The sequence below is a fragment of the Chenopodium album genome, chromosome 13 (genome assembly GCF_948465745.1).
Source record: "Chenopodium album chromosome 13, dcCheAlbu1.1, whole genome shotgun sequence".
Classification (NCBI taxonomy): domain Eukaryota; kingdom Viridiplantae; phylum Streptophyta; class Magnoliopsida; order Caryophyllales; family Amaranthaceae; genus Chenopodium; species Chenopodium album.
This window is the reverse complement of record NC_137846.1, coordinates 8,446,693-8,518,339: the sequence shown is the minus strand read 5'-3', so window position 1 is coordinate 8,518,339 and position 71,647 is coordinate 8,446,693. Positions and strand designations below refer to the sequence as shown.

Below are 71,647 nucleotides of genomic sequence, written 5' to 3'. Positions count from 1 at the left end.
TCAGGCAGATGTGACTAGTTGTACGAAAATCTGCCTATCTATGATTTCCAGTTAAGAACAAATACTAGTACATGTATTATATGCCACATAGTCACTAGACTCACAAACAAATGTAAAATGGTGCATTAAAGAGAGTTAAGACAAGTAGACAACTCAACTTAAAGGGATTTTTTTTCAGTCACTTGAACATTGACAGGAAATGCGATGTAGCCTAAACTATCATATACAAAAAAAGAACTAGATCAAGTACAAACATCCAATTAAACCCTCCGGGTCTGAACAGTCTATTCAGCAAGAGAGAGACGCAGCTTGCTTTGTCGTGCTCAAATCAATTGAATCTCAAACTATAATAAGAAAAAGGGAGCAGTGAAAATTCGCACAAAAGTAAACATACTCGCATAACTTCGCAGTGCTGGTATACACATCATTTGGTGACATCTCCCCACTTCTACTTTGATTGTTGCCAGGTTCTAACAAAGATGCTCCATGAAGAAACTTTAGTGCTGCCTGAAAGAAGATGCCAGTACTTTCTAGACCTGACCCAGCAACCTTAATGCAAACCGAACAATAGTGAGAAAAATTGTTAACTAATGCAGGTTTAAGATTTAAACAAACCATACATAGTGGGAATAGACAACACACCTTCATGCGATTAGCAGAATGTTTAAGATCAGTTGCCTCTCTCAACGCAGATTTAGCAGCCCGATGGAAGTTATCTTTGTTTCTAGAACTTGAAGCCTCAACGTCATTGGGCACTTGCCCAGTATGCTGTGTTTGTCTCGAACTAACACGACCAGCCGGAACCTGCCTGAAGGGAATTCCATTAACATCTTCATCTCTCCCACCATTAGATCCACTACCTCCAATTTCATGAGCACTATGCAAATTATATGATACTTCCTTTTCCCTATCAATCTTGGAAATATGCGACTTTCCTTTCACAGAATTAGTTCCATCAAAATGCAACTTATTTGGGGATTTTATTATCTGACTTTCAGCAACCAAATTCTGTTGTGAAGTCGATGTTCCCTCATATGTGATGTCCGCTTTACCACCTCTATCCTTGTAATCTTCAATTTTAGGTTGGGTATCTATTGCATGGGAATATCTCCCAGATGAAACTTTCTTACCAAATTGATCCTCATTAATTGCATCAGACAAGACACCAGAATTTCTAGAGAGGTTAGATCTTCTATCTCTATAACCGTCGTTATGAGGTGCAAACTCATTTGCAGCACTTTCTGCTCCAGCTTTCGGCCGCTGATCGCTATATAACAAAGATTTCTTATTTGTCCCTTTATCAGGATCAGTCCTAGAAACCTTTTTTGGAGAGGATAAAATTGACCCAACAGGAGAAGATTTCACTTCACGCACTTTTGATTTAACTTTGCGAGAAATCTTTGAAGAGCTAGAGGTGGTTGCATTGTCTGATAAACCTAAATCAAGAGCCATTTCAGAAGATGTTCTACCTGCTGGAGTCTTTCGAGAAACCCTGTCCATATGATATTGCTCTGAAGGAATGCCATCCGACATACCTCCCTTGCGTCGCCCACTATCACCAGAACCACCAAGATTAGGTTTAGCATCAAGAGTCAAAAACCTCTCTTTTCCCTTGTCTGCACTACTCTCCATTGCCTGAAAGTTTGAAGATTTTGTCTTCTTCTCTTTCCTGTGTGCAGAAACACTATTCTTCCCGGTCTCCCAATTACTCACTAAGTGTTCTCCATTGCCTGAGGGCGCTACTGAAAGATTAACACGTTGCTGTTTGTCCTTCAATTTTCTCTTTGTCCCAGACACATTATATATCTCATTATCCTTGGAAGTTATATCATATCGAGCCCTGTCTTTAGCTTTCACAGGATAATCTTTTGAGCTTCCCTTCACAAAATCCTGTGGAACACTAGGATCAAACTCTTCCATAGGTTGCTGATGCACTCTCTTGATTTTCTTAGAAGCTCCATATGCCTCAACATCTGCTACCCTCTTCTTAACAATATTTGATGGCTTGCCATCACCTGTGGATGTACATTAAATATTTAAATAAAACTGTATATACGTAAGAAATATCACATCTGAGAACCAAGCAGAAATCCTCTTAACAATTGCATACCTGCAACACGAAGGAGAAAAGGCACAAATACAAATCTAGCAAACCACATTTAAGTTTGCTTCCGTAGTAAGGAATTAAAAGGGAAGTTCATATACCAACAGCAACAAAACAGAACACAATTCATTTCAAATACACGCGACATAAAATTCGTTAAAATAGGAATACATTGAGGTTCAACTGAGAGAAAATCTTTCATAATCCAGCAATTTAGCTTTCTAACTCACTGGTAGTCAAATAGTAGTTGGGCCAACTGCGACCTGCTAAACATCTTGGCTTTTTTTTTTTTTTTTTTCACATTTAGTAAGTAAGAAAATGAAATTGATACACTGATTGACGTTTGGTAATAACAATCAGTCCACTTCTTTAAGTTTGTGGGTCTGTGTGTTGTGGGGGGGGGGGGGGGGGGGAAGGGGGTGCAACATTAACATGAAAATTGAAATTCCAACAAATATTAATAATCCACAGACAGAAGTTGCAGAAGAGCACAGATTAGGAACGATGCTATGACACTTGATTAGTGGCAAGTAATACGATCTTTAAAGAGTAGAGAAGAGACAATTTTAAAGAAGAGCAACAAAAAAGTCTCCTTCAGCTGAAAATACATACAAAATCTCAGAATTGTATTCATTTAAGAAGATAGTCAGTGAAATGAGTTGTCAATGGTTCTCTAAAACATGGCTTCCACACAAGGCATTTCTACTTCACATTATTTTGGGCATTCAGTAAGGCTTTAAGGTGAAGACACAATAGGCCAGAGTTCTTCCATCTGCCAACAGCTAGGACTAACAAATGAGTTTAAATAAGAATGATTGAATGCTTACCACTCTTCTGAACAGGATCCAACTCCCGAGGATGTTTTTTAAGATTCTTCATATTCCTTATTTCACCCGAGCGCTGCTGATCCTTCTTGACAGGATGATGCAAGTCTTGAACACCACTTTGTCGTGCTGCCTCTATTTCTGTTTTTACCAAATTCTTCTTTTTGCTTCCACTGGGAAAAATATCAAAACTAGGAGCTTGACTGGCAAGAACAACATTGGGGGCACTGGCTGTTACGGATGCATTTGCATCTACATAAGGTGGCTGATTATTCTGAATCATAGAAGCAGGATCCAGGGGTATATACGATGCGTACAGAGCATTAGTTGTCTCATCCTCAGTGAAACTGCACTTGTTCATCCCAGGCCTAGAAAACAGTAATATGCCATGTAAAGATCAGCCAGAGATACGTGAGGGGAATATTAAGCTTAAAGATAACTAGTCAATCTAAGAAAATTTTAACACTTCAAAAGTTTAAAAAATGTATGTACTTGTATAATGTCTTCAGAACTAAACTGTTAAGTCTAACCAACAGTAGAGGGAAGAGCAAGCACTGGAGGGGAGGGGGTGAGACAGAGAGACGACTCAAGGTACGAACATATTCTGGTCAAGCAATTGGATAGTTTTATAGCTTCCTGTAAGTTTCATCTATTAACTAGAACTTTCTTTGGTTCCTCAAAATTGCAACACTTTGACTTTTGCACTATTCACAAACTAGCTTTAACTCCAAGTGATATATAGAAAACAAATGTCATGAAAGATGTTGATTCATCTCAATGTATAATTTCAATGTATTAAAATTATAAATTACACTAATGCTACATAATTAAAGATATTTTTGGCAAATGTGTCAGTCAAACTAATACAATCTCAATGAAACGGAGAAGTATATCTCTATCCCATACCACATGAAAAGATGTCTAAAAGCATTTAAAAGTTCATCATTGAAGCAGTAACAGTAATTTTATCATAGGAATGAAAGCGATCTGAATATAGCATATTTAAGATGAAAACTTACAGCCAAGTAAGCATGCTACAAGTCCATTTCATATTTTCGAAGGAACCTGCGCTCATGCCTAAAGGAAGAAGCCGCCACTTATGACACTTGTCGCATTCAACCCAATCTTCCAATGTCACTACTGGAGGATTCTCTACTGGCAGCACATCCCCAACAGGAACCTTAACACCATGGAGATCTCCCATATTAGGTCCACCCATAGCAGCAGAACTAGTTTTATTACTGCTAGACTTGTCCTTCAGCTTTGTTGTGGGAGCTTGTGGCCCTTGTTCTGAAATTTCCATCACCAATTCCTTTGAGTTCAGCTCTTTTCCTTTCTTCCTTCGATTTGCCTTACCAACAGCCTCACTATTATTTCTCGTATCCTTACGTAAATCAGTGCCACCCTTTTTACTTTTAAAAGGACTGTTGATTTTAAAAATGACTGCCTCATTTTTTGATGCTGACGAGCTAATAATTGAGCTTCTTGGTGCCTCAGTGGCAGAGACCCCTTCAATCTGACCATCCTGTAAGTTTTTCTTGACCACAGAAGATGGATGTTCCTTTTCACTAAGCAATCCTTGCTCTGCCAGCAAGTGAGTCATTTCCCTGGAACGTGACTTTTGCTTCAAAGATTCAACCATATTATCGTATTTCATCTCCTGAGAAACATCACTGTACTTACCATTTCCTTCATCTTTCATAGAAAGAAAACATACCTCCTCATCTTTAGGAATCATCTCCACATTTCCATTTTCCTTGCTATACACACCAGCCTCAATAGAGCATACTGAATTTGGAACTTCGTCTTTTACTTTGTCCAATGCCATGCTCTGTTGTTTTAGAAACTTATTCACCTCATTCTCTCTTCGACCTTCATTCCTCTTTTCTGTACTAGATTCACCTTTCGAAATCAATATGACGTTTTTGTCCTTGGGTTGTGCTAAATCAAGCACTTCCTCTTTCACTCGATCCTTCAAAATGTAATTTTGTTTGGAGAGCTTCTTCACCTCATCATCTTTCCATCCAACTTCATCCCTCTTCTCAGTAGTGAATTCATTCCTCTGAACAAAATTTAGATTTTTTTCCTTCTCCATCTCCCCTCTTAAGGTAATAGCATTCACATCATCCTCCATCACTTCATTCATTTGTGCTGAATCAGGTTCCTCTTTTGCCTTAGGCCTAGCTACACGGACCGGTTTCATTGGGTTGCCAATGTCCTCACCCAAACACCCAACTTCAGTTTTCTTATTGAACACAGTAGAACGTTTTGAGCTGATGTTCTTGCTCATCAAAGAATTACGTTCATTCTCTTCAGAATAAGCAGCAACTGCATTAATGGAGGCACTGAAGGCAACCTCTTTGTCTGTTGATGCTCCATTATCATCCCTTCTAGTAGCATTCAAGGTACCAAAATTTGCAGGATATTCACAACTCTCCATCAATTCCACAGGTTTCAGACTAGAATTTTTTTGCTTTGATTTCTTCTCCTCACTTGCTCCCTTGTGCTTTGATTTCTTGACCTTACTTGTGTCCTTCACCTTTGCTTTTCTCTCCTTCCTTGCTTCTTTCTTTCCCTTTGAGATCATGCTTTCATGAGAAACATTGGCAGGATCTACTTCCCCAGTCCCTAGTGAACCAGTATTAAGATTGCTCTCCATACCCCTTAAACTAACAAGGTTATCAGGAAGAGATGAAAGCAGGTCTTTCTTAGGGATAGGTAAAGTCGTCATAATCTGATCCAGAGGAACAATAATAGCTTAGCATGAGCCAAAAAAATTACCCAGTAATTTACACATACAGCATAAAAGCGCATTTAAGCTGACCTGGAGAATGAAGGAAGGAGATTCCAAATTCATTTCTTGCAAGCCAGTTGATATCCTATCATTCTCTGAGGGGCTACCCTCAGGAGAGGAAGAAGGGGACATATCAAGACCTAGGCCACTGTAGATAGCAGATTTGTCCAGAGATGAAATAGTCTCAGATGCCATCTTGACTCGAAACTTCAGGGAGGTATTCTTGGAAACCATTTTCAACGCTTTATTTGTTTGGTTGTTAGAAACGACCTCTCCAGAACTTTGAACTTTGGATTGGTTGTTCATCAAGGAAGTTCCTGATTCAGAAATTGCTTCCTCAGTCTGGTCACCTGAGGAAGGTATAGATCTAATTGGCAGTGACTTCTTAGAAGTAGTTGTTGGGTTTTGATGGAAATGCTGCACCACAAGGAAATATGGAAAAATTTTATAATGAAAGCTAGAATAATAAATGCAAATATAGCATACTGTTCCACATAAATTCACCTCTGACAATATATCTTGGGGAGACTTAGAATTAACATGGTTCTGGCTTCTCTGATTAGGCAAAGTAGGAGGGGAACGTTGTTGCATTGGCAAGAATGATCCATAGCCCCCATATCTTGCACCTATCAAGATTATACAATTGCTATAGAATTACTTGAAAATGTGGACTAGCACAAAGAAAATAATTCCATGGCGTGAAATCTCACCCAGGTTCTCTGCTGAGACCCCACCCATAAACTCTTTCTGGTGATGTCCCAAGATATCTTCGAGCTTCCTGTCCTGCAGATATCCAAGACCACAATATCAAAAATAACTTTCACTTAGATGGTATGGGCCACAGAAAAATGCAGTTAACAAGCAAGCCACACAATATAAAAAAAAAAAAGAAAGAAAAAAAAAATAAAGCATCATGCCAACTCACAAAGAAACCCGGTAATATAGAACTTCAAATCCGCCCAAAACAAAACCTAATATTTCAAACACTAGGTCAAAGGAACCATCCAGATGCAAATCCATGGCAGCACACAAGGTTTTGTATAAAATTAATAAAATTCACATATACAATATTGCAGCTCCTCACATAAACCATTAAAAATTATTATCCTAAAATAAATTCCATACTTCAAGTTGTTTTGACTGGAAAATTTCATTGAAGAATCACAGCCTATACAGACTTCGTTGGGGAGACAAATCATAAAAGGTTTCCTTGCTAGACCTTGCTCATTTTCTCTTTACAAAAATGGTATGTATCTTAAGCTGCTTATCTCCATTAATTGGAACAAAATTACCCAATTACCGTTAATAGCTAGATCTATGGTGAACGAAGAATATGTCTGATTGCAAGAAGAGGCCCTTTACATTTAAAATATTTCAAAGAACCTTGAACGATAAAGAACCCAAAGAGCATCTCTCGCTTTGGATTGATAAAAACAGCTCATTGGCCAGCTAATTCAATGTATACGCTAGCTAAACTCAGTAGCTCAGAGCTGGGCCATTAACTGTGTCTATAGAATAACATGATATTACAAAAAGGCTCTGTAAAGACCAAGAGCATATGTAGTAAACAATCTGGTCCAACGAAAATAGGTGTAAAACTAAGCGTTTCTGAGAGATTTGATGTTAAAACCAATCCTAAGAGCAACCTTAATGTTTACAACTGTATCTCTTGACACTTGTTCCAATATGATAAAGCGTAAATGAGAATTTTCAACAGGTGCTGACCACTGATTTAAAGTAATAAACTACTTATCCCCTGACCATAGAATTCTTCAGTGAGCCTTTGTCTCCACTTCTCCAATGTTCCAGAAATCTAACACCTCAAAGTCACATTTGATTACAGCAGTGATAATTATTATAAGAGTAGGGCATCTCACCCCCTTAGATATTCTGACAGGAGGGGGTAGGGGGGTGGGTGGGGGAGGGGGTTGAAATGCTAAAAAATACAATAGCGCTATGTAAGTATGTATCAGGTTCACTTCTTTTAATGGTATTTCATAATCCTCTTTCTCATTAATTCTTAAGGAATGATAAAAGGTACTAAAAAGGAGGAAAAGGATATGTGTGGACTACATAAAGCCTATAAGATTTGAATATGAATTCACGTAGATAGAAGACAAGAACAAGGTAGGAAGCCATGGTGATCTACGCTGTAAAAAAGCTATTTTCATTTTGCAAAACCCAAAGTTTCCAATTATACACTACACTGTGATATAACCTTTTCCATTCATTATTAAGGAAAGGAATGATAGGAGTTAACGTATTCTATGGATATGATTGTACTGCACAAAGCTAAGATGAGAATATGTACATTGGAAGCAAAAAAGGAACAATAGAAAGGTAGGATGCTTTGGTGACCAAAGCCGTAAACGAGCTATTCTTGTTTTCCAATAGCCGTGAGAAACATTTACAACAAGCATATGAATGTTGATCAAGAAAAAGTGGTAGATTATTTACAGGTTAAAAGACTAGAGCAACTATATACAATAAAGAAGCAGAACCAACATGTTTCTCTCTGAAATAATCAAGTTAGCTAAACCAATACAAAGGAAGGCACATCAAGAATTTAATTCAGATTATAAAGTAGCTTGATTTATACTTCATCACTGATCTAAATTTCACACTCTCGACATTGAAAGTTCAACTCAAACATCAAACTAGACACGTGAGTTACGTACATGCAAATGCACCCTCAAAATCATCCTCAGTGATACGACTAATCCCTTTATTCTATGACATTATCAGAAACCCAACGTAGGTTTCAATCAAAATGCTATGATTAAAATTCCCAGAAAAAAATGTAAGTAAAAAAGAGAGAATTCCAGTGCTAAAAAGAAATGACAATGGCTCAATCATATACAATGACAATGCTAACTTACCAACCAAACCACATTACCAATTGAACGCGTCCCCTAACCCAAACTACAAAGGGAAGTGAAATGTTGAGTTCAATTACTAAAACTGATTGACGCTGCTGGATCAATGCAATATCAACAATGATCATGCAGTCAGACCAGCTATTTTCACATACCAATCAGACCACATTACCAATTGAACATGTCCCCCAACCCAAATTTCAAAGGGAGGAGAAATGTTGAGTTCAATTACTAACACTAATTGACACTGCTAGATCAATGTAATATCAACAATGACAGCATATTGTTCCAACTTCCAGGCACTAGATGAACACGAGACAGGATAATAACAGTCATCAAGATGAATTCCATAAACACCATGTTTTGAATTGTTGATGGAGGATGCCAAGAAACATAAAACCCTTAAGTTTCAAATCACCCATTAACATCACTAGAATGATCATGTCGATAATGTCTCAACTTAACGTCTTAACCTAACCTAACCTACTAATCAGGTATTCTACACAACAGACCTACAAAGTTGAAATCGGATTGAAGAAAAACAAAGAATAATAACCAAATTTTAAGCCGAAAATTTTAGCAATAAGTTTAGGCTTACAATGTAAGAGAAATCTTTGTCAGGATCAATGTTTTCATCATCATCATAATCATCTTGCAACAAATAAGCTTCTCCTTCTTCAAGCTCAATGTCTCTCATCTTCACAAACCCCTCCTCAAGAACAGACAAAAACAGGAGAGAGAAAGAAAGAACACCCAACTCAACCTAATAGCACCTAAAATACCATCTAAATTGAAGCAGCTAAAATTAATTTCAAAACTTCAAAAAAAAAACCTAAAATTAAATTCCCCAGAAAAAGAGAATTGCTTTATTATTCTCAATCAATCCAAAGAGATTTCAGAAACCCACTTCGGAAATCCAAAACCCAGAAAAACCCATGAAGCAAATCCCTCAAAACTACCATTATAAGCCACAATTCCTTCTTCTACCCAGTAAACAAAAAAATATAAAAAACCCTAAAAATGTAACCAACAAGAACAATTAATCAATCAATCAATTCCGAATATATCAAGAAAGCCCAGAAAAGTTAATCAAACCCCTCCAAACCCCAGAAATTTATTGACCCAAAATCATCAACCAAATATATTTCTAATGAAATTTATTAGGAAAAACGAAAATTAAGTGTTTATTCTTAACAAATGCGGCTTTTATTTTACTTTTTTTGGTTTTTTTTTTCCTGTGTTTGTTCTTCTTCTTTCTCCCTCTAAACTTTCTCTCTCCTCTTTCTCTGTCTAGGCTTTTCTGAGTGGTGTTTCAACAGAGCAACAGGAAAAACACAGAAAAAAAAAAATTAAAAACTAAAAACAATATGTATAATAATTAAATAAAAAAATAATTAAAAATTAAGGTATGTTTTTTCTGGGTGGGTAAAAATTAAAAATTATTCCAGAGACAGACGTAAGCCAAAGAGAATTTAATTCTTTAGGAGAATGAATAAGAGGGTAATTTGGTCATTTCATATAGAGTACGTGGACCTACTTAACTATCGACGCCTTTGCCGTTTTGTTGAGGTGTTGTGTTCTGTGATGTGAAGTGACGAAAATACCCTTGGAGAAGATAAGTGTCAAAATTGATTGTCCTTTGAATGTGATGTATCTCTTTCATTTTGTTTGCTCCTCTTTTGTGTTGATGACTAACCCCTATTCTCCTATATATTGTCCTACTTTGGTACTTGTACTTGTAGTTTCTCTTTTTTTTTTTCTTCTTCTTTTCTTTTGTTTGGATTTACCATTTTACTTTTAGGTAGGTGGGTTTTATGTGGTTAGAAAAAAAAATTGAGAAAATTTTGTTGCTATTTAAAAAAAAAATTGAGAAATTTTTGTTGCTTTTTGTTGGGGAAAATTTAGCATAGTTAAGCACTTACAAGCTTACTGTAAATATAAACTCGCTTCCAAAAATGTAAAAGGATCATCATTAAGCAAATAGATAAATGGTAAATGAGATCGATAGCGATGTATTTGCTAGAGCATGTCTACTGTCATACTTAAATGACAATATAACCCTAACCTAGACCTAGTAAACCTCCGGCCATATCAAAATCCAAATAATGTTATTCCCTATATTTTCCGTCTCGTTCGACAAGATTCGTGGTAGTAAGTACATATTAGACTAACGAGTAGTTGTCAATTAATTGTGGATAGATAGAGCTTTAAGGTACTAATTGATAGTAAAAACGTTTGGTAAAAGCAGCAATTGAAATATTAATATTCAATCAAGTTAATTTTCGTACAAGTAAATGTCTTATTTTGTAAATATCTTGTGCATAACTCGAGTACAATTAAATTATAATTAAGTTGTCTCTTTCCTATGGGAACCACAATTGACATTTTCATAATTTTACATTGGTTTATGGAATGAAATAAACATGTGGCATTTCCATTATTACGCCAATAGTACATATCGGTAGAGTTTTGTTAATTTTAACTAGGGATTCACTTCATATGAGTATTATTTTAACACTACAATAGTTGATACATAAAATTAGCATACGTTGTCATCTATATTAATTATTAGCACTTACATATTTTGTTTATTGTGACATATTAACATCTAGCAATATTTTTTACTACGTAGAAGAAACATTTGCAATTATCACCTTTCTTTTAGCATGAGAAAGATAATCTCATTAAATAAAAAAAATTATTTAGGCTTTTTCTCTGATATGTTATGCTAAAATCAATAACTTATTCTTCGTATCTTATTAGAATTAGGCCCTTTTTCTTCACCTTATTTTTGTTAAAGTGAAATTATTTTTACTGAAACAAAATTATATCTGCTATAAATTAATTTTACTGAACTGAAATTAATTTTGCTGAACTGAAATTATTTTTGCTGAACTGAAATTATTTTTACTGATTTTCTGTTATAATTCTTCTTTAAGAAAACTGAATTTTACTGAACTGAACTTATTTTAACTGAACTGAAATTATTTTTACTGAACTGAAATTAATTTTACTGAACTGAACTTATTTTTACTGAACTGAAATTATTTTTACTTAATATTATTTTTTTTAAGGTGAAGAGAACAGAGCCTTATTATTCATTATTGGAAAGTGAAAAAAATAGATAGAGCAAAGACCTTCTCTTTTTGCCAAATCTTTTTTTTTTTTTTTTTTTTTTTTTGTATAAGCTATGTATATGAAAGTTCTTGGAAAATATTAATGGTTAGTAGATAGCTAAGCTCTATCATTGTGTAAAAGGAACTTTTTTTTTTTTTTTTTTTTTATTCAAATGAAGAAAACGATTCCCAAAAAAAAAAAAAAAAAAATGTAGCAAAAAATAAACAAGTTGAATATACTACTATACTAGTAAAGGAACAATATGGATGTATGAATAATTTATTACTCGTACAACTTTACAAGTATTAGTCTGAGCAAACTTAGGACTCCGTAGTAAATTTAATTAGCTTTGATAAATATAGAGAGTAATTTTCCTTCAACTATCACAAACCTTTTACATTAAAAAACCAAGGATTAACATTTAGGCACATTGACAATTTTACCCTTCAAAGACAATGAGCCACTTAGGACACCAGAAGGTCCAGTCCAGCACCACCCTTGCTTGTCCAATGGAGCAACACCAAAATAAGTCCAACATAATAACAAACTAGGCCGATATACTTGGAAGTTGGAACTTTGTTTTTTGGATAATAGATGGAGTAGTAAATTTAGTAGTAGTAGACCCTCTTCAATGGTGAGACTTGACTGAGTTTTTTAGGAGAGAGAGAGTAATTTTTGCAAAGGATACCAATAAGTTGGTATCTAAAGTTAGAAACTCCAAAAGAAAGTTGCTAAGTTTAGATACTCAACTTTGAGTCTCATTTGACAAAAAGTGTGGGCCTTATCAATATTATAATATGTTTTGTAATTTATTTAAGTTTTACTTTTATTTTATTTTTTTCTAAAAAAAAAACTTAAAATATAATTTGGTGAGCCATAAATAGAAAGTGACATTAGTATACTTTAGAAAGCTTCACCATTGGGAAATTAGATTTCACATGAGTTGCTAAATTGAGAAGTGGGTTGGGTATCACCATTGAAGGTAAAAAAACAACTCATTTTGTATTTCAATACTCAAAGTTGAGTCTCACTATTGGAGATGGTCGTAAACTAGTACATACAGCTCCAAGTTACCCTACCCAAAAATATTTTAAAAAATAACACCGTTAAAAAATTCATATCAGTATTTTTTCGTTGTAAAATAATGCGCAACATTTTATTTTTTTTGAAAGATACGCCACATTGATCAAAGGTCATTTTTTATACTTGGTAATTAATTTTTTCAAAGTTACATAATAACAATTAAAAATGTGTTTTTTTTTTTCGGAATTTTCTGTTAGAAAAGGATAAACATCAAATGAGCAAAGAGAAGAGAAAATAACCCAATTTGTGAGCTGTGAAATCATCAAGTTGCCCTTTTGTGCTTTGTTTTCACGTGCATCCATTTTTAATCCCTGTTATATTCTTTGTATTATTTTGGGTTGATACAATCTATATATTTATTGAATGTACATTGGCTATTCAATTTTTGTTCATAAAAATTATATTTACGTTTTGACAATTACAATACTCCTTATGTTCATCCAAGATTGCTTATATGTACATCCACCATTTTTGTTTTGCACATCAAGCTTTGTTTTTAAGGAATTTCCTTTAAATAAGTATACTAAATCTACAATGTTTCATTCTGAATGACCTTACTCTAAGTTTTCCTCGAAGAGTAACTTAACAGAAAAGACGAGAATTACAATTTTGACATACTAAATTAGGAAAATGATTGCGGAGTACAATAGGAGGACAAACTAAATAAGAAATCTGGCATTTTTTGGAGATTGAAGAAACTAAACATCGACAAGATATTAAAGTTGAAACACATTATATGTACAGGCATACAGTCACAGGCGACAGGATGTCTACAAGAGTCCTGCAGTAACTATCTAGCATCTTAAACATAATTCTATTGTGTATTACTACTTTTAAATATCGGTCAGAAAAAATGGTGATATCACTGTATGGAGGAAACTCAAGCTCTTGCACTATATGTTACTTCCGACTAACATCAAGGCTGTTGCACCATATTCCAGTTTTGATCCGTACCAGGATCCCCAAGATTGAGATCAGCACATTTAGACAGCAGATCCTACAAAATCAGCCATCATAATAATTAATAAATCAGGTCTGATAATAGAATCATGAAGGATCAACCTAGAATCCTGTTTAGAATTCATGGAAACAATTCAAATAAACAAGATAATACGATATTGGGAATAGATTAGATCATTGGATGCCTAGTCGCCTACAGTCCTCAGTCCATATATCTGATATATGTACCTCAGGTAGAGAAAAGTTTATTGTAAAATTAAATTATTTTATCGCGAAAACTACTTGCTTTCAGTTTAGCATAACAGTCACATATATCTACCTCCCCAATGACAGAAGGTTGATATCTACTAGGAATGAGCTGAATGCAAATTACGTTACAAAACTACAAAAGCAATAATCAAAAGACAATCAATGGCAAGCACAAAAATCACAGTTGTTTCATATCAGTAATTTGTGTTTGATTTCTGACTTACGGAAAATACCAGAAAGTAAAGGATTAACAAATGATTCATATAAGCCCAAAACTAATCCCTACATTCAGTTATTTACAATAACATCGTCGATTGTCACTCAGACTTCTTTGAAAGCTTTCCATACAAAAATTATAGTAAAAACAGTGATGGTAAGGGTTTTTTATTTTTTTTTTCCAGAAAATAGTTATGTTCCAAAACCAGTACATTACAGTTGTTAGCTGGTAATTACAAAAAATGTGCTGGATTAAAAAATGCTAGCTTTCCATAACTCTGTAAGTCTGTATATATATGTATCTTTCAATTTCAACAGAAATTATATCCAATCCATAAATCAACTCAATTAAGTCCTTATGCTTCAGAAACAAAATATACTGATGTCGTCATTGTTTATAACTTCTCACTTTTACAGATTCCTCTGCTGGTTAGATTTTTACATACCTGATAATCTGCTGACTTGCCATGGTTTTCAGCCCTTTTCTTCTCAGCAAACTTTGTAACAACCTGATCGACTAAGCAAGACTTGACCACCTTCAAGAAAATGGCCACAGAGAAAATTTAGATCAGCAAAAACCTCATTAGTAAATACCAAAGTAATTTCTAAATCGAGTCAAATCAAAGTGAAATTATATAACTTAACATATATGAGGGGATCAAAGTAATTTCTCAATTACTTAAGACACAAACGCACCTGCAGAAGCTTATCTCTTAAAGTTGGGTTGAGAAATTGGCTAGATCTTTCAGATTCCTGATTTAGGCACCATTGCACCTGAAATTTAACAAAAACCCCACAATTGAATAATATAGATTATAGAATTACAGGTTAGGTAAAAAATGGTTGATAGAAAATACAACATAAAAAGAGTATAAGACACTAATTTTTTTGGAAACAACCTTATATGTATAATCAGCACATGAATCATGCAAAAGCCCATGTGAAGCAACTTGAGAATAGTGAGCAGCAGAATTTGCAAGCAAGGCCTTTTCAAATTCATCATAGCAGGTTCCTCCTACTGTTCTTACAATGTCAAAGTACTCCACAACATTCTTAAGTATGTTACTATCAATCTTCTCTCCATTGCGATCCTGATTAATCTAAAATTGACAGAACAGGAGATTTAAAGACATGCAATAATGCCCAGACTAATTAGTCATTAATAAAAGCAAGAAGAGTTGTCCTACCAATGCTATTGCAGCAGGAACTAGTTTACTATTACACCTTGAATTCACCTGAAATATATGACAAGTTGACGTACAGCTATCAGTCAGGAAAAGGAAAAAACAAAAGGCCTCTAGTGATTTCAACTAACAGCAATGATTATTCATTGAACAAATAGCCTACCAGATTGTGAAAGCATCTAATAGCTAGCTCCAAAAGGCCAAAAGCTCCAACACGGGGGATATAAAAACGGTCAAGGTAAAAAAAGAATCTAGACAGCCACCTAGCCATCAACTGATAATTAGACCATTTCACCACAAGCTCAGTCAAGAGAGCAGCATCATTTTTATCTTCCAAAGATGGAAGGACCTGAAAAAAAAGGGCGGAGAACATATCAAACACAGTAGCAAAACACAAATAGCATATAGAAAAGGACAAGTATCCTAAACAGAATATAGGAGTACTGACGACTGATTAACATCATGAATCAGCTATTTGAATAAATGAATCTTTTTTAGACGTATTCTTTGCTCTATAGACCATCTTTCAAAGAAAAAATTCACAAATTAAAGACTACCAAGCTTTTCCAAAGTTGGACTCATTATTGACTGTTCATTTACTCGGAGAAGAAATTTGTATGAACAATTTGCTTAGCAAAAATAGTATATGCAAAACCACAGACAGAAGATGCCATTATGCCAAAACAAGAGTCCCTTCACACTGTCTCTAAAACTTTTACTTGTACTTTATTTTGGGATGATGGATACGTTTATGCCTGTATACTGTGTGTCTTGGGGTAAAAATAAGAGAAAAGTAACCATCATATGTAGTTAAGTTTTAGGGTGAAAAGATACTCAAGGATACAGCATGATATCCAGAGTATTCATTTAATCAAGTGGAATATTGACCTGATTTTAGAACACTTTGTATAAGACCCAAGTATTTAAGAATGTACTGTACATCACAGCTTCAACCATTGTGCAAATCAAAGACAACTACAGACCTTGACTAGCAAATTTCTAATAGTTAGGTCAACCACTTCACCAGTTCAATTTGTACAGCATGGTTTTTTGAGCCATGCCTATGTTAAAAAATAATATATACATAAATATAACCTAGAATAAAAATGCATAAAGTTTGATAATGTCTGAGTCTGACTATGATGAATTTGAAGTAGCTCTACATTTAAAGATTAAAAGATTTTTTTTTGTAAATTCAATGTTGGCAACAAGAAAAAAATTGGCAGCATGAATCCTAATGGTCTGCAGTTGATTCTTACCAATGAGTAGATGCATTCTTCTAAACCATTCTGATATCGTTCGTAGAGCATCCTGGAATTGTCAAAAGAAGTCCTCTGGACACACAGCAGGTAAACACATCTACCAAAGTAAAGGAGAAACAGATTGACAAGAATAAAGGAAGACAACTAATGCCAAAATTTAAAACAAGGGCCAAATTGGATACTCATAAAATTTCTGGTACTCCTCTGCACTGAACTTAACATTAGAATATCCTTCCATAATCTTCCTTGTTCTCGAAAATGCCTCATCCAATATCATCATTCCATCTCCCAAACTTAGATTGCTAACCATGTTTGACAACTTAAAACCCACACCGCAGAACAATCTGGAAAGATCAACCCAATCGTTAACTCAGTTGAAACTATAGAAACTTCAGAAATATTCCATTTTCACGAATTATAAATCAAACTTGTGCATACCATGATTTTCATAAAGACAATGTCAACAACTCCAAAAAAATTAAATAATATCTTATTCACAAAGACAAACTTAATATTAAATATATGGCTGGAACATCCAATAACTAGATTGATATAAGAACAAAACCAAAGAAATCCAACAAGTGAAAGAAAAACCCTATTTGTCCAAGCAAACAAGTTCTTTAAATTTCACAGTGTCCCATAGTCTTGTCTCAATGATCTCATAGCCCAAACTCAATTTACAATACACCTCCCTCGACGCCTTATACACTTTAATGCCCTCACATGTAAACTCCCAAGGTACTTCAGCTGTACTGGGAATTCTAAAGTTGTGACATGCATTTCATGAACCCAAACTGAAAAATAACATGCAACTCATGGAATCAAATGAGGATGAACCTAATTATGATAGAATAGATTAGACATCTAAAATAACCATAAATTAAACTACAGTGATGCTCTATAAAACCCGAGATCAAAAACCCAAACTCGATGCCCTGCACACTTCAATGCCCTCACATAAACATAATGCGGTTAAGGCCATGCATTCCATGAACTTAGTAAGCAACCTCATTGACCAAATCACTGGAAAAATAACATGCGATACATGGAATCAAACATAAATGAATCTAATTACTGATACAATAGTTTAGACAGCTAAAATGTCCATAAACGTAGTTACTATGACCTTCATAAAACCCAGAAATGAGGAAATAAAACTAAGGATCAATTTGATCTTAAAAAAGGAGTACTACATTAAATTAAATTTTAAAAAAATAAAAAATCATCTCAAATATACTACAATCATCAGAAATTGCACTACATTTCAGCTTGCCCATTAACACAAATTCTTTTCACAACTAAAGTACTCACAAAATTCTCAGAACCCTATCAAATAAAAATTAAAAAAATATAAAAAAAATCAAACCTACAAATTAAACCTCCAACCCCACTTCCCAAAATAGAAAAAAAAAGGCAGAAAATCATGATAAAAACAAATTAGGGGAAAATTAAAATACCCTAGAAATCTGAACAGTAGAATTTCACCAGAATTAGATAACTATGTAAAAATCAAAAACCCAGAATCAAAGTAATTGGTTCTTCACTTCTTCAATACATATATATATATTCAGAAAAAGAAAAAAAAAAAAAATCACAGCAAAAAAAAATGATGAAAATAAAGATCAAAAACATGGGAGAAATAGTTTTACCAGAATTGGAGGCGCGTATAAGATGAATTGGTGGAATTTGATTTAAATTCCGGAATTTCGTTTGCTTTTTGGCTCCTCTTCGGCCCGGCAAAGAGAGTGGACAAATACTGTGAATGTAGAGAGGAAAGAGACAACAAAAATGAGTGAAAAGTGGGGTTGTTTTTGGTATAATAAACTTCGTAAATTATGCACTCAAGAAAAACGTCGACGTTGGAATATGCTAATGTGTTTCATTAAACCCAATGCAAAATCATTAATGTATTGACATTTAGATATGAGTACTTGTTTTTATTTTATGGGGTTTTAAGGTGAGAACTGTGAAGAAGGTTTTATTGAGCCGAAATATTGTACGGAATAGGTAGATTTGAGCTAGCGGGTTTGGCTTCTTAGGAGTTGAGGAAGGGTATTCCCTTCTTTTATCATCTTGATTGTAATATGTAAATCTTTTCACTAGCTTATGCATTGCTTACATTAGGAAATGAAAGATTAGCTATATAATTAACAATATTCATTTAAGGGAAAAAAGGGTGTTGTGAATGCTCGAGAAATAGACAAAAGGTTTTGAAAATTCATGTGAAGATTAATTTGGTAATTAGTGGTTGCTTGACAATCATATTCAATTGTGATTGATGGAAGGGGTGATATATGGTGTGAATTGTGATATGATATGAGATTATTGTGCTTAATATAACATGGTATCAGAATCCTTTATAATTTTTAATTGATTGGTTGCTATTGTTGAAAAACCCACTAGCTAAATTTACATAGCGCTAAAATATAGGTTATCAAAAGCTTAGGGCATTTTTAGGGAAAAGACAATAGTTCTTGAATAGTGAGATTAACCATAAACACAATACCACCGTGCGAGTAGGGAAGATAATCAAAAGTTATAAACATGGGGGTTCATGAGAGAAGAAATTGAACAACAAACACAAAACCTTCACAATAGTTGGGGAGAAGAGAGAATAAACATTCAAGAGTTTAAACACTCATTTGTGAGCAGAAATCTTGAACCAAGAACATAAAAAAAATATTTACAATGCCTTTTGATACGTTATTCTTTTATTTAGGTGACTACTTACAAGAAATCGGGAGAAAAAAAATTGAGAGGCATGGAAACTTAGATTTATTGGCAAAGATGTATAAACAAACAAAAGTCATTTTCACTTCTTTATATTTAAAGGTCTTTGAAATAATACACCTATTATATAAAGAACAAATGTTAATATTCACATGTTAGGTATCTAAGGACCTGTTCACTTCAGCTTAATTTCAGTTTAGTTTAGTTTAGTTCAGCTCCAATCGATTCAATTCAATTCAGCTCCTAATTTCCTTCTCTCATGAAATATTCATTTCAGCTCTACTCAGTTCAATTCAATAAATGTGAACAGGCTCTAAGTATAAAGAAAAATATTTTTTTTGATAGGTTTAGATTTTGAAGGGTGCACACTTCACGCCTATCCCTCTCTCAGACGTTACTTAGATATCTAAAACTTGAATAAAGAAAGTTTTTCTCATACAATATGTATATTTGTTTATTTATAACTAATTTAGAAATATGGAAAATTGCATGTCTAAATTAACATGAACAATCCTTTTTCTTGGGTACAAAAGGAATTATTCCCAATTGATATCTGGCCCATTTGATTTCTATACAAAATCCAAATGAAACATAATAATGCTAGCCTTATGTTATGGTTGTCTGGTTGATGCAGTGATGCCTACCTCCTTTCATACGAAGCCGCAGGCATACCAAAATTTTGGGTCAAATTACGTATACATCATTGTTCTTTATCGCAAAAAATCCAAGTTCTTTTTTTTTTCCTGGATTTCTGTACAACATCTTTTTGCAAATATTAATTTTGTCATTTTGTCCTCTATGGTTTATCACACCGAGTTTTAAATACAAGCCAAAAGAAGTCAATAAAGGAATTGAATAATGATAGCCTTAGTCTGAATATGTGTCCATTCTCTAAACAATCATATATCATGCTTCTTATTAGAGGATTGAAACTAACAAGGCATGACTGAACTTCCACGCTACTGCTTCCAAAAGCATTAACAATATAGTTAATCCCCAAATTAGCCTCAGAAATTAAGTACTAATTATATAGTGATTCCACATTTTCATGGACTATAGTTGATAACTTGATATAACAATATGAAATTAACGAGGATCCATTTCTCTCATTAGATTGATGTAAAAGCAAATTGAACTCAACTGTTCAAAATTTGGATTCTATAAAGATTAATGATCAAAGCTTCATGCCTTTGGCAAAAAGCCGAACCAAATCAAAAACGTTCATGTCCTTGACACTATGCAAACTTTGCTTGCTGTAGTATAAATTCCTACAATGACACATTATCACTATAGTCTATACAATTTGCAAAAAATTATCAACATAAAGAATAATGTTGTAGACGAGTTCCTGTTATGAGCACAAAGTTTTGTGTCGCGAACAATACATGTGAGTTACCTTAGCTGAACTCTTAGGCTGGACTTTGATGCTGAGGGTACATGCAGGCGAACCCAGAATGAATTTTGAAGGACTTTTTCCTGTTCAGTCTTATGAGGTGAAGGTACACTTCACAAAAAATTGGGTACAGAAACAGTGTAGAAATTCTTATATACTAGACAAATATTGCATCTTCATAGCTTCTATGTGCTGTGTTAACAAGTATTATGGCCACAAAATCTGATCAGGAATAAAGTTAACCTTTACCAAGAGTACTTAGCCAACCATTCCAAGCTCTGTCAAAAAGAATCAGAAGATCAGAACATGAATTGTTGTGAGTTTTACTAGCCGAAACATTTTGAAAACCTTGATGAATGATTAGAAATTATGGGATGCTTTTCTAATACCTTAATGCATTCAGGTAGATCGTCAACTTTTGTTCTAACATGAGCCTGCATAAGGTTGACATAGTGTTAGAGAATTGAAAGATTAAGTCTCGTTATAAAATGTAGGAAGACAAAATTAATTAATAGTATATCCATCCTTTGGCAGGCAAGGAATTTTAGTTTTCCATCATAGAATGCATTGCCTTCTGAAATTATAAATGGAATACTGCTAAATTCAAACTCCAAATCTATCATTTCCACGCAAAAGGAAACCAAAAGCTACGCCTAATCTAAACATGATGCAATAGCTACCAGTCATTACAAAGTCCCAAACAAGAACAAATTGCAATGTGGGAAAATGGTACATTTTTAAAGTCAAATCTCAAAGACTAATTTAACAGGAAAAACAGAAAGGCAAGCAATTACTTTAAATCATGCATTCCTCTTAGTTGTGTGATTGATGTCAAATCAGGGATGTACTAAACATGATGCAATGCAATAGAATCAGTATTAAAAAAAATAATAAAAAAAAAAAAAAGCTGAAGTTATGATACCTCCATGACCCTAAGGCTGAATTCATCTCGGTTTGGTGCCAGGGAGACGAGGATAACTAGTGCTGCTGCCACAGTTGAGGGCCAATATCTGAGATGACTATGATCAAGTAGTGACAGACCAGCCAAGTACTTGGCTTTTCTTTGCATTTCTTCATCAGCAGTCACAGCTTTTAGATAAAACCTGAGTTTTTGAGAAGGTAATCACACTTATCAGCAGTATGTAATATACCCCATAGGCTTTAAATCCAGTTCTGCAAATCATATCCAGTAAAATAACAATGTATACTATCTTCAATCATCGAATCTATCTATGCATCTAATGCAAGCAGATCAAAAGAATATCGGACAGTTGTATGTACCACAAGAAGTTGTAGATTGTTGGCGAGAAGCAATGAAATTTAAGGACTTCTTGCACTACCCATTCCATGGCCACTACTTCATATCTGCTGTATACATTGCTTCCCACATAGAAAGACTTTTGCCGAACACTGGAATTCAAGTAGATTCATAATTAATCTAAAATCTGAGAAAATATAATTGCAATCAGTGTACAACAAGATGATACTGCCAAGATAATACAATGAAAAGAAGAGCTACAAGCAGAACACTGTGAATCCACCAAGTCTAACAAACTAGGAAGCTTTAGTTGAGTTATGATCTGAAGCTATATTGTATAAACATGTTTCGTTGTCATATCTAATCTATCTGAGACCCTGACCTAGGAGACTAAGACCAATATCTCAATCAGTGAAAGCTTTGAAACTCCAATAATACAACTGGCATGAATTGAAGAGCTAATATGATTAGAAAATAGCTGAATTAAGTCATCTTATAAATGTGATTAAACAAACAACTTTAAGATAGATTTGTGGAAACCTGTTGTAAGGCTGATTTTCTTCAATTCTGATTGCTAAGGTGAAGCATGCTATGCCAAGTAGTTGTAGGTTCTTCCTACTTGTGAAAAATCCTTTGCTCAGAAATCTATCAAGGAGGCGCACACCAAGAAACAAGGTTTCATTCTGGAGATCCTTTTTTTTGGTTAGCTGTTTGATCAAAGCATGAATTGTAGTCAGTTAACCATCTCCTTTATTTTTGGAGTTGAAGGCAAATTTCAAGCAATCTGTCTGAGAAAAGCAAGGCTGCAGGTAAATTGCCATTAAGAAAGGGCTATATTCAGCAGACTAAATGTTCTAGCCTTAAAAGGCAATGTTGATTGCTATCCTAATCCAAAAATAATTAGAAAACTTAAGCAAAATCTTGCGTAAATGGCTGAATGCATAGCATCTAGTTGTGAGAAAACGTGCAATGATCAAAATAAATACTGAGTAAAAAGCCTTTTACGATAATAATCATTAATCTGCAAAGTAATAATTCAGTTGTCCCAATAAGTACCCCTTCTTTAAGTTCATAGGATTATTTAGTATTTACTTCCTAATTAATAATAATCCATGCAGTCATATACCATGTCTTCAATTAAAAAGGACCCTTCCATATTCCTTATAGAGTCTCTACATGCATTTAACAAAAAATTCTTACAGTCACTCTCATATAAACATGATTCCAAATTGTGCTTTCACAATTGAGAAAACACAATGATAATTTCAGAGTTTAATTAATCACATCTCCGAGTAGTAATATAACACGGAGTAATGTTTCGAATTTTTTTTGTAAGGGTCAAGGAACTTATCAATTGAAAACCGTACTTGATCAAAACAACACATAATCAAAATTTACATATTATACCTCTAGCAACAAAATTACGAGTAATTATTACTTTGAGGACATGATTCGTGCACAACATTTCAGCATTCTACACGCGAAAACTCGTTTTGACAATGTATCTTGAGTCTGAAGGTTACACCATCGGGAATATAAATTAAAATTATATCTTACGTGGCAATATATTATTGGACAGGTTCTTTAAATTATATAGCAACAAACGTGACACACTGATTGTTATTCTCTCTAACGAACAGTTACCGTTTGCAAAAATTAAAAAACAAAAATTAAATTTAAAAACAATAAAAAGCTAAAAAACCAGAAAACAACTTCTGCTGACGTCAAAGAGTTTATGAAACCGTAAATTCAAGCTTCAACAATGGCGATTCGAAATCGAAATTAACTCACCTCGATAATCCAATTAACCATCAATAATCGTTGCTCAACAATTAATTCTCCAAAATCAGTCGCAAAATCATACTCTTCAACGTAGTCTTTCGCTTTCACTGCTTGATTTCTCTCTCTACTTCTCAACATTCTGTAGCTCTCTTCATCTTCCTCAACTTCAAATTTCCAGTACTACGAACAAACACACAATTGATCATCAATTAATTAATCAATTAATAATTACATCAAATTATTTAGCAAAATGCAACATTAATTATCTCAGAAATTAAATGATTAATTAAATTAATACTTACAGCAAGTTCATCAGAATATTGATCATCGAAGAGAGAAGTAACTTCGTAATCAGTAGAATCAGAGCTCATTGGTAAGAATTGCTTGTAATACTCTTTGAAGAGAGAGAAACAAGGAGAAGACGAATCATCGCCGGATTTCTCAGAGAATTGGCTGCCGGAATTCAACCACATTGAAGGAGTATATTCATCAGTGAAAATATCAAACTCTGATTCGCCATTACCGGAATAAATCTCCGATTCAAGCTCGGAGAAGTTCGTTGCCGACGAAACTTCGTAATCATCATACGAAAATTGCTCAGAGCAAGCCAAATCAGAGCCGATTGATCCAATTTGAAAATCACCAGAATCACAGGAATAATGCTTCACATTCCTCTGCTCAACCGTCACCGTCGTATTCGCCGGAGAATCCGCCGCCGCCGTGGAATCCGTCGGAGCGGCGCCATTTCGCTTCGACTCCGCAACAACAGAGCATGATTCAACACAGGAATTCTCCGACACTGAAACCTCAGCAACTTCCTTCTTCAACGGCTTCAGAATCACTTCATTTCCAGCCTGAAACGCGCCGTTTGGAGGTAAAACAACGGATTCAAGCGTCGTATTGCAGGAAACCTCATCACAAGTAGAATTGAAGGAGAAATTGCGATTAAGCTTAAGATCATCAGCAGCAGCATTTGAAGTAGTGAAATCGATGAGAACTGGAGAAATGTGAGCTCGTTTTCGCCGTGGAATCTTCGATCGAACATTCTTCGTCAGAAATTCAGCAGCAGAAACAGCAACAGTAGCAGTATGAGTAGATTGTAGAGTACTTTTTCGCTTCATTTTTGAATTTGACAATGGCAGTTTTGAATAGTTTGTTGTTGAAGTTTGTCAGAGAATGAAGTTAGGGTTGATATTAGCAGAGAATCAGAGAAATAGGAGAGAGAAAGTAAAACTGCACGAAGAAGAAGAAGAAGAAGAAGAGGGTGTTGTGCGGTTAAAAAGGGTGAGGGGGGAGGAGGAGGAGAGAGAAAACTGTTTGTTATGGTTATAATGGGTTAGTGGACAGTGGTCCACTTTCTATAAGTGTCAACGTACTTTCTCTATGTTTAATTAATTATTTTATTTAATTAAGTTATTCGAAATAAACGAGTAATTTATTTTTAAAATTAAACAAGTTTTTTATTTTTTTTTTATTTTTTTTTTTTTAAAAAAATAAAAAAATAAAATTGAACGTATATACATATAACATTATCTAATATGAATTTATCTGGTTTGATTTGATATCAACTCCGCATGTCATCAGTTGAGAGTAGAGGGAAAAGGTAAGAGAATCCCCTAGTTTCAAACATTTTTTAGTTAGTAGAGCTCAAATTCGTGTTCGTGACCTTAAAGTCACAAGACCAAATCCATCAAACTTTGCTTGGTATTCAATTCTACTTGGCATGAGGTTTCCTGCTATATGAGTAGAGTGTCAAGTGATACATGGACAGTTTTTTTTTTTTGACGGGATACATAGACATTGCTAGGAGAGTCTTAGGGCCTGTTCTCTTCATATTATTTTCAGTTCAGTTCTTAATTTCCTTCTCACATAAAATATTCAGCTCACTTCAGTCAATCAGAACAGGCTCTTAGTATAGATTTTTATATTCACAAATGACATGCATACCCTTAGTTGCATAACTTCCTAAGTAGTGAAAATATGACTAAAGATAATCTACTAAGATAGGGTATTATTCTATAGTTCCTCACCTGATCCACTATCATTAAAGGGCTAATTAAGTTGAACTAGCCTTTTGCCCCGTTTAATGCACGGGGTGTTATTTTGGTTAATTTTCTTGAAATGTGTAGCATATATATTTGTGTTATATGTGTTGCGGCGTTGGTGTTGTTTTGGAATTTAATTAGGTATATATACATAGAGATTGTGGGATATGAAATGACATATTGGTTAAAATTATATTTTAAGTGTAAAGGATGGAAAGACTATTTTATTGTTTATTTAATGAGCACTAATTAGTTTAACTTTAATTTATTATGTTAGAAATGAAACACTTAAAACACTTCATTTTTTACTTAAGCACTTCATTATTTATTTATTTTATTTTTTATATAAAAAAGGAAATAATAAAAAGGTTAAAAGGGAATATTAAGAGAAGTGACATGTGGCATATGAGTGATTGTGATGATATGTGGCTTAGTATATATTTGTAGTTTGTGTATTTAAAAACTAAGTATAGATAGATAAAGATATATAGTTATTTCTATTCAAAAAAAAAGTTGAATTTATTTTAATAATAAGATGTTTGCTAGGGGTGGCCAGACTTTTCTGAACGACAGTTAAAGGTGGGCATCGTGCCGGGCTGGGCCGTCGCGGGCCATGCCTGGGTGGGGCTCGTGCTGGGGCGGCTTCGCGGCGGGCTGTGCAATGCCAAATTTTGGTACACCCCATCCCACGGCACGACACGGCCCACGTGCCTGGCGGACCAACCCGTATATATATATATATATATATATATATATATATATATATATATATATATATATATATATATATATATATATATATATATATATATATATATATATATATATATATATATATATATATATATTTGAACAACTTAAGTTTATATAAATAATGTTATTTTTTTTATGTTTACGTTAATGTTAATATATATTTTTTTTGAACAACTTTAATTTAAGTTAATATAAATAAACTTAATTAAATAAGTTTATTTAATTAAATAAGTTTATATAAATAAACTTAATTAAATAAGTTTTAATATAATTGGGTATGGGCCGTGCCACGGGCCGTGTCGGCGTGCCGACCCACGGGCCGACGACCGTGCCGCCCGCCGTGCCCGTGCCGGATTTCAATTTTTTTGTTCACGGCACGGCTCACAAGTGGGCCGCGTGTCGGAGTCGTGCCGGGCCCGTGCCGTCCGCGTGCCGGCACGGCTCGTGCCCATCTTTAATGCCAGTCTACATCAGTTCATCCTGTGAATTGTAGGGGTTGCTAGGGGACGAGGAGGGTAGTCAACACCGGCAAATATGGTCAGTGACCTATTTTCAGCAGTGGTGGCTTTTTACAACATTTTTTATTAGTTTGGGTGGTTTTTTTATAACTTTTTTTTCTCCTTATTGTGGGTGATTTTTCACAAAAAAAAAAGTGTTTTTAGTAGGTGATTTTTGACAAAATTTCCTATTTTATTTGAATTTTCTGAACTTAGTTTGTGTTTTGGGTGTTTTTGTCCCTCGGGAGAGTTACGGCTCGAAGACTGGTTGCAAGCGGCCTGTACCTGCAAAACAACGGAGACTTCGGGTGATGGGAGCTCCGCCTCCGACGGTCAAGTTAGTACTTGAATATGAGTAGGAGAAGGTGCGGAAAATGAGATCTTCCCAGATTCCAAGATCAGGTGTTTCTCTGATGTAAGAGAATGTAGGGTATGCTGTAATAAATTGTAGATGCCCCAAAAATAGGGGGAATCTCCCTATTTATATGGTTTTTGGGAAACGTGCCCCTGATTAGGTCACTCTGACCTAATTCTGATGGGCTGCGCCGTATTACAGCTTTCTCGGGATTTGGGCCCTTGAAGGCCGCCTTTTTCTCCCAAGTTCTAGGAGGGACACGTGTCAAATGGATACTGGTCCAATTCAGACCAACAAGAGTATGACACGTGTCAAGTCATGATTGTCTCACGTGACAGGGGTAAAATTACCCAAAACATTTGCCCCTCACAGATAGGGCTGTGCACTGGTCCAAAACCGGACCAGACTAGGACCGGAATGGACCGGAACCCGGAATCGAATTTTTTTGGGGACCGGGTGTAGGAGTTTATAGGTACTACGCAGCGGAAATAATATGAATCATATTCAATTAAGCACCTAATCCAGAATCGCATGCATAACACACAAGACACATAATCATACCTTTGATGCGTGAATTCCACGAAGCTATTCGACAGGCAAATCAGGAAGAGAATAGAGCCCCAAGCGTTGCTCCTCTACTTAGTCCACGAGATTCGAACGAGCCGTCCACCAATACTAGATTGGTCGAGTGATTGAGGAAAACCGCGATCACCACCTTTACGGACAACCGACCACCGCACAAACCACCACCACCACGAGACACCACCGGCGCCGAGGAGGAGGAAAGAGCCGTGTGATAGAGGACTTTGAAAGGGGTTGGGTTTCGTGTTTGCTAATTAGGGTTTGATCAATTGATCAGTTAATCGCTTCCTTGCAAACCTAGGCACCTAGTCTATTTATAATCTCATTATAATTCGACTAGGGCTCGAAGCCCAAAAACTCCTTCTAATCCTCCATATGGCCGGCCACCTAGAGTGATGAGGCCCATGATGGGCCTCGTCCTCTAATGCTCGATCTAGCCCCTTTGTGTGACCTTATAGGATCCGTCCAAATGGGTTTTGGGCTATTTTACTAGTCCAAAGATCGTTAGTACCTCTAGCTATGGCAAAACGACAACCCAAATGTACGAACTTAATTATCTCCATAATTTGATCCAATTATATATCTAGTAATTGCACATGACGAAGACATAAATCCTTCAATCTCCCACTTGTCTGAGACAAGGGTGCAACATTCAAATTCCTTAAGTCAATATATGTGTCGATTTGATAATATGATTGCATCACATGTCGAGATCATATTAATCTACAAATCGTTTCTTGAAATCTGAGTTAGAATTACAAAACCAAATGATTACTGTGTAATGCATTTGAACGCGGCCACGTATTTTCTGAATTCTTCCTCTTCAAGTGGCCATGACACATTTTCTAATTTAATAGGTAGACTTTATCCAATCTTGTGGCAACAAGCCTCCCACTCAACTTCTGAAATAACCAGGAAACACCCTTTATAATCTCCAGTTACGACTAGACGTTTGAGTGTACCACAGTCATAACATCCATTGAATGAAATCAATGTTCCACTCATGTCAAAGGAATCCACTAATATATATGGAAGCTCTATACTTGAACTTCAAAGTAGGTCAATAGTTCGATCATGCATCATTCACGCATATCCAAGTGATTGACCGAGCATTTCTATGCCCCTATAGCCCATGAAACTGCGCTATCCAATCAATCTTACATGCTAGTCCATTTATTGAAATCATTTATGTCCACTTTAATGATTTCGAACTAGGAACTTAAATAATATATGAATTTTGTTCACCTGTGGGGTTTCATTCACCAGGTCATCAACCTGATGAGCCCATCAATTCATAATTATTTTGGACATTTTATTTAATTTCCAAAACCATAATTAAATAAGAGAAATAATAATTTCTGTTCTAAACATAATTTTGCAAATTTGATGCATTCCTTTTGTAACATGTTTTCTCAAAACATATACAACTTGAAGTACATAACTTGCTTCAATCCTAAGACTTTAATATGACTCTCATACATTAGTCCATGGAAGGGGTTTAGTGATAATACTTTGCAGATCACAACATTCCGCTTGTCATTGATCTCATAAATGAGGTGATATCTCATATCTATTTGTTTGGATTTGTAATGTGACCCTGACTCCTTTGTTTCGGCAAAGGTGTCCTTTTAGTCACAGGACAATTTGATCCAAACTTCCTCCTTAACTACTCTTACTGTAGTTACATGCATATATTCTGATATTGGGTATGCAACAGTGCTCTGCTTTGAACTCTTCAAGCTTACTGTCCTTTTCCACAAAATGTATTTAGATCAACATCTAAAGTCATCTTGCCTGTTTGGAAAACTTGCATCCGTATAAATTTTTGACAACTTATTCACTTTTAACACCATTAGCTAGAAAAATTCCTTTAGTTCTTCTCAAGTACTTAAGCATTTGCTCTTTGCAACTTTCAGTATGCTTGTTCTGAATTTACTTGAAACTTGTTACACGTGTAACATCTTACTTTGTACATATCATGGCACATATAATGGACCCTTTTGCAAAAGCATGAGGTACATTATCCATACAACTCAACTCTATTAGCTTTTGAAGGCACTGAGTTTTACTGAGCGTACTACCATGAAACATGGGAAAACATCCTCTCTTAGAGTCTTGCTTCATGAACTTGTCAAGATCCTTATCAGCATAAGTCTCTTGATTCATTCCAATCATTCTTCAAGATTCATTTTGTGGATCTTGATTCCCAATATGTACTGAACATCTCCTAAGTCTTTCATATAGAAACAACTTTCTAACCACTGCTTGACTGATTCAAGCCTTGATATGTCATTTCATATGAACTGCATGTCATCTACATACATGACCAAACCAATTGCTCCCACTAAACTTCTTGTCTCTACAAGATTCCTTTTCGCTCTTTGAGGAAATCAAACTGTTTGATTGCCTAATCGAAATGAATGTTCCAACTCCCTGATGCTTACTTAAATCCATTAAATGAATTTCTGAAGTTTATGATTTCTGGATTTCAAGACTCTTAGGTTGTATCATATACATACCATCCATCAAAAACATTTCATGAAGGTGATTTTGATCTCCATTGCTAAACTTCGTAATCGAAATCAGCAATCACTAGAATTATTCCAATAGGCTTACGCAACTAATAGGTTTGGCCCTATTTGTAAGATTATCATGGACTAATACATCTTTACAGACATGGAGTCCATACTGGATTTCTTGGCTTTAAGCCATTTCTTGAGTTGGCACTTATCCAAAGCTTGCTTGTAGGTTGTGGGTTCTAACCATTCCAATAGGAAAATTTAAAATCCACCTTTTATCAGAATTTCAACAAACTGTTTGTTTTGATCCCAAGTAACCTACAATAGGTATGAGCAACAATAGAATTATTCTCTTCAACTCTTTGAAGCCTTTCATTCAAATTGGGACGATAGAAGCCTCGCTAGTGGAATTAGCTTGCTTCGACACATGGTTTATCAAATTAGTTGATTTCATATGCCTTCGTCTCTGATGTGGTGTTATCCACATCCATTTGTTGCTCGTCTCGAATCTCATCGAGATTTAACTTTACTCCCACTTGGCTTTGTAGGAAGAGATTTCTTTCTATAAAGACACTATCGCGAGCAACAAACACTTTGTTTCTACGCGATTGTAGGAATAATACCTCTTAGTTTCCATGAGAAAACCCATGAAGAACTATTGTCTGATTTAGGGTGCATTATTTCATGTTGATTTCATAACCCTTAATCCTGTTTAGAAAAGATAACTTTTGGAACATTTCCAAATCATAACTCTTATGACATCTTTTCTATTGCTTTGGTTAAGTTTCCTGTTTAGTATATTTGCAATTGTTGTTGTAATACATATCCTCAAATGATATTTGTAAATCATTAAAGCTAATCTAGATCGAACCATGGCAAGCAAAGTTTGATTCCTTCTTTATAAACATACATTTTAATTGTAATGTTTCTGGATTGTGAACTAATTCAATAATTCCCTTTTAGATGATCTTTATTTTAAGTTAAATGTTTATCACAACAATCATATTGTAGTGTTAATTATTCATCTCAAACTGATTTTACATTTCATTTTTGGAATTTTGAACATTTCAATGATTCTAAGCTTTACTGCATTAAGTAATTATCGATATATTTACTTAAATTGTTAGTAAAAGCAATAAAATAGTTAAATCTCTTTGCTAATTCTTGAACTTATGGTCCACACACATCATATGTATGAGTTCCAAAAGGTCATTTTAGCTCCTTTACCCTTTCAACTAAAAGGCAACTAGGTCATCTTACCTTATCAAGCATGACTTCTAATTCTCAAGTGATTCATAATCATATAAGAATAAGAGTCCATCCATAACTTTGGATGTGCAAATGGTTTATGTGACCCAATCTTACTTTGTTATAAGCAAGTTTACTTTAATCATCTAAAATTGCTTTTGTGATCTACTTTTATCAATGTCATAAAGCAAAATAACTCATATCTAGCAAAATGAAAACAATTTATTACCTTGGTCATGGATCAACATTTGTCCAAGCCAAGTAAAAACAAATCAGTATTCAAACAAGAAAACCGAAATATTGTCTCATCAAAAACTGGAAAATGTTCTAAAATCATAATAAAAATTCAGAAATTAAAACTATGAAGCTATCTCTGGCCACTCGAACATTCCTAGTGCACCTTCAAGCTTCATTTCCATGCTAGCCTCACTTCTTTGCAGCTTCTGCACAACGTTAATAATGTTGAGCACTACAACTTGGTATCACATACCTAAGTGAAAGTTAAAATGTTTATAACATAATACCTGAGGTTGATGCTCCATTCTTCTTGAGGAAGTCAAGATATTTTTAGCAATTGCGTTTCCAATGCCCCTTCTTCTTGCAGTAAAAGCATTCACTCTCACTTGCAGCCTTGGGTTTTGGATTCGCCTTAGGCTTTTCAGGAGCCTTGGCAACTTGCTTGCCCTTGCTCTTAGCACTAGCCTTTTGCCCCTTCTTCTTGAACCCCTTTCCCTTTTGAATCATAAGAACTTCCTTCTTAGGTTCCTTAGGGATTTGTTTCTCAGCACTAACCAGCATTGCATGCAATTGATTCATAGTCTTTGTAGTGGCAGTCATGTTAAAATTCATGATAAAATGGTTGAAACTTTCTGGTAGTGAATGGAGAATGATGTTTGTTGCCAAATCATCACTATATGGGTGCCCCAGTTTCTCCATACTTTGAATTAGGCCGATCATTTTGAAAACATGATGATGAATTGTGACGCCCTTCTCCATCCTATAATCCAGAATCTCACGATGGAGCTCATACCTTTCAACTCTAGCTTATTAATTAAACAAAGCTTTGAGTTCTTGCATGATTGAGTACGCATCCTGATCCTCAAAACGCTTTTGAAGACTAGGTTCCATGGTAGCAATCATCAAGCAAGTGATAGGCACAGCTCTATCATGAGCTTCCTTGTGCCTCTTGACTTCTGCCGTAGTTGCATTTTCTGGCAGAGGTCCTGGCAATGGGGCGTCAATGACATCCTCTCTACCTTCAGATTTCAGAACGAGCCTTAGCATTCTTTCCCAAGTGGAAAAGTTTTCTCCTGTCAACCGATCCTTCTCAAGGAATGGTCGAAGATTGTTAATATTGTTGTCATTGTGATTACGGCTACCCATCTAAGACAAAATAAGGCAAAGTTTAATAATTATGTTTAATTTAACATTAAAGTACCATAAACGATTAATTAGGTAACTTTAAAGTACTTTATTCAATGATTAAATGATCCCAATTGAATTTTAAGTGATTCCAAGACCCTTTATTCGTGCAATAATTGACCGGACTTTGGCCCTACCATCAACCATTAAATTTTCAAGGTGAGTAAACTCTTTACTTATTACAACTCTTGTAATTCTTGGTTGAATAATTAATCATCACATGTTTAATTATTTCCCTTTGTTTCAAGGTTCTAAACTCTTTAGGTAACCTTGTTGAGCATAACCAATTAAAATTGTAAAATTTGATTTACCCCAACTTCCCAAAGATATAATATGACACCCAGCTTTGGCATGACCCATCATAAAAATCGAAGGTTTCATTGGGTTTTTAATTGGAAAAGCAATATCAATATTACTGGGACCTAGATTCATTATGTTGTGATTATTTAGTGAACTCTAGCGCATCATCAATCGACATAAATAAAATCTAACATGCATAATCTACTAATGCAATAAAACATGACATAGTATGGCCCCTTAGTCCTAAGAAAACTAGAAATGAAAAGCTCCCACTTGAATCATCATGGATCTCCATCCACCTTGCTCCTTTGGGCCTTCACTTCATGAGCTTCTATGGACTAACACTATTTAAATAACTAATCTATTTATTTTAAATAAAAGTTACAAAAATACTTAACGGTACGCAAACTGTATTTTAGATTACAAAAATACATCACGATGCGCAGATCGTATTGTAGAATCTATGGGCAATACTAGTCTATATATAGCAACATAATATCATATATTATAAAAGTGCCATATAATAAATCACTCAACATGCTTGTCTAAACTACAACATCGAATGGTTTATAATTAAGGCAACGCATTTCCTAAAATATCATATATTTTAAATCATAATTAGATAATATCATATATTATTCATGACCAATCATAAAATATCATATATTTTAATTTAGGCATGAGATAGAATCAAATCTTATTTTAATCTAGAAAGATAAATCATATTTAATCTTCCATGATTATCCTAACAACTTTAGGAGATTCTATCCTAATTACTAGCCAATCAGATAATTTTAAAATCAATTATATCCTAATCTAATTATGGGATAATTACATTATTTAAATCAATTATTATCCTTTTGGAATATGCTCAGAATATCCTAATCAATCTTATCCAAAATTAACCACTTTAATTATGGATAATTACTAATTTAACAACTTTAAATATGGATAATGTCAAATATAACAACTTTTGAATACTTGATTTTATCCTAAAATAAAAGATTTTATCCAAATAAAACCGATTTTATCTTTTAAAATAAAAGATCATATTTTCAAAATATTTTATCTTATCCAAAATAAATCATAATTATCTTGAAATAATTTTAAAATAAAATAATTTTAATTTTTTTTTTTGAAAAGGTCGTACTGTACAGCTGTTGGTCACCATGGTTGGCTAGCCGGAGCTAGCCACGGTGGCTGGCTGCTTTGCAGCAGCCACTGCCGCAAGGCAGCAGCGTGCAACGCTTGCACAGCTGCTGCCCCAGCCACCATGACCGCCACCCTCCCCTTCCCCTCCCTCTTGGACCAACACCAGGTCGGCAGCCGCCGTGGCTGCGCCACCCAGCCGCGGTTGCCGGCCTTAAAACAGTTTTTTTTAATTTTTTTTATTTTTTTTAATTTAATTAAAATAACTTTTATAAAAATTAAATCAAATCATTCCAAATATTAAAATTAAATCATCATTCAATTTTAAAATTAGGGTTCACCATAAAATTAATCCCAATTTAATTCTAACTCTTAAAATTAAATCAATGATCATACACAAAACATTTTTATGCATAAATCAATCCGATTAAAATTATGAAGCACAAAACAATTCGAATTAAATCAAAAATCAAGCACCAAAATCATATTTTAAGGCTAGGATTTTCGAAAATTCAAAATTAGGGTTAGGGGGTTCTAAAATTTTGAATGATCTAGGGCTTAATTCGGTCCTCTTCATGGCTATTTTGAGCATAATTAAATCACATTTAATCAATTCCAAAAGTTTAATCACATTAAAATAATAATTGAACCATAATTAAATTAATTTCTCCCTCTTAATTGATTATAAAATTAACATGGACATCAAATAATCGTATTATTATGATCTAGTGCGATCATGCAAGAGGCTAACTGATACCACTGTAGGAGTTTATAGGTACTACGCAGCGGAAATAATATGAATCATATTCAATTAAGCACCTAATCCAGAATCGCATGCATAACACACAAGACACATAATCATACCTTTGATGCGTGAATTCCACAAAGCTATTCGACAGGAAAATCAGGAAGAGAATAGAGCCCCAAGCGTTGCTCCTCTACTTAGTCCACGAGATTCGAACGAGCCGTCCACCAATACTAGATTGGTCGAGTGATTGAGGAAAACCGCGATCACCACCTTTACGGACAACCGACCACCGCACGAACCACCACCACCACGAGACACCACCGGCGCCGAGGAGGAGGAAAGAGCCGTGTGAGAGAGGACTTTGAGAGGGGTTGGGTTTCGTGTTTGCTAATTAGGGTTTGATCAATTGATCAGTTAATCGCTTCCTTGCAAATCTAGGCACCTAGTCTATTTATAATCTCATTATAATTCGACTAGGGCTCGAAGCCCAAAAACTCCTTCTAATCCTCCATATGGCCGGCCACCTAGAGTGATGAGGCCCATGATGGGCCTCGTCCTCTAATGCTCGATCTAGCCCCTTTGTGTGACCTTATGGGATCCGTCCAATTGGGTTTTGGGCTATTTTACTAGTCCAAAGATCATTAATACCTCTAGCTATGGAAAAACGATGACCCAAATATACGAACTTAATTATCTCCATAATTTGATCCAATTATATATCTAGTAATTGCACATGACGAAGACATAACTCCTTCATCGGGACCAGACCATAATCAACCAGTCCGGATTCCGATCCAGACCTGTTTATTCCGGTCCGGTCCGATTTTGGATCGGAATGGACCGGTTACATTTTCTTTTTCTTTCATTTTAGTATCTTAAATATGTACATACATTTTTAACGTCTTGGTTTTGTTTGCGTGCTTTCCTATTTTGCACCTAGAATATATAAATTACAAGTTTTGTACCTAAATTTTTTAGAAATTTAAACATAAAATTTAAAATTTTCACCCAAAAAATTACAAAAATACACATTCCGGTTTGGACCGGAATCTTCTGGTTTTTACCCGTACCAAAAACCCGGAATCCCCAATTTGTGAGGACCGAACACCGGACCGGAATCAACCAGTCCGGGCCAGTCCGGTCCAATTTCGGTCCGGTCCCGGTCGATTTTCCGATCCAGGTCCATTTCTGCACACCCTACTCACAGATGTGACGTGGCGCGCCACGTGGCATTTGGGACACATGTCACTCAGCCATAGGAAATAGTAATAAAGTTTATTTTTTATTTTTTATTTTTTTTTATTTTTAATGTGAAAGTTTAACCTTTCACATTCAGGGGAAATTACCAGGATGCCCCTATTTTTTACCCCTCTATAAATACACGATTTACCCCTCCTTATTTTGGACGTTTACAACCGCCTGTGCCACGAGATACACGTAAGGTACCACCTCTACCCCCTTCAGCTCATTTACATTTGCTTCAATTCATTCAATAAATGGACTCATCACCAACACACACGGCACGGCCTAGGTCAGTAATCAGCCGGTCTCCTGGAATGGCTGAGTCTAGGACTGGGAGTGCCGGCTCTGGGTGCATGGAGCAATTTTATACTCCTCAACCGACCATCTATGTGTCTGTGTAGGACACGATGGCCAGAACTAAACAGACAGCCACCAGACGGTGTCGAAGTGACGTTACTTTGGAAGTGCCGTCTAATGAGGTAACTCCGGTTGAGGGGTCAGAAAGCAATGAAAACTCAGGGGAATATTCCCCGTCTGGGATTCCTAGAACCCCAAGTGACACAATCTTATATGATGAGGCCGGGTAGAGATGGAGAGGGAGCCGTCTCCCAGATGGACCTTGATGAAGCTGGCCCCGAAGATAGAGACGGGAAAGAGTCTGCATCGGGGTCAGCCGGCGATGAAGGAGATGGTGAAAGCTCCACCTCAGGGTCTAGCCTTGAGGATGATAGTGATGCCCCTCTTTCCCCGCTTGAGGATAGTGAGGTCGAAGGGAGGAAAAAATGCGAAGCAAAGGATGATCCCTTTTAGATCCATATCTCCGCCAAAGACAGGCGAACAATGTTAAAAGGCATTGAAAGCTTTGTAAAGAAGCGACCCCTAGGAAATGGATATACTATCCAGGTGCCGCCTGAGTTAGGCACCATCTCCTGGAAAAATGACCAGGAGAACGCCAATGTATACTTTGGATGCTATGAGGCGGTATTCCTGGCAGGCCTTCGGTTCCCGCTTCACCATGCTGTGAGAGCCATACTCAGGGGTTATGGCTTGGGCATCTGGCAGCTCTCCCCAAATTAATGGGCTAAAATTTTGGGGTATATTGCTGCCTGTGAGATGCAAAACTTGAATCCCAACTGGGAGGCTTTTGCTCACATGCACTATCTCAGCCGCAACCCAGGCGGTTGGAGGGCGTGGTACACCTTGACCACCCTCCCTTATTATCAAATGACTTTAGACAAGGTGTCCAAATATGAGGGTTGGAAGACCCGTTTCTACCTGTTGTCTGCCCCAACCCATCGAGATAACCAGGAGCTGTGCCGGTATAATAAAAAGCCTAGAAATTACACCCTAGAAATTCCTTACTTTTAAAATACCTGTTTTGCCCTGTTTAAAACTTTAAATAGGAATATCTAAGAAATTACCGCCACCGTGAAAACGGTTAAGGCAACTATCAAAAACACACAGCGGAAGACTAATTTCAAAACCATACAAAACAAGTCAACTTGAAAAGACAATCAACAAAAGTAAAGTCAAACCAAAGTTAAACGAAGTAAAATAAAATCAACCTACAACTTGGAACCATTTTAGGCCCCTATTAAAACCAAAACTGAACTCAAAACTCTGTTCGTTAGTCACGAATAATAATCAAGTCATAAATAATTAAAGCAATAAACATATCATATACTTATAGAAAATAGCATGATTCGCTCTTCACTCATGTCCATTCATGAATATGCTTCATCACCTGAAAAACTTATCTCTACCTATTTCAACTACTCTCCATTAAAAATGGGTCATCATAGGGCCATGATAAAGAAAAGGCCAACAAACACACAAAACACACAATCAGCAAAGCTGAGTACATAAGCGTAATTAACACACTAACATACAATTCCCTATCAATACACAATTTACCTCGTTGCACCTGTTTTTCAAACTTACAACAATCAATAAAAGTTCTCACTAGACACTAAATAATTTATTTAGCGTTGATTACGCATCGAACGGGTTTCCCACTAACCTCCCCCAAATAAATTGAGGTTACTGACACGGGAGCTAACCGTGCCAGCATCAAAAACCACTTATAAGTGGCGGAATTCCTGCGCATAATAATAATAAAAGGAATGTACAATGTCCTGTACTCCAGTAGAAGTTATGGTTAAATATAAAACCGCATAACTCCCCCCATAAGTTCATACTCAAGGTATATACGTTCCAAGAGTTTGGTGCGTAATCTCTTTCACTTTACGTTATTTACAGATTATTAAACTCGGTGATGACTCTCAAACCATAATCATTCAATCAACAATAATTAATCAAACAATTCAATATACCAATTTAATTCTTGAATAATTAGTGACCATATAATATTTAATGTTGAACCCTTTATAATTCTACCTCGGTGTCAAAGACACCTTAAACGCATAATGCGCCACAAATCCTATCCCTGGTTGTTGAAAACACCTTAAGTGTACTAAGGCACCAACATACAATTTATACCCCGTGTACATAAACACTTATATAGCTCCTTCCTCATGCTTAAAGCATCAATAAAATTATATGAACCATAATAAAATTCCTTTTCAATATTTCAAACCAAATTAAACATTTAGTTTAATTAAACATGCTCTCTAACATGCCACAAATAAATATGAGGTTCATAAATAATACTCCAAACTATTATTTTCCAATCAATAATTCATCACAAATAAATCATGCCTCATAATCCAATCACCAATAACATCCAAATTATAAATTCCATTCCAAACCTGGCATGATACTACTTATAATCAATCAAACACATTTAGCATGCTACTACATCAATATAATTATGCTAAGTACGCGAACGTACCTTGTATACGATCTTAATATCGCCACAATTAATAAAAATCGCTCACTTCAAAGTCTCCTACAATTTCAAATTATAGAAGAGTATTAAAATCCACTCTACATAAATTTCCATCAATATATACTATTATAAAACCCCTCATAATTTATTTAAAATAAGCTAAAATTATATTTAAAACATCATACTTTTAATCCCAATTAATGGGTAATTAAAATTCCTTAAAGAAACTTGATTTTTAATGCTTTACCAAAAATTCCAGCACTATATTATAATTAAAACTTGCTGTAATTTGGTCTTAAAACACTTTAATCAAAGGTTTATACCATTATATATCATAATCCTTCAATAATTTACAAATAAAAAACCTAGGGTTTCAAAAATTGGGGCTTTTTAATTAAAAACATAATCTGAAAATTAATTAACATAATACTCATAATCAAACATCAAAAATTAAATCCCAAAACCCATAATTATTATTTAGATCTAGGATTAAATAGGTTTTTTTTTTCAAAAAAAATCAAGTTTAAATTTTTTTTTTTTCGGAAAAGGGTGGCTGGCCTGCCGCCTGCTGCTGGTGGTGGCTGGCGCCGGCGGCCCACCGGTGGTGGTGGTGGCCGGCGGTAAGAGGGAGCCGAAAAAGGGGAAGGGGAAAAAGAGAAAGAAAAATAAAAAGAAAAGGGAGAGAAGTTTACCTTGGGTTTTCTCCACTTTGGGCAAAGTTGATTTGCCTCATATGTGGGATATTTATACCCCTTCTCTAGAAACCCTTCTCCCAAAACTTTCCTCTTTTAATTTTCCTAATCCCTTCCCTAATAAAAATTTATTTAAAATGAAACTTTCCTAAATTAAACCCCAACTTAATTAAAATAATTAATTAAATAAACTTTCCTTTTATAAAATATTTCCAAACTTATTAAAATAAATAATTAAAATACTTTAAATAAAATATTTCAATTAAATACTTCTCAAAATACTTATTTTAAATAAAAATACGTATAAAAATACGAGATATTACAGACGCTATCATAGAAACCAAATTTTTTGAGCTCCATCCGGAGACACTGTCATTCGGGGACGTAATTAAGGTCCCTAATAATTGGATTCCCATGTGCGCATGGTTTAGAGATGAGGCGTTCTTATTCGCCTGTGGGCTTAGCACGATGTTTCCAAAGCGTATGTTTGATATACATCCGGTTTAGTTCCGCTTGTAATATTGTTAGCCAATTATGATTTTGCACTAATCATGTGTTCATTATTTTTGCAGAAGAAGCTTTGAAAATGGTAGCTGATGAGAAGACTCCCAAGCGGTCCTCTTCACAAATCCGGAGAGACCTGGCGGAGGCAAAGGCCGCCAAGCTGATGGCTGAGGTAAAGAACCGTCTAACTCCTTGCACTGTTTTTCCAACAGGTATTACCGGTTGTATATTTAATACTTCTTTAATTGCAGGGTGGAGAGGCACCTAGGTCCTTTACTAAGAACCTATTCAAACGGGGATGGGATGAGACCGTGACAGGATAAAGTCGTATCACCTAATCAAATGTATTACCTAAATCCTCTAACTAAAGTAGATAGGGAAGTAGGGTCGAATCCAAAGGGAAACTGGTCTTTCTACTCCTAATTAATTAATATAATCTAAATTATTAAAGTAACCAAATTGTTGTTATTAATGTAAAACTATACTACGAAGATTGAGTTTAGAGAGAAAGTCGATAATAAGAAAGACTAGGGTCACAGGTTCACCAATAATTAATACTCCGGGATAAAATATAACAATCAATAATTAACATTGCACAAATAACATGATTAACAGGCTCTCGCAATTTATTAATCAACATAGATCTAACAGGCTCTCGCAATTTACTAGATCTAAGTTCCTATTGAAAATAGCCTTTAATATTAAACTAACATCTGCTCGATTCATCAATTTAATATTGCTAAACATTCACAATCAAATTACATCTGCTCGATTCATAATCTAATTGCAAAGAATTAAAACAATTCAATAAGAAATTATCATGCAATATCAATGATTAATAATAACAAATTATCCCTTCATATTAATTATGGATCCCCATAAACCCTAGAATTAAACTACTCAGACATAATTAAAATTAAACTAAACAAAGCAATTAAAGAAGTCATGATAGAAGAAATAAAATAAATAACTGAGATTAAACCAAGAGTTGTAGAGAGAAAATAATACTAAGCGTTTAAGAGGAGAGAGAAAAGAGTTAGAGAGAGAAAGAGAAAAGAGTTAGAGAGAGAAAGAGAAAAACTACTAAACTCAAATTAAACTAATTAAAAGCTAACTAAAACCAAACTAAAGCTAATCAAATCCCCACCTACGTACTATCACTCCTTTTATAAGGAAAGTCCACTAAAACAAATTCCCACCAAAACAAGGAAACCGACGTCAAGAGGAGTCAGCGAGCCCAATAACTAATAAGCCCAATAGCCCAAATATGCTGATGTAGAGGCTATTTGCCTGACCGGGCCAGGCCTCGCCCGATCGGGCCCGGTCAGCTGGAGTTGCGGCTGGGCCTTGCTCCTTCTCTTGCTTTAGGCCATTTCTTCTTTCTTTCCTTCTTGGTCCGTGACACTTGTTTGGTTGTATATTGTGGACTCCTTCACTAAAACCGAGCCCTTATTCACCGAACCAAATCTCTTTAACTCGGTCTTGGGCTTTAAATATATGGTCATAAAATATGATCCGACTCCAATATCTTTGTAGTGGCTCAATAAGCTCGGAAATTGTCATAAATATGCAAATTCCTACAAAATAATACCAACTCTACAAAAACACTAGGAAACGTATATTAGTAATAAAAAATAGCTCCGTAGAGCTCAAATAAGCACAAATATGACCGTGGGACGGGGAATAAAATATATATAAAATAGACTCATCAGACCGCCTCCACCCCATCCAAGCCTGCAAAGTCTGCCAAACCAGTTTCAGGTAAGACGGGCCCCGAAGGCTCTTTTGGGAGGAACCGCCTCCGCATCAGGGGGAGAAATGTTACCATCGGAGACTTTGGAGTGGGTTTTGATATAGTCCCATCCGGCCTCTATGCGCCTGTGGGTGGTGCAATCCCACAAGCTCCTGAAGGTAAATACAATCCCTTCGAATCTCCGCCTGAGCTGGGATGGCCGTTGCGAGTGAAATCTCACTCTCAACAGACTTCTTCGTCCAACAGCCGGCGTCAAGCTGGTGCCGCCTATATAGCTCACTCACCCCCTTTCACATATGGTGCAAATCAATCCCCCCAATGGGCGGACGTCCAGGTGCATGCCCGATCCATAATGGCGGCCGTCCCCAAGAAGGAGAAGGATGCCATCCCGGGCATTGAGACGTTCAATGTTAAACGGATCACTGCACTCCAGTATGAGGTATACCTAATTCCCCTTTTCTGGAACTAAGTATAATATATCCCGCATGATTGACACCGTTTGTGTCTGCAGGCCATGCTCAAGGTTGATGGACTCAAACGGCCATGTGCCCGGAAGAGGGAGGAGGTAAAGAGAGCCACTAGATCAGATAGGGATTCTTAAGATGTTGTTGAATATCAATGTACAATTAATGAACTGGAAACTAAAGTCGAATTGATGCAACAGGCGGATCAGATCAGGGGTCTTCAAAAAGCCCTGAGTGAGGCTAAGGAGAAGGCCAACACAGCTGAAACCAACCTCAAGAGGGCGGAGTAAGACCTATAGGCCTTGCATGGTGCCTCCCGGGAGAATGCAAATCTCAAGGCGGAGGTTGAGAAGCTAAAGAAGAATGCGGAGCAAGTCCAAATGAATATCAAGGCAACAATCGAGGCGGAGCAAGACCGCCTGATTGCTGAAAATGAAGAGGACTCCGACGCCCGGATTAGGATCGCCTGGGATGCTCTCTACCCCAACAAGGATTATGGTATGTGGGCTATGGCTTTTCAATATGCTGAAAATGTAGTGTATTTAAGAGAGAAAGGAGAACCGGAGCCCGACTCCTTCGAGGCCTGGGCAAACAGGGAGCTTGAGGAGCTTGCCAATTTGCTCCCCGAATAAGGAGAAGCCATTGACCTCCACTCTGATGGGGAGAATCCCGGAGAGAAGAACCAGGCGACCCATCCTTGATTTTTTTGCGGCAGTATGCCAAATTTCTAAATTTTCCGGCCTGCGTGCCGAGTATTTGTATATTTTTACCGATTAAGGAGTCGGGTGACAATTTTTATTCTTTGTCCCGGATGTTATCCGGTTAACACTACTATCCGGTTTTTACCGGCTTGAATGAAGTTTGCTGATTGGGTCGGCTTGCTGAATTTGCTGATTTATTTCAACTTCTGCACTTAAATTCTGCAAATTTGATTTTGATTTTTGAATATTTGCCCAACTTTTTAGAGCATATGGCAATTCAGCAATTCAAATAGTGTACCGGCTATTCTTGCCCCTAGCGGCTGTGTGGTTGGTTTCAGTGCTATGATTGATTGACTTTGGAATGTTTGATACTTTAAAGAGTATGGAATGTTCCTAAGTCAATCAATCACACTAGTGATTTCCCCAAACCAACTACACAGCCGTCCACATAATCAATAAGTAGCCATTTTACCCAATCGGGGAGTAGGCTGGATCAAAGCCTTATTTCCCCTCTTTGTTGCATTTGCATTTCATTTCTTTATGAGCCAGACGGGAACTTATCGCTTGGCAGTTAACGGAATAGGGAACATATTGTTCGCCTACTTGATAATCCTCAAACGGCTTAAAGTCTGTCTAGGGTTCCTGCAATCCATTGCACCTGGTTCATCTGCCCCATTGGGGTGACTGGTACAACTTCGTTGAATAGTCTAACAGAGAAATTGAGTAATTAACCGGTTGATGTCACTTGATATCCGGCCTTAAGCTTAATCATTCTTTTAGACTATTTTCGTCAGACAACTATGAGTTAACCAATTGGGTCGTTCAATTTTTGCCGTCTATATATGCTGGTAGAGCAAACGGTAGAATGCCCTCTGCGACGATAACACCCGGAGGGGCGTCGCCGGACTCCATACTCATATGGGAGCAGACGAATTTATAAAATAAGTTTGCATCCGGCCATTGGCCTCAATTTAAATGTCAAGTTAGCCGCTAAGTTTTTATCCTAGCTTATTTATTCGATGGACCATCTGTGATTTCCACAGTCGATAGTAGATTGTTGCGCATGTATATATACAAAGCAATTGGAAACAAAAAGCAACTTTTCATTGATGGGCTTTTTATTTACAAAAATTTAAAAGTCTCAAGTTGTCTACATTCCAAGTTCTAGGCAGCCTCCTGCCGTCTGGAGTTTCCAGCCGGTAGGTGCCGTTTCTCACTTCTTCATAGATCCGGTAAGGACCTTTCCAATTAGGAGTTAGCTTTCCTTATTCATTGGCCTTACCGGTTGCCTCTATTTTTCGTAATACAAAGTCCTCAACTTTCAAGAGCCGCTTGTGTACTCTTTTGTTATAGGCACGAGTCATTCTCAGACGGTAAATCTCATGACGCATGGCGGCATTGCCCCTGCGCTCCGGAAGTGAGTCCAATGCTAGCCGCATGGCATCCTAGTTTGCCTCTTCATCGTATAGCATGACTTGTAGAGTCAGCTCATAATGCTCGATGGGAAAGACGGCTTTGGCACCGTAAACCATGAGAAATGGGGTTTCACCGGTTGCCCATTTTTCTGTTGTCCAGATGGCCCATAGGACATGAATTAACTCTTCAACCCACCAAACCACCGGCTCCTTTTATTTTCTTTTTGATACCATTTGAGATGAGTTTGTTGAAGGGTTCAACTTGGCCGTTTGTTTGGGGGCGGCCGACTGATGCAAAACAATGTGAGATCCCTTGATCTCCCAACCAAGATTTAAGCTGAGGTGTCTCAAATTGAGGTCCATTATCAAATACCATGGACATAAGTACCCCAAATCGGGTGATAATGTTCTTCCATATGAAGAAGATGACATCCTTTGTCTTGATGCCTTTGACCGCCTCTACTTCCACCCACTTGGTGAAATAATCCACAACCACGAAAATGTAGCACTTTCCGCCTGGTGCAGGCGTATAAGGATCTAGAATGTCCATGCCCCATTTAGCAAACGGGACTGGGCTGTGGACTGCCGTCAAGTCAGTAGTCGGTCGATGGATTAACTTGCCAAATCTTTGACACTTCTCACATTTTTTAACAAACTCCATGCCATCTGAATCAAGAGTAGGCCAGAAATAATGCCGCCTGGCCCCGACGGCTAAGGACCTGCCGCCTGCATGAAAGGCGCAGTATCCCACATGCAATTCTTCAAGAACTTCTCTCCCCTTTTCTGGGGTAACACACTTCAATAGAGGTTTTAGAAACCCCACCTTGAAGAGCTCTCCTTCTCTCATCTCGAAGTTTCCAGCACGTTTCTTCAGCACGACCGCCTCGTGGGGTGAATCAGGGAGCGTGCCGTCTGTCAGATACTCCCGGATGCCATCCATCCAATTAAAACTTCGGTCTAGCACTCCAATGGGTTTATCATCAGATATGCTTCGTTTTTCCATCACTTCCCAAAAGACTGACCGAGGCGTAGCGCAAGTGGTGAAGGAAGCCAATTTTGACAATGCATCCGCCTGATTATTTTCAGACCTGGCACTTGACTTAGGTGAAATTGTTCAAGTGTCCCATCTTCAGCTTTGACCGCCTGCAAGTATTTGATCATAGCCGGCTGGGTGGCTTCATACTCACCATGGTATTGGCTAACGACCAATTGAGAGTCAGAGCAGGCGTCAATTTTTGTCGTCCCTACCGCCTTGCACATGCAGATACCAGCTAGCAGGGCTTCATATTCCGCCTCATTGTTTGAGGCCTGAAACTTAAATCGTATTGCATACTCATATTTATCTCCTTCCGGAGATTGACAGATTATGCCTGCACCACAACCGTTCATAGTAGAGCTCCCGTCTACATGCACCTTCCAAACCTGATCAAGGTTGTCCGAAACAACCGGCCTTGTCATTTCGACAATGAAATCGACAAACGCCTGACCCTTCACTGCCTTTCTCGGTTCGTAGGTGACTTCAAAACTTTGCATTTCAATAGCCCATTTGAGCATTCTACCGGATGAGTCCAGGGTTGTCATTGGCCGCTTAAGGGGTTGATCTGTATAGATTACCACCGGATGTGCCAAGAAGTATGGTTTCAACTTCTTGACAGCCATGTAAAGGGCAAGGCTAAATTTTTCAAACATGGGGTACCAAAGTTCAGCATTTCTGAGCACATGGCTAATGAAATAGACCGGGAGGTGAATACCGTCTCTCTCAGCAAGGAGAACAGCAGTGAGGGCATGATCTGAGACGGTTAGGTACATATAAAGCGTCTTTTTTGGCAAAGGACTAACAAGCCTTGGCAAAGAGTCTAAATGTTCTTTCAACTTTTAAAAGGCCACCTCAGCATCATCTCTCCATTCAAATCTAGCCTTCTTCCTAATTGCCTGGAAGAAGTAAAGGCAATTGTCACCTGATCGGCTGAAGAATCTCCCAAACGCAGCCAGACAACCGATAAGCCTCTGAACTTCTTTGACAGAGCGGGGTGACTTCATGTCAATCACCGCCTGTATCTTTTCGGGGTTAGCCTCTATCCCCTTCTGATCAATCAGGAATCCGAGAAACTTCCCAGACTCAACACCAAAAATACATTTTTTGGGATTTAACATGACATTATGTCGCCTGAGTGTGGTGAAGGTTTCTCAGAGATCAGCAAGGTGATCCACCTGTAACTTGGATTTAACTATCATGTCATCAATGTACGCCTCTACATTCCTCCCAATCTGATTAATGAAGACTGTATTAATCATCCGTTGGAAAGTAGCCGGCGCATTTTTCAAGCCAAACGACATCACCGTATAACAGAATAACCCCTGATCAGTGACGAAGGCCGTCTTCCCTTGATCTTTTTTCCACAGGGGTATCTGATGGAAGCCGGAGTAGGCATCCATAAAACTCATCAAGGCATGCCCGGTTGTAGAGTCGACAAGGCTGTTGATCTTTGGAAGCGGGTAACTGTCCTTTGGACATGCCTTGTTCAAGTCAGTGTAGTCAACACACATGCGCCAAGTATCATTCGGCTTTTTTACAAGCACCACGTTCGCAACCCAGTCAGGGAAGTTACATGACCGAATGAACTCGGCGTCTAACAGCTTCTTGACCTCGGCAGCTGCCGCCTGACTTCTTTCCTTGCCGTGATTTCTCTTTTACTGTCGGATGGGCTTCTTTTTTGGGTCCACGGCGAGTTTGTGGACAGTAAGATCTGGCCTGATGCCTGGCATCTCTTCCACTTCAAAGGCAAAGATGTCTTTAAATTCTTTCAACAGGAGGTGCAAGTCTGCACCCAACCTTTCAAAGGCAGTCGTCCCCACCTTAACAGTTCGCTCTGGACGGCTGTAGTCTAGAGGAATATCAATGTGCTCACCAGCCGGCTGGGGACGGAGATCATCTAACCGTTCCCCGATCAGTGATTGCTATTTCTTCTCTTTCTTCACCTCCACCATCTGGTCAGTTTTTCTTTTCTTTGCGGCTGCTGGAGGGGGTGAATCAGGGTCCTTGACGTCAACAAGGTCTATTACCTCCTTCGTCTGACCGGCTGCGGCATTAGTCGGCTTGACGTCTAAGAGATAACACTCCCTTGCCGTCTTCTGATCTCCATTGTATGAGCTAACAGAGCCATCATCCTTTTCATACTTGAGAAGCATTAGAGCTGGGATGATGACGGCTGTGCACTCGTTTAGAGTGGGTCGACCAAGAATAATATTGTAGGCGGTCAACTCTTTAACCAGCAAGAACCGGACGACCATGTGCCACCTTTTTCCCTTCTCCCCCAGCCTGATGGGTATATCAATTTGTCCGATTGGGTGCACGATCCCTCCGCCAAAGCCAACTAATGGATGGGAGACGTCGCTCAGGCTGTCCCGCTTAAAATTAAACCGGGACAGACACTTGTAGCTGATAAGATCAGAGGAGCTACCCGTGTCTATTAGGATCCGGCCAACCAGCTGGTTGGCGACCTTGCATTCAATGACGATTGGGTCGTCATGCAGTCGGCGCACTTTGCCCCGCTCCTTCTCAGTGATGAGGACGTCTGGAAATGTTCCACTTGAGGACGCCTGTCCATCATCCACCGAATGGATCATCTTCTTCAGATGATCCTTGGTGCCCCGAATGGTCGGGCCACCGCATGAAATGAGGAGAATACGGATCGTAAACCATATGGGGTACATACGGTGCATTCCCAATCATCTGAGGGCCAGAATGGACGGTGTTACCGCCTGTATGGCTCTCATGCAAGGATTGAATATTCCCTGCATATGTGTTTTTGAAGCTGTCTAGAAAGCTCGAAGTAGAGGCTGACTCAAACAAATGCTGACTTCTCCTACGCTCGATGATTTGCCGAGCGTCAGGGGTAGATCTTTTGTTACCCACCGGCTGATCCTCCCAGCGATGATTTCTTGGACCCTATGGGGTAGAAGGATCTTGGACCAGTCAAGGGTTGCGGCTGCCTTGTCCTTTGGATGCGGAGTTGGCTGCCTATCCCTAACTGGTTTCCTCCTCTCCTAAGGAGTCTTCTTTGCCGACTGACCCTTGCTTAAGTCAGCCTTACTTTTGGTGATCATATCCTTGATTTCACCCTTGAAACTAGTCATGAATTTCATGAGTTCGTCCCTACTGATTGGGGCGGATCCGCTTGCCATCTAGGTTTCCCCTTCCGGTTGACCAGGAGGCCTGTTTGTACCCGCCTGGCTTTCACCCCGTTCCAGAGTGTCTCTGGGACGGATGCGCCTAGAGATGAGTGAGCCATCTTTGGCCATGTATGTTTCGACCTGGGGATCATCATTCTCATAGTCCGTAAAGACCTCCGGCTGATTAATCGTAAGGTCAGGAGGCGGTACAAACTCTTGAACCATCCTTGAGGTACTCTCCCCAAATACGGCACCAAATGTTTTGGATGTTTTTGTCCCTCGGGAGAGTTACGGCTCGAAAACTGGTTGCACGCGGCATGTACCTGCAAAACAACGGAAACTCCGGGTGATGGGAGCTCCGCCTCCGACGGTCAAGTTAGTACTTGAATATGAGTAGGAGAAGGTGCGGAAAATGAGATCTTTCCAGATTCCGAGATCAGGTGTTTTTCTGATGTAAGAGAATGTAGGGTATGCTGTAATAAATTGTAGATGCCCCAAAAACGAGGGAAATCTCCCTATTTATAGGGTCTTTGGGAAACGTGCCCCTGATTAGGTCACTCTAACCTAATTCTGCTGGGCTGCGCCGTATTACGACTTTCTCGGGATTTGGGCCCTTAAAGGCTGCCTTTTTCTCCCAAGTTTAGGAGAGACACGTGTCAAATGGATAGTGATCCAATTCGGACCAACCAGAGTATGACACGTGTCAGGTCATGATTGTCCCACGAGGGTGGGATAAAATTACCCAAAATAGTTTGCATGAACTTCTTTTGTTTGCACTTATTTTATTTGAATTTCCTGAACTTTTTTTTTTTGGTAGGAACTTCTTCTGTCTGAACCTGTTATTTTCATGACGGTTGTAAACCACCTAAAAATACAGTATAGTAAGAGTTTAAAATGTTGCAATACATATAAATGACTGAAAGTGTACGGAGGGCTTGGTTTTACAAGTTTGTAAATTCCTCCTACAAGTTGATATAGAATTTCTGTTTGGTAGGAATAGGAATAAATGGACGACAAAATATGTTTTTCTGATGAGAAGGGCAGTAAAAGGTGGTGATGGTACTACGGATTACACCAGTTAAATAGCTCCTTGTACTGCTTTGCTCCACCAACAAACAGCAAGCGGCATCATCTCAGGTAAAGCTGTTGATTTCAATGACAGGATGAATTGATGTAGACCAGTGATGCCATAGTTTATAGGCCAAGATAGATTCCAAGCGTATTCGTATCACACAACCGATCTATTATTGCATTGTGCAGCCAAAAAGAGTTCATTGCAATATAAATCACCTGCAAATACAACCCAGTAAGCACATCAGCTGCTGAGCTACATCATATTCAAAGCATGTACTCGTACCTATTTATATATCAAGATTAACCTAGTATTCGAAACAAAAGGGTGAGATTCCCTTCTAATTTAGTAATGCATCTCAAACTCACAATAACCTCACATTTTCTACTGTAGAAGTATAGGTAAGAAATTTTGAGCATTACTTCCCTTACGCCCTCAAACAAATTTCGTGCATATTACAGCATATTTCAGATAACTTGAGCGTAAACAACTTCACATATTATAGCATATCGCACACACATGACACATCACAAAAGATTATATATATCAATAAATATTACAAAGTCTGATGAAAAGGCTGAAACCTTGAACAACACACACAGGTTATGTGAATCCAGACTCCTTCCAACTAACATTACAGATTTACAGTTAAACTCTATTGGTATTACCTTACTCTAAAAATAGGGGTTTTACAAGTGATCTTTTATAATTATCTTTATTATTTAGACTTTATTTTAGGTGCTTTGGGTCTATATTCCAAGCTATAAGTGTCGATTATTGGGCTATCTTAGTTCATTAATAAATTCTTTAGGTATAATCTTTTTAATCCTATCAGGTTATATATTTTTTCTTTTTTCATGCTAAAGTATAGAACAAGACAGCATTAGTATAAATAAGTATAAGCCTAGAGATTTATGCTTGATATATTTTCGAGTATTTTTAAAGGTAATACTTTACTTTCACTAACTGGTTAAACACGCCAGGTGTCACCCTCCCTTTAGGTGAATTATTCCAGTCATACATATACAATTAAAAATATGCAATGTGCTTAATACAAGATTTGATCTCGTGATCTCAAGTTTATACATTAAAGTTTTATCCACTAAACTATTCAATAATTGATGTTATCTTCTTAAAGTAAAATATTTATAGCTAAACATTTAAGAGATATATCGCCCTAAGGCATCGTCCAGGCTTAAAAACTAGTTATTCATTAAGACTACACATCAACAGGACCTTACTCTGCAGCAGCAGATTGTGTCGTTTGCATTTCTTGTGGATTTCTTTTAGACTTGTGCTTTGACTTCTTCTCTCTCTTCTTACTGCTGAAACCACAATTCATCAGTATTAGATATAGAAAAAGAGGCTTGAAACGCGATGGAAATTGAAATTCAAATTGACAATAGAAATTGACAATAGAAGGAGAACAAGTTACTCGTCACGAGATCCAGAATCTTGACATAATTTCAGCTTCTTAGCAACGCGTTTCATCTCATCATTATCACCCAATTTAATTGTCTTTATCTGCATTGTTTTGTGGATGGAGAAAAAGAAAGGTGCTCATTATCATTATTTGTCAACACAAGTTATACTGCTAATAATAAGTCATGCAATGGAAAGCAAACATTTTGAACATTAAGAGACTAAATGCACTTGTAACAGACTAGCCACTAGCTGGTGCATCCAAAAAAATAATAATTGACAATGATCAGAATATTTCCCAAAGAAGAAAATCAAGAAATATAACTAGCTTTGACAAGATATAAAGATTGTGACACTAAGTTTTGATTAACAATATACAGTTAATTGACATACTAACAGATTGTGACCAATTTCTGCTCCAATGTTCCAGTTCATAAGTTTTATCAGTCATAATCATTATATTCATCTCTTAGAATCATCTGTATTATGTTGGTTCATTACATGTTTCTCCTAACTTCTCTCACGCTCTGACTAGTGTTTGACACATACTATGCCTCTCAATCATCCATAGCATTACAGATAGAACATTTGACTAATCAAAATAAGGTTTCATCAATGTTATCAATCACGATGCATTATCAAAATATACAGCGTTGCAAAGAGTACTATGTCAATTATTTCTAAACGAAAAAAAAAAAAAAAAAAAGGCTGAACCATCAACCAAAATTTGATGGACAGACTGTTATATTAAAATATCAGAATCTCAGGTGAATTATTATGTACCAGATATTCTATAGCATTGAGGCCCTGGTCCAACTCTGAAATAGAGTGTTCAGATTGTTGGCGTGAGAGAATGCTATTAAGATATCTGCATAACAAGTGTATTTCTTAGCTAGTTACAATCAATGAAAAGTCAAATAAACCAAGCAGCAAAATGTGCAGTGTTATATTTAGAAAACATAAGCAGTCTAATACCTGTCAAAATCTAGAACTAAGAGCTCAGAATTTGCCCTACGGAGTACAGCCAATGCCAACTGCAAAGAAACATTGTATGCAAGATCAAAAGTCAGACAAGTAATATTGAAAGAAGACTAAAGAAAAACACGTGAACACGCAAACCTAATCATAGATTTATAGTGAGACCACTGCAAACTATAACATGAACTCCTATGAGCTACAAATATTCTTTCCTTCACTGTCCATCGTTCAACATTCTTGAGCCCTTTTTAAGGGAGTCCTGGTTGAACCAAGTCATGCGGTTGAACTTGGGGCGGAAAATATACCATAGTCCAGATAAACTGGGTTTGATAAAGTTCATTGTTGACCGCCCTCGCCGCTGTAGCACTCAACCCATCTCTCCTTTATGGACCAATGTTATAAGCATAAAAATTCAAGACATCAAGCTCTCTTAAGCATTAACATATTGACATGATTACATGAAATAGAAGGAACAATTAGGAAAGTGTCATGGAAAAAATTAGCAGAGATTAGAGACAATGAGTAAGAAAGGAAAATAGATTAATGGTTAACATTCTGCTTAAGGAACTAAAGGAGGATCTGTAACCAATGGTCAAATTCAACATTGAATGTACAAAGCAGAGTTAACAAATGAATTATTAGAGGGTCTCATGTACAGAGCTAAAGCCTGAAGATATAAACTATCATTGATCCTAGGTTTTACAATGATGTAATGGATTTTCAAGTTTGATTGCTGTATCTTTAGAGCCATAAAATGTCAGAGCTAAATGACTGCTTGCAAATACTTTTATTGTTATCCTTCCACCAAATTGCTATACGAAACAAAATTTTCATCCTGCAATCTAAATATAATTCTAGTACCATAAAACAGCACTGCCTCCTTAATACATCAATTCATCTAACTTTCCTAAAGTCTCCAGCAATGAAAGCACTAGTTGCTACAGCAGACACCTATACTTCCAAAAAATTCTAGCTAGCAACATAGAAGCAACAACAGAAAAACTGTAAAAACATCATCTACCAAGGCTTTAAGAGCTAGAACAGTGAGTCCACACCATATCTAATTGCATGGTTCCTATGGGAAAGGAGCACAAAGATAGTTATGATAATCTTCAAAACAATTTCTAATATTTAAACTCCTTCTTAAAGAGAAAAGCCTAGCTGACAGGCTGATACTTGCACAAACATATGAAGCACAAAAATCAGGTCAGTTACTAAAGTAAATATACATAAGCTGGCACAAGAAAATGTAATTGGAAGAATCAGGTGTATACAGAAATAACACTGGCTCTGTAAAATTCAGTTGAGTTGGAGTGTTGGACTGAGAGTTTTCTTTCTTTGGGGGAAGCGTCAACTAAGAAATCAAAACTGGCATCATAACATCCCAATTACTAAGTTTATCTGTTGATCAAGTTGCTATGAATTGGCTCGGATTAGTGACCAATATGAAGCCAATATGAAGATATTTAGGACTGAACAAGAAATAAAGGGGAGGAAAATGAAGATATGACTGAATAAATGTTAAACAAGGTGATAATCACCCATTACAGCCTCACCATTCTTTCGAGGGAAATGGCACTCTGATCACAGTATGCAACACACTTATCTGATTACCTCTCTCTAATTAGCTCTATTCATAGAGCATTTCCCTAACAAACTAACTTCTCCTTCAAGTTACTACAACTTTATTATAACTCTACATCCTAAATCGCTCCTCTTCCCTAACATCAGTTCATTGCACAAATCTCTTTTGAATCAACATGGGCAAAGCATCAAATCTAGCACCATAAAACGCAATCCCAAATCTTGTTTTGAGGAAATTTAATTGCTAGTCACATATATCCTTCTCAATAAAGCTTATCCACATTTTCTTTTCAAGTAAATAAAATGTGAAAAGGAAAGATAGAATGATTTTGAACATTGCAGGCTGTGGAGCTCACTGCCTTCTGCTGCTGCCTTTGATTAACTTAAGGCAAAAATACTCATAACAAAAACGAACATGGGGCAAAACGCTGTTAACTGCGTAATCTTTGCTCCAAAAACTCAAAGTTTAATCAATGTACACATACTGTTTTAGAATTATTTTGAGATTTATTAGTTATACTGTGGAGGGATGAAATTTGGGATGGGGTAGGTTTTGGGGTTTATTATTATCACCATTAGCAAGTTTTCTCAGCAACATCCACAGAAAAAGCATTATCATAATGTTTATGATGCCCTCCTAAAAGACCTAGGCAAGCCTCCTCAGCATGAGTAACTCTCATCCAACCTTAAAATCTTTTCAAACAAAGAATACCTGGCCTGGAGGAAATAAAAGCGGTGCATCTGTAAGCATTGCTTTATCAGCTTCAAAGACCGCTCTCTGATTTAACTCCTGGAAAGATAGTAAGACACCAAAATAGTGAATAAGCAACACCGCTATCAATTAAATATACATGTAAAATGTAAAGCAGATAAAAATAAATAAATAAAAAAAAAAAAAAAAAAAAAAAACTAATTTTAAACAAGAATATATGAAGCAACAGAAATAACACATATAATGATACAGATATCACCATATAGATAAATCTCATACAGTCTCAAGGTCGGGTCTTATAAGTAATGGCAGAAACCAATCATTAATACTATAGAAGTTTAGCTACAGCCTTATTTAGGGATCCTATTAGCTATATGAGTATAAATGCACCGCTTCTATTACCTAACATGAATTAAGGGTTTATTGGCTTGCTTGAAAAGTTAGAAACAGTATATCATCCTAAAACACACTGTGAGCGAATATAAAATGGAAAATCAATGTTCAAGTACATCATAATCATCTCCTCCATGGCTACAGTTATTATCATTAGTTGAAAGTTGTGCTTCCTCTATCACATCAACCTTTTCAAACAATCAACAATATGATTCACTTTTAAGAAGTGAAATTAATCCTTTTAATCCATTGAGATAACATTAATTTATATGCGTACGGGCACAAAGCACCACATCAAACATTATGATCTACTCTTAAATAGAGGAGGTATACAGTTAAACCATTCAGAAAATATCGATACCAAAAGGATCAGTCGCAAAATACCACATCAAACCACTATGATCCAGTCTGTCATGTAAAAAGCATGACAGCCACAGAAAGATATATTGCAAGACACATTTCAGTCTATGTCAATAAAAAGCTAAAAAGGAAACAAAAGAATAACGCGTCTCAAAATAATAATGATGTATACCTGCAACATGTCAACTTCGCCATTTGTCGCATAGCAGAAGTCCTAGAAAATCATAATTAACAGACCAATAGGTCATTAATGCTCAATGAAAGTGGAAAACCAAAAATTTTACAGGAGCATATGCAAATTAAAGATATACTATAACAAATAGATTGGGATTTACCATACCTCCATATCATTGATAAAACCCTCAATTGATCGATATGGTGTATATACAATTAGATCAAATCCCAAACTCTGCAAAATTACATAATTATAAATGTCAAGTAAAAAATAAAGGATATTATAGGGGATATCAAATTTTGCATATCCCTATGCTTTGGAGATACCTCACACCACTTTCCCAACTGACTATTTACTGTGTCCTTTCAAATATGAGATGACATGTAATTTAGTTTAGCAATTTTGAGTAAGAGTTTTTTGAGTTAAAATATATTAAACAAAACTCTCAAGTTCACCCCCACTCCCACAAATCATATCCCATGGCTAGCCCCACCACACAGGTACACACTATCATGAAAATTCTACTGGTACAACAAAAGAAGACCACCGTGGCTCGTGACAATGGGGGGAAATTACTGCAGACTGACCCAATTCCTTGCAAAGACCGTGATTTGTTAGCAGGGCCCCAAATACCGTTTTTTTTTTTTTTTTCTTTTTTTTATGGGCCAATTTGACATATCTTAGTTTTAGTATAGATTATCTCAGTATTTGACATATATTCTTAGTTTTAGTGGAGATGGAATAGTAAACAGAAAAAGAAGGTACGCTAATGAAGGAGAAGGAGAGACAGGATTATGTGGGAGAGTGCCGGAGTGGTGTAAGATTTCATTCAGGATATCTTCATTCACTGTGATCGAAAAGAGTAGTAAAATATGTATCTCTGAGACTGAAATCACACAGTGAAGTATGGTCAAGGTATAGGGGCACCAATACAGTTCGTATCTACAGAAAATATGCAAGAGTACATGGGAAGGGTGAGATCATTGAAAGAGCAATTTTAACAAAAAACAAAAAATTATATTTGTACCTGAAGGACTAGCAACTCATTATCTAGAATCATCCGGTGATCCTGCTGGATACCCTTGCCAAGCTCCTCAGCAGAGACATGGTTCTCCTCTATCTTACAAGCTAAATATATACATGTTAACCTGCATATTTGCATACCAAAATAATTAATATTTCACTATTGAAGCAGATATAAATCTCTAAATTAGAAAAGTACAGAAGAAAGTGCTCATTCACATATTTACCACTGGTTCCTAGTAATCTACTTGTATATATTAGCCAAATACTGAGTTAATAGAAACAATAATACAATAACTTACATAACAGATTTTGGATGATGCTCCATGACTGACCAGCAGAGATAAAACCTCTTATAGTATGTCAGTGCAGTAGCCTTGAAAAAAAAAAAAAGCATAGATGATCATAGATGATTACAATGAAGAATTTCCACTTTGGTAGAAAGATTTTGATATCCACATAGTAAAAATGCAAACCTGGATTTTATGAGGAAATTTGAAGGCTCCACATACTTCTTGAATCTTGGTTTCATAATACACATGGAACATCTTTTCTTCTTCCACACTAAGTGGTTTTGCACGAGACTGCTTAACACCTTAGTTGAGAAACATAAAATGCAGTCACAAACATGGAAGTTTACGAAACAAGTATTGATGCGATCCAAACTCAAAGAAGCATTAGCATTACCATCTGTATCCTTTTGGCTTCTAGGATGTGATAAAGACCCATCAGCATCAATAGCCAAATTTGTTGTACCATACTTCATGATGCATAAGATTAGAACATCAATTAGTGCTACATAAGATAAATACATAATGAAATCTAATAAGAATGAGCAGGAATCTCCATGAGCTGCAATTTCTCAGCAGTTAGAAGCAGCATACAACTTCAAACATAGATGGATAAAACGAGGCTGTGTAATGCTCTTAACATCAACCCAATACCCCTTGCATATGACCAACGATTTTTCACGAACTACTATCTCCATCTAAATTAAGTTGTCACATCTACATCTACACTAGAATATAAAAACCCTAACGCAATGGTAAAGACGTCGTTCTTACTAATTTCTGCCATGTTTTTTGCAAAAAAAAACCCCAAGAAATCAAGTAATGAAAATCACTAAAACTTGTTAAATTGTTTCCTTGCATCTCTGTCTATAATTTTGCATAGACTATTTTCTAAGCTAATTGTTAATGCAACTTTCTTTTCTGAAAATATGAACAGTCAATACTAAGTCCAACTTAGGAAAATCTAGGCCACTGAATGTGGTAGTCTTTAACTTGTAACTTCAATTAATCAAATTACTATATTTCTCCTTCGTCTTTGCCTTCCCTCATTCTTCTCTACCATCTTTCTCCCCTACTTCTATCGATACAACCCGTGCAATATATATTGCACGGGTCAAAAGACTAGTTACTAGTTCAAATCACACTATCAACACGACTATTAATTCTAAACAACGGAAGTGCCAAATACAACTACAATCATGGCGATTCACTATAGTTCGTACTACATCAATTTGTTACAACAATCAATGTCCATGAAAATCAAATAATCATCAATAAAGCTAACAATTACAGAAAAAGAAATTGATTAAAAAAAAAATCCAAAGATTAAAACTTTACCTTCTCTAATGATTCTATAGCTCTTTGATTATGAGCTATGTACTTGTCATTCAACTCTAGTTGAGTGAAAATCCACTTGGCTCTTTGAGTAGACGTTTGGAAATCCGCCATTACTAAGACTTTTTATAGTCGGCGCTTTGAATTCCGACAACTGTGACAGAAAACTCAATTGTGAATTTAAAAAATTGAAAAAAGAAACCCTAAAGCAGATAAACAGGGGAAATGCAGAAAACCAATTAAGGAAGAAAAAGAAGACGAACTTGAGAAAAGCGTCGGGAAATGTCGCAAGGGGAACGCCGGAAGGAAGAAAGAGAGATGGTGAAAGACTGAAAGTGAAATGGCCGATTTCTATTCTGTCAAATAAGGGCATTTCTTGATATGCAAAGTGAAATTATTATGTTTTTTTTTTCAATTTTGTCCTTAAATTGGATATTAATTTGATCAATTTCTCAACTTAAAAATAAAGTACATTTTCATACAAGTAAGGCTGTTTTTTTTTTTTTTTTCAAGGGAGATGGTCAGACTTCAACATTTGCTCCTCGGATTTTTGGTAAAGGTTCCAGCTCATAACCCAAAACCACTTAAAAGGTCATTTTTCACAACTTTTGACTTAAAAAGACTTTGTTTTACTAATATGGCCACTTAAAAGGTTTCTGAAAATAATACTCCATAATACTTTATCTTCCTAGTTACTAGTTATTTTTATTTTATTTTTATTTAATTTTTTTGGATGTATTGATCCGCTTACATCTTTTAAATTCTTAAGGTATGCTTCTAAAAAGAAAACAAAGGAAGCACTTAATTTCCACTCAAATCAATTTAAGGGCATGTTCACTTCAGCTTAATTTCAGTTCAGTTTAGTTAAACTCCTAATTTCCTTATCTCATAAAATATTCATTTCAACTCTATTCAGTTCATTTCAATAAATGTGAATAGGCCCAAAGTCAAGTCCATTTCGAATCATCTAACTATGGGTATGGTCTAAGTTCACAACAAAAATACCTCATTTGTTTCACAATAGCTGCATTGTACGGACATTTTATGCTATTCTCATATTAACTTTGTTATCAATGATTTAATTGTTGTTGGGTTAGAATATATGAGGCATAATTTTTTTATACTCCGTATTAAATAAAATTAAAAATAAAATATTTAAGGTTAAAAAAACGACGCATGGTTAAAATAATACAACTAGAAGTACATATGGTAATGGGACATGCCAAGCGAGCAAGTCAATCCTCGTACCAATCCTAGCTAAGGCCGATCTACAAATTATGTGTCAGGCTATGCCTTGTCGTGTTTTTCCAAAATAAATGTGGCCTCACCCCAACACGAACAATACCATGATGTGCTATGCTTTTTTTTTTGAGCAAGTCATGTTGTATCTCGGGTCGGTTCGACCCAGTGCCATCTTTAAACTTCGTAATACAATTGAGGTTGGGCCTGCCATCGCATATGTAAGGTTGTAAGAATGCAACAAAATCGGCCCAGGCAAGTAAAGTCGGAATTACTTGCCCAAGTATCTTTTATGAAGAACTAAAATTTCATCAATATTCTCTGGAAAAATTATGAAGCAACAAAAGAAAACTTGAAGCAGCTCAAAGTAGCAGAAAAGAGCATAAGAATTTGGAGAGAGAAGAAAATGGCGTGTTTAATTGCAGTTAATTTCTCTCCATTTCCAAGCGTCTCTTATTATTTCAGGGTAATACTCTCTTTCTCAATTTTGCGCTTTTTATTAAATTTTAATTTGAGCTAATTTTATCTTACAATTCACAAGCTTTCTTTTGATGAATTTGAAAGCTAATCGATGTATTTTGTAACTTACTTGTATATGCAATTCATTTAAATGTCCAATTTCTCATCTTATTCAAAGTGTAAGGCACATTATTACATTAGATTTTGTTATTGTTGGATTGTTTCAAACCCTTAAATTAATAGGGGACTATGTAAAATTTGGGCCGTTATTAGATATAGTTATAAGTAGGTAGGTAACTCTTAAGGAATTTAACTATACATCATATTGTTTTAGGAATCGTGACAACTTTTGTAGGACGTATCAAAATAACGAATGTACATATCTTATTAACTCGGAGGGAGTATGAAATTATTGAAATACAAGTAAATGTTTAGATGAGACTTGGATTTGCGGGTTGAAGTTAATTCAATTATAATTGTTGGTATCAAGAAATCAATTATAGTTGTTGTTGATTGCAAGAGGTCAATTGTGCAGCTATTTGCATTCTACTATGGTATCCAAGTGAATACGGAGTATGTGACATTGTGTATTTTCGAGGGTGGGGCAGTATGGGTCCTATGGGAACTTTGAGTTGGAACGAAGAGTCCGAGAGAGTAAGATTGGCCTTAGTCTTTTGGAGGTATTATTGGGCGCAGCTTAGAGTAATAGGAAGTATCTCATTTTTTTTGCTAATCAGCTTTGTTCATTAGTCCTTTACTACTTGTTGTTTGCTTGAAATACACATGTCTCAAAACTTTTGTTAATTGGCTTCATTCGTTACCTTGTATCCAAATGCAATATATGATGCCACATTTTCAACCAAGAGTTCCCTACTTCCCTGAGCTTCTTTTCAGTGTTTTCTCCTTTTAAGAAGCTATGGCGCTTAGCCCATTGGGTGCTAATGCAGGGAAGTTGGTGAGGGTATCTGGCTGTTCATGTGATTACTCCGGGGGTAAGGGTGAAGAGGGATTGTTCTCTTGTAGAAGTTTCAAAATTTATTAGCAACTTTTACATTGTTACTACTCGTATTATTTATTTGTTTTAGGCTTGATGATTGGTTTTACTGTGTTGGTTTAACTGACTAAGTAATTTATTCACTTCAGGAGCTACAGCCCAAAACAAGTGATCACCGTGTAGTTTCAAGTCTATGGTCTATAAGAGCACGTAAGTTTCATTTTGTGCCATTAAGGTTTTCTGTTTTCACTACAAATTTATTTGCATGGTTTCAAGTCTATGGTCTAATAGAGCATGTAAGCTAAGGCGCTTGACTTGATCCACCTTTGCTTTTTATATCAACTTTCAAATGTCTGTTTTGTCATGTTTATCATGATCTTAATTTGCTTACTATGGAGCTGGTGGCATGAGACTGTTGGTTCTTTAACGTTGCTATATTGCTCCCCTCTAGCTGACTATCCGTGTCATTATGGTTGTAACTCATTTTTACTAATTATTTGATGAGACTTCCCAAGTTCCCATAACTAAGGCAACATGAGAACATTTAAGCAATTCCCGTGAAGCTCCTGACCCTGATGAGATTGATCAATGGTTTAGGTATGGATTGTTGATGTATGTTAGGAATCACATGTCTTATAACAAGATGTCAGGTTTGGAGCAGGACTAATATGAAGCCTAGAAACAATGATACTAATATACCATATTACCATCATGTATATGAGAAACTGATTTTTGATGTTATACTTGATTACTTACGATCTTGGCCGCTTGGTAATTTGGTATAGATTATACTTTTAACAACTAGGATTCGTGTATTCTCTTTCTTTTTGACCTTTCTTACCTACATTTTTCGTTTTTGACCCCTCTCACTTTCTTTCTTTTATTTTTGATCCTTCTCACCTTATTTTACTCTCTATATAATTCTTTTTACCCTAGAGAAATATTGCAAGCATGGATGTCTTATACAATGCTGATATATTCAATATGGTTTCATATAATCAATAGTACATTTCAAACTTGCTTATGCTAGAGTTGCTTATAAACTTTAAACTGAATTTTTATTCTAAAATCATATTTTATGCTTGCAGCATTCAGAGTCATCTCCTCTGCCTGCATCAGGAATCACACGGCTGTACAGAGTCTGTACTCAGGGCACCTGATTAGAGTACCATCTAGGGATTCATTTGTTCTATCACCCCTTTATTCTGATGTAAGTTACTGTCCCCAAACATTAACTGGCTACTGGGTTGGACCCGATACTGAGGATGGTTGGGGTTTTGTAGAAGCTTTCATTGATATAATTCTTTGATTCTTTGTCAGTTATCCATAATTTCTTTTTTGTGTTCTTGGCCTCTTTTGCTCTGAACAACTTATTATTGATGCATATTTGGGCTGATTGCGTGATTAGTTGTTCATGATGAATCATGAAGCACAATAGGTAAGATACTCTCCATTAGTGTTGCTTGTGCACACACCCAATATAGATGGAAGCATAGTATTGAGAGAAATTTGAATTCCTAAATTATCCGACCATGAAACAGGGCTGTATAGAATAAGGCTTCAGATTTGTTCTCTGTGCTGTTCCTCTGGAATTTCCGGCTGCTTTCCTACTGTTAATCGCTTCACCAGAATATTCTTTTACATGAATGACAGGAGCATGGTTATTTTGATGAAATTATAGGCCCTTTTTTTTTTTTAAGAAAAAAATTATTGGCCCTATATGGTGCAGCGACAACATGAAAACGATTCATTGGTTTAGGATGATTTTGTCAAAATTGACGCAACCTGAGTGAGCTCACTCGAAATGTCAAGTTTTTATGTTTAAGCAAGATAGTAATGGACTTCAATGTTCGTTTAAGATATAATTGGCTTCTGAGCTCCAAATTACTCAAGGATTTTATGACACTAGCCCAGCGTTTATACTGATACTTTTGCTTAACTTGTTTTGGACTATACTGACTTAGGGCCTGTTCTCATAGACTGAATTGAACTGAAATGAATATTTTATAAGAGAAGGAAATTAGGAGCTGAACTGAACTGAAAATAAACGTATGAGAACAGGCCCTTACTCTGTATATGTGACTGGTCATTTACATTTTACACACTACTATGAGGCAATTTTTTAGGAGTTCGTTAGTAAAACTTTATACATCATCATAAATTCATATCAATATACTTTATATACGAAATAATATATTTAAGGTATCAATAGAATATTATGTAGGGATGGGGTTAGCATAACAAAATGCTGACAAGTTTAGAGTAACATAAAGGAACAAATATGAATCAGTTAATTACAAGCAAAACTAGTGAGTATAATGTAACAAGAGCTCAGTAGAACTTTAAGAGGCTATCACTAAAATGTTAAGAGCTTTGGAACGTAACGCAGGATTGAAGATACTAAGTGTACATCCTCAAAATGGAAGAAACAAGGAAAGACTAGCTCTGAAACAGTGTTGCCTAAAGCTATCAGCTTAGATGCCGGAAAGCAACCACAGGTATCAGTGTTGCTCTGATTTACTTGGCGCTCACACAACCACCAGCCAAGAAGGTCCTTGTCAACACGATGCAGGGATCCAGTTATAGCAAGAGCACCAACACAGCAAAATACTGCAATGATGAATAATACAATTTGACTCTTTCCAAAAAATAAAGGGGAAAGCGTAGAAACCATGAGCTTATCAGTAGTAACTGGAACTCACAAAAACTCAGAGAATGCATTCACGAGTATGAGAATACCACAAAGGTCAACATCAATCGCATGATGAAACTTGACCTAAGAAAAAAAGACCAAACAGATCTATTTTTATACAATGCATATAGAAAACTATAACATAAAAACCCCCAAACAGTCTGCTTTCGACCTCCCTCCAAAGCTTGATGAGCAGGTTTCTAAAATTTTGTAACCCTAAGAATCCTAAAACGTCATAGCCTCCCTTAGATTGAGGTATAATTCACAAGACTGTTTTGTGAGAAAAATATACAATCCTAACAGCAACCTACTTAAAGTGAAATAATCCTTGGCTCATTCATATTAAGGAATATACAAAACCAGATATCAATGTTATTAATCATTCAACAACTCAGTAGTAATCCCAGTTATCCCTCTAAGGCAGGGTTTGGAAAGTCCATATGTATGCACCATTTCACCTTACCCCTACCGCACTACTAAGTCAAACTATTGAAGGGATTATTCTCAAAAAGCCCACAGACAATTCTTTATCTTTTTCGATACAAAGGAAAATGTAAGGAGCATTAACTACTGCCCTTGGCCACAAATTGGCAAGTATTAAAATACCATAATTGGAACATACGGTCTCTTAGAATGATGCTCCTTTACTCTGATCGATTCATGAGAGCAGTAGATGGTGGTGAATTAAAGAGATAAAAGGCAGGATAAAGCTATAGCTAATAGGGATGATAAGAGGCAAACTTTGAACAAAAAATCTATCTAAGCTAGGATTATAAGATGTATAGTCCTTGCTTCTCCTAGAAGAACCAAAAAAGAGGCTTGTAATTCCACAATCTAATTTTCGCACTAGTTCAAGCCTTCGAAGTAAGCAGGTTGATGAATAGTGGGTTTGTTCAAAAGAAAAGTACGGTATACATACAAATATACAATGCAACCAGGCCAACCACCTCTTAAAGTTAAAGTAGTTTAACTATTTAATTAACCTTGCGTCAATAAGTTAGTAATAATCCAATTCTCTGCACCCAATAGTTTGTGAAAAGAAAAATACTGGAGTTAATAGTTTATTGAATTGAGTAGAAATAAAAGAAAGTAATAGCGGTTTGGATGGAGAATTGGAGATTATGAAATGAAAGAGAAAATATAATATTTGAAAATGTAAAGGAGAAAGTATTTTCCATCAATTTTAGTAAGGTAGTACAAAAACAATTTATTGGACTTTCCAATATGTCTGTGGCCCTTTAGCTTGGAGTCTTGGACTAGTTAATCTTGCTCTGCCCCGGTATTTTCTCATTTATTGGACAAAAGCTTGGACTATTGGAAAGTTTATACCTAACCTTTAGCGCATAGCTCCTATTGGTTTAGCAAATATATAGGATGAAAAATGTACCATTACATGCATAATAGGTGATAGGTGGTAAATATTTTGGGGGGAAATTATCAACGTATATGATGGTAAAAAGTACCACTTCATGCATAATAGTACACAAAAGTACTTTTCAGACAACTTATATTTTAATAGTATATTATACATGTATAATGATACATTATAATGTACCATTGTAGATTCAACTTTTTTCAAAAGCTTGTCAAATTTACAAATTTACCCTCCTATATATTAAATCTATAGGAGCTATGCGCTGAGATGCACTCGAGATATTACTCCTCATTAGGTGCAACTAGGCGCATAACTGCTATTTGTTTAAGATGCATATAGGAGGGCTAATTGGTAAATTCAATTTTTTTTTTTTTTTTATTTTGTGATTTTATTGCTACAATGGTATTTTTAATGTACAGTTTTACTTACAATGGTATTTTTAATATACTATTGTACATGTATCTTATACTAATAGAGTATAAATTGTTCTAGTAGTACTGTTTATAGCCATTAATGATAACAGTAATATAATATTTGTACCAGTAAAAAAAAAAATTCACCACTATTTTATTAAATAGCAGTTATACGCCAATACTTAACCCTCGTCACTTGTATTATTATTGAATTAGAGTACTTAAGTTCATGTCCATTTTTTCCTAAAAAAAAAGTTCGACCATCTTTATTCCATTTCAATTTTCGCAGTAGCCAACACTAGCAGAGTAGCAGGTATTTGTCTGAGATGTGAAAACTGAGTGGAGACGATGATGAGGAGCAAAGCTCTACGTTTGCTTGGTTCTGCATCTTCTTCTTCTTCGCCATTTTTAGGTGATCTTCCGCCTTTTTTCCCTCTTTCTTCCTGCACTTCGTCTTCCAATTTTTCACCACTTTCTTTTCTGATTTCTCCTCTTCCATTGCTATTTCATTCCCGATTTTACTCTTATCGTTCCAAACATTTTGATTTTCATGTTGATGCTGATGTTGATGATGACCCCAAATTGTTTCTGAAATGTGTTAGACAACAATCCAAATTAGGGTTTACTAATGTTGAAATCCCCCTTTCCCATTTCCACCATATGATATCGATGCGACCTCTTCCTTCTATCATTGATTTCTGTATTTTATTGAGTGCTATGTGTAAGATTAAACCCCACCCTCCTTTCTCCACTGTCATTTCTCTCTATAGGCAGCTCCATTTGTTAGGTGTTCGTCCAAATGATTATTCCCTTAACATCCTCGCTAATTGCTACTGTCGTTTGGACAATGTTAATTTTGGGTTTTCTATTCTCTCCAATTTTATTAAACTTGGTTATCAACCTGATATTGTCACCTTCACTACTCTCATCAATGGCTTCATTCATTCTAATCAACTGGACAAAGCCGTTCGATTGTTGGATAAAGTTGTCAAGCTTGGCTACCAACCCACATTAGTCGCCTATGGTTCTATGTTCAAAGGTCTGTGTAGGTCCGGTGATAATGCCGGTGCTCTCAAACTCCTTAGAAATATGGAGTCTTATGGCCATTTTATGCCTAATGTTGTCATATATAACACCATCATTGATAGTCTCTGTAAAGACCAGTTATTACCTCAGGCTCTCCATCTTTTCAAGGAGATGAAAGTCAAGGGAAATACCCCTAATGTTGTCACCTATACTACCTTAATTCGAGGTATGTGCACTTTGGGACATCAGAAAGAGGCTCAACAAATGCTCACTGAGATGTTGAGGAACAACATAACTCCTGACATTGAGACCTACAACATGTTGATTGATATGTATTGTAAAGATGGCAAGGTTGGTCAAGTACGGGACATTTTTGAATACATGACTAAGATAGGTTTGGTTCCCAATATCATCACTTACAGTGCTCTGTTAGACGGATATTGTTTACGCGGTGAGATGGGTGAGGCAGAAAAGCTTATGGATTTGATGGTTGAAAATGGCTGCAAACCTGGCGTAGTTACGTACAACAGCTTAATCAATGGCTATTGCAAGTCTAAAAAGATTGACAAAGCTCTTGGTCTGCTCCAAGAGATGCATTTTAACGGATTAGCCCCCAATGTTATCACGTACACCACTCTTATAGATGCCTTGTGCAAAGTCAATCAGCTTAAGCTTGCACACCAGTTTTTCAAGGAAATGGAAGCTCATGGACTAAAGCCAAATGTAATCACTTGGAATTCATTGCTTGATGGCATGTGTAAGAATGGACAAATTGACGAGGCAATTACAATAGTGAAGCAAATGGAGAATACTGGAGTGGTCCCTGATATTGTTACATACAGTATCCTAATGGATGGTTTGTGTGATGCTAAACGCCTTAGAGAAGCAGTGGACATCTTCTCCGTTCTTACAACTAAAGGGCTGCATGATGTGCGTGCTTACACCATAATGATCAAAGGGTTTTGTAAAGAAGGGTTGCTCGTTAAAGCTGATGAACTGTTGAAGAATATGGAGGACAATGGATGTTTTCCAAATGATTGTACCTTCAATACAATTATTAGAGGATTTATAGATGGAAAGGATGTTAGGAGAGCTTTAGAGCTTGTCACCTTAATGAGAAACAAAGAATTTGTTGCTGATAATCATACTATATCGTCATTTGTGAGCTTACTCAGTGATCCAAATATTGGTGATGAAGACAGGGAATTGCTGAAAAAGTTTTTAGAAAACTGAGCGAGCGATTATTAGGAAAAGTGGAAGGAGCAATGACTAAAGCATATATGATCAGCTGTGACAGAGATGTGTACACAGATATTGTGAATGACTTGTGAATCAGTAAGTCAAATATTTAATGTGTAACTTTTGATTGATTGTAGGAAAAAGCATTAACATCTGTGATTTGGAACATTTGATTTTACTTCTTTTTGGGCTTGCTTTTACTTGAAAAGTGCTCATGGAAGCAGATGTGGATTGGCCTATTGTATTAATTTGCGTGTGTTTACTTGGTATCTTCCAGCGAGTTGCATTTGTTTTCTTATTATTCTTTGAATATCAATGGAGCCAGAGCTCAAGTTTAGCTATATCTCACTATCTAAGCCATGATACAACCATGGAAGATGCTAGGTTCAAGAACAGGGCATTTAAGGTCAATAACACCAGTCGTTTCAACTTTACTAAGGGCAAATTTTACTATATTACGCAAGTAGCATACTATACAATGAAATTATTGCAGCACACAAGAATCTACTTGTACTTTAGTTTAATCCATTCATTTGAGATGTGTTAATACTATTTCCTTAGGTGTGTTTCAGCTCTCTGCAGAATAAGTACCCATTGAAGTTACTGTGTCATTGAAGATTTTGCTTCTTCAGGGCACTAGGAACTTGCAGTACTAATTTCATGTTTTGATCACATAGCATAGTTATAATTTCAAGATTATATCATTTTGACCTGGTCTTCTTCTGTTATTTTCTTTTCTTTTTCCCATTCTGAAAAAAAAGAAGAGAAGAAGCAAAAGGGGTAACAGGTTTAGAGATCAGTTTAAGCTGGTTAAGCTGCAATATAAGATACAACCCGGTTTATAAGAACGGCTGCCCAATCTCATTGGAGCTCTAATAGACTATATAGCAAAGTCTGTAGAATTGTGATATGCTTGTTCGGAGACTTGACTTGTTTGCAAATTTTAGTTTGTTTATTTGCAAATTAGAATGTGATTGGGGCTTCTGGAATTTTTTTTTTTTTCAGTATGTTTTACTAGGCTTTCCAACTGAGTTGTATTTGTATAGCATGCTAATTTGGACTGATTTTTTTTCAATTCTGTTTTGGTTTACAGCATAGAATTTCTGTTTTGCAGTACTAAATATTAAATTTTGAGTCATGTTGTCATTCTCCTTTGGTATGTAGATTTGTAGAGGTGCAAGGTCATGAGCACAACTGGTTTTGAGAGGAAGAAAGAAACAATGAGACTGGTTTTCGACATGGCAGCTGAGTTAGTAACTAATCAAACTGCACTACTTTTAGTCATCTGAAGTGTTCGGTATAGGAAACAATGTGTATACTTGGTTGGAAAAACAATTTCATTTACTAGATTGTACAACAAATCGGCCACTGCAAAGAAGTGTTGAAACACTAGTTTTGGTCGATTCGAGTGTGAGGCTGAACCAAACCAAACCAACGGACCAACCCAACAATATGTTATATAAGGCTGCTCAAGTTATAACATTCAGTAAACACCGGGAATACTACCAATATATTACAGCTTGGTAAAGTATCTTGTTTAGAAGCTGAATTACAGTAAGTTTTACAACTAGGCATTAAAAATCCAACCAAAGTTACGTAATGACTTAACCTAATGAAGTAGTCTTAAACAACCTCAGTTAACATTGATAAAGTGTATCCTACTCCGTATTTCATAACCAAATACGTCCAAGGTTGAGTAATGTTAATAGTTTTACAAATATCCCACCCCTAAATAAAAGTTATATTTTACTCTTACCAGGTTTTTATTTACTTATATTCTATTATACTAAATTATATAAAGTAATTTATTATTAACCTTCTAAGCATTTGTATTAAAGTCAGGGAACACTCTTATTTGGAGATGGATAGAGCACTCATCTTTTTGAGATAGTTTTGGGATGGATGAATGACATGGAATTGCGACTTTTTTGAGTGAATAATCAAGCCTAAGCAGGACTCAAATAGTTGGAAAATGAAGGTAATTTAATGCGAGGAAAAAAATTGGCTATTAATAATTAGGAAAATTTGAATTTTGCTACCACTAAAATACCCTTTTTTACTTTTACTACCCATCTAAATTTTTATTTTATTTTACTACCACCCAAATCCGATAATTATAAGTTTTGCTACCACTTAACCTTCTCCGTTTCTGGGGCACATTTATCACCTCCTTCCATGCTCTTCTTCTCTCCCCAAGAATATCCTCACAGCAGCTCCATCCCAAACCCGGCCCCACCCACTCTCAAGCAACTCTACCAACTCTCCGGCAACCCCCACCCTGCTATCATCGGACAGCAGCCCCTGCCCACACAAACCCATAGAGCAGCCACCAATAACTCCCCTGCTCCCCAACAACAACATCACGTAGCAGCTCCCCCTACCAACTACTCCACCTTGCACCAATCCACACACCACCTCGAACCAGTCGACACACCACCTCTGTCATCGCACATCAGCACCACTCTCACCATCGCCAGCCGCATCTTCCACTACCACCAACTAAACCTCAAATCGCCATCCCACAACAGCCCTATCTCACCCCTGTTCGGCCATAGCCACCGACAATAACCAACACCGGACTGCCGTACACCAACAGATACAACCGGTCAGCAACCCAACACCAATAATCGCACCAAATCAACCAGCCACCGTCGCACCACACCATCGCACTACTGAGCAACGCTGCTAGCCCATAATCCAAAGCCGCAAGCTCAAATTTCAACCCAAATCGATTACCCTTTGCTCAATTATTTCAATTCGAGGCCGCAATTTCTTCTTACCTCAAATTTTGTCACATTTTCTATTGAATCATTCCCCCTTTTAAAATATTGGAAGATAGTTAAATATAAAACTTGGGTACTTGGGCGATTGAAAATTTGCAAAATCAGGGATAGTGTAATTGGAAAATATGAAGGAGAAAGAAAATAATTTGTGAAATTCATAGTGGAAGAAGACAATGATATATGATGGAGTTGCTGGTGGGAATGCAGATGATTATGGTTATATTGGTGGGGTTGCCGGAGAAGAGGTGGGGGTTTGATCTGATGGAGTTGGCCGGACTGTGAAGGAGTAAGGGTTCATGATTAAGTGCGGGGAGAGAGAAGAAGAAAATGTGAGGATGTTAATTAAGTGGGCCCCATAAAACAGAAATAGTAACGGAGAATCTGTTAACCGGTAGCAAAACTTATATACTCCCTCCATCCCCTTTTGATAGTCCTTATGGGTAAATTTTAGTCCTAAAATGTTCACCCCATTTGCTTTTTTCAACAACCATTAATATTAATTTTTTACCAAAATTCCCTCCAATTTACAACAATACTTGTGCAAATTTAAGTTTCCCACGTAAATTTTGTTTTCCCATGTACTTTTATTACTTTCTCTCTCTAGTTTTTTGCATACCCAATGTCAATTTTCTTTTTCAATGTACTTTAACTATTCTTTTTTGTGTTTATTAATTCCCGTGAAAATTGCCCATAAGGGACTATCAAAAGGGGACGGAGGTAGTATTTTGGTTTTTGGTGGTAGTAAAATAAAATAAAAATTTAGATGGGTAGCAAAGTGAAATAATGGTATTTTGGTGGTATAAAAAGTCAAATTTTTCTAATAATTAATAAAATATAAAAG

General features: G+C 36.3%; 6 protein-coding genes across 10 annotated transcripts in view; 2 read left to right on the top strand and 4 right to left on the bottom strand.

Annotated features, from left to right (window-relative positions):
* Positions 1–10,272, bottom strand: part of LOC145574516 (cysteine-tryptophan domain-containing zinc finger protein 7-like) — a 16,833-nt gene extending 6,561 nt beyond the window's left edge. For both annotated transcript variants that reach the window (XM_081632327.1, XM_081632326.1), the window contains exons 1-8: positions 9,197–10,272; positions 6,433–6,505; positions 6,227–6,348; positions 5,753–6,139; positions 3,948–5,662; positions 2,932–3,296; positions 643–2,015; positions 395–549 (exon numbers count right to left, since the gene is read on the bottom strand). In XM_081632327.1, the coding sequence (XP_081488453.1) occupies positions 395–549; positions 643–2,015; positions 2,932–3,296; positions 3,948–5,662; positions 5,753–6,139; positions 6,227–6,348; positions 6,433–6,505; positions 9,197–9,295 (4,289 nt within the window). In that variant the 5' untranslated portion in view covers positions 9,296–10,272. The remainder of the gene's footprint in view (positions 1–394; positions 550–642; positions 2,016–2,931; positions 3,297–3,947; positions 5,663–5,752; positions 6,140–6,226; positions 6,349–6,432; positions 6,506–9,196) is intronic.
* A 3,199-nt stretch (positions 10,273–13,471) lies between these two features.
* On the bottom strand, positions 13,472–18,476 carry LOC145576215 (cullin-1-like). The gene is made up of 9 exons (XM_081633999.1): positions 18,319–18,476; positions 16,852–17,013; positions 16,667–16,766; positions 15,571–15,756; positions 15,411–15,458; positions 15,123–15,323; positions 14,920–14,997; positions 14,670–14,759; positions 13,472–13,795 (listed from the first exon to the last, which is right to left on the bottom strand). Exons 2-9 carry the CDS (start codon positions 16,977–16,979, stop codon positions 13,715–13,717), a joined length of 912 nt encoding a protein of 303 aa, XP_081490125.1. The 5' UTR covers positions 16,980–17,013; positions 18,319–18,476; the 3' UTR covers positions 13,472–13,714.
* A 2,157-nt stretch (positions 18,477–20,633) lies between these two features.
* LOC145576214 (cyclin-SDS-like) lies at positions 20,634–25,369 on the bottom strand. Its single transcript, XM_081633998.1, has 7 exons — positions 24,135–25,369; positions 23,842–24,012; positions 22,591–22,757; positions 22,074–22,202; positions 21,715–21,895; positions 21,182–21,226; positions 20,634–21,070 (listed from the first exon to the last, which is right to left on the bottom strand). The coding sequence occupies exons 1-7, from the start codon at positions 24,951–24,953 to the stop codon at positions 21,038–21,040; spliced, it is 1,545 nt and encodes a 514-aa protein (XP_081490124.1). The 5' UTR covers positions 24,954–25,369; the 3' UTR covers positions 20,634–21,037.
* A 24,711-nt stretch (positions 25,370–50,080) lies between these two features.
* On the bottom strand, positions 50,081–58,987 carry LOC145576213 (cyclin-H1-1-like). 4 transcript variants are annotated; one of them, XM_081633997.1, is made up of 14 exons: positions 58,850–58,987; positions 58,590–58,740; positions 57,649–57,721; positions 57,438–57,556; positions 57,264–57,337; positions 56,966–57,086; positions 56,104–56,172; positions 55,936–55,977; positions 55,011–55,088; positions 52,712–52,770; positions 52,520–52,604; positions 51,750–51,838; positions 51,551–51,636; positions 50,081–50,532 (listed from the first exon to the last, which is right to left on the bottom strand). In XM_081633997.1, the coding sequence occupies exons 2-13, from the start codon at positions 58,698–58,700 to the stop codon at positions 51,552–51,554; spliced, it is 1,005 nt and encodes a 334-aa protein (XP_081490123.1). In that variant the 5' UTR covers positions 58,701–58,740; positions 58,850–58,987; the 3' UTR covers positions 50,081–50,532; position 51,551. The 4 variants fall into 4 exon arrangements, with proteins under 4 accessions (XP_081490123.1, XP_081490122.1, XP_081490121.1 ...); XM_081633996.1 differs by having other exon boundaries at positions 50,083–50,532; positions 51,556–51,636; XM_081633995.1 differs by having other exon boundaries at positions 50,086–50,532; positions 51,551–51,639.
* Positions 58,988–60,069: 1,082 nt separating this feature from the next.
* On the top strand, positions 60,070–62,623 carry LOC145576212 (uncharacterized). The gene is made up of 3 exons (XM_081633992.1): positions 60,070–60,291; positions 61,428–61,488; positions 62,367–62,623. Exons 1-3 carry the CDS (start codon positions 60,232–60,234, stop codon positions 62,585–62,587), a joined length of 342 nt encoding a protein of 113 aa, XP_081490118.1. The 5' UTR covers positions 60,070–60,231; the 3' UTR covers positions 62,588–62,623.
* Positions 62,624–65,952: 3,329 nt separating this feature from the next.
* On the top strand, positions 65,953–68,430 carry LOC145576211 (uncharacterized). The gene has a single exon (XM_081633991.1). It carries the CDS (start codon positions 66,107–66,109, stop codon positions 68,015–68,017), a length of 1,911 nt encoding a protein of 636 aa, XP_081490117.1. The 5' UTR covers positions 65,953–66,106; the 3' UTR covers positions 68,018–68,430.
* The last annotated feature ends 3,217 nt before the right edge of the window (positions 68,431–71,647 follow it).

Bases quoted from the DNA above. Each gene is read 5' to 3' on its own strand.
- LOC145576214 (XM_081633998.1), bottom strand. From the start codon at position 24,953: ATGAAGCGAAAAAGTACTCTACAATCTACTCATACTGCTACTGTTGCT. The intron at 24,013-24,134 runs GTAAGTATTAAT...GTTTGTTCGTAG, and splicing joins AATATTCTGATGAACTTGCT to TACTGGAAATTTGAAGTTGA. The intron at 22,203-22,590 runs GTTTCCACAAAT...CTTGAATTCCAG, and splicing joins GAAAATCAGCCTTACAACAG to TGTTCGGCAAAAGTCTTTCT.
- LOC145576212 (XM_081633992.1), top strand. From the start codon at position 60,232: ATGGCGTGTTTAATTGCAGTTAATTTCTCTCCATTTCCAAGCGTCTCT. The intron at 60,292-61,427 runs GTAATACTCTCT...TATTCACTTCAG, and splicing joins GCGTCTCTTATTATTTCAGG to GAGCTACAGCCCAAAACAAG. The intron at 61,489-62,366 runs GTAAGTTTCATT...TTATGCTTGCAG, and splicing joins TCTATGGTCTATAAGAGCAC to CATTCAGAGTCATCTCCTCT.
- LOC145576211 (XM_081633991.1), top strand. From the start codon at position 66,107: ATGATGAGGAGCAAAGCTCTACGTTTGCTTGGTTCTGCATCTTCTTCT.
- LOC145576213 (XM_081633995.1), bottom strand. From the start codon at position 58,700: ATGGCGGATTTCCAAACGTCTACTCAAAGAGCCAAGTGGATTTTCACT. The intron at 55,978-56,103 runs GTATGGTAAATC...ATGATTTTCTAG, and splicing joins GTTTTATCAATGATATGGAG to GACTTCTGCTATGCGACAAA. The intron at 55,089-55,935 runs GTATACATCATT...CTATCTTTCCAG, and splicing joins GCGAAGTTGACATGTTGCAG to GAGTTAAATCAGAGAGCGGT.
- LOC145576215 (XM_081633999.1), bottom strand. From the start codon at position 16,979: ATGGTTAGCAATCTAAGTTTGGGAGATGGAATGATGATATTGGATGAG. The intron at 15,757-16,666 runs GTAAGAATCAAC...CTTTTTTTTCAG, and splicing joins AAGAATGCATCTACTCATTG to GTCCTTCCATCTTTGGAAGA. The intron at 15,324-15,410 runs GTAGGACAACTC...TGTCAATTTTAG, and splicing joins TTCCTGCTGCAATAGCATTG to ATTAATCAGGATCGCAATGG.